The sequence below is a fragment of the Cervus elaphus genome, chromosome 14 (genome assembly GCF_910594005.1).
Source record: "Cervus elaphus chromosome 14, mCerEla1.1, whole genome shotgun sequence".
Classification (NCBI taxonomy): domain Eukaryota; kingdom Metazoa; phylum Chordata; class Mammalia; order Artiodactyla; family Cervidae; genus Cervus; species Cervus elaphus.
In genome coordinates, this window is record NC_057828.1 from 56,339,034 (window position 1) to 56,411,122 (window position 72,089).

A 72,089-nucleotide genomic window follows, 5' to 3' on the forward strand; every position below is an offset into this window, starting at 1 on the left:
GCCACCTGGGAAAGTAGTGTTTAATTGGGAGTCAATATCATCAACTTTCTGCTTTCAACTGGCCTTTGGTCTACTTGCCAGTAGTCAGCATAAAATTAACTTCTCCCACCAGGTAGGAATTTCAGTATCTGTAAAACATGTCATGATATTATCTATAGCCCCTGAAGATGTTTTTGTTTCTGGTTTCTTTTTGTTAGGCAAAGAACTTTGATTTTTTTTTTTTTTCTTTTTACTGGAGTATAGCTGGTTTACAATATTGTGTTAGTTTCTGCTGTATAACAAAGTGAATGAATAACACATATACATATATCCCCTCTTTTTAGATTCTTTTCCCACACAGATCATTACAGAGAATTGACCGGAGTTTCCTGTGCTATAAGGTAGGTCCTTATTCATTATCTATTTTATACATAGTAGTGTGTATATGTCAATCCCAAACTCCCAATTTATTCCTCCCCTTTTCTTTCTGGTAACTATAAGCTTGTTTTCTACATCTGTGACTCTACTTCTGTTTTGTAAATAACTTTATTTGTACCCTTTTTTAAGACTCCACATCTAAACAATATCATATGAAATTTGTCTTTCTCTGTCTGACTTAACATGGCAATCTCTAGGTCCATCAACATTGCTGCAACTGGTATTATTTCATCCTTTTTATGACTGAGTAATATTCCACTATATATATGTACCACATCTTCTTTATCCATTCCTCTGTTGATGGACATTTAGGTTTTTTCTGTATAGGTTTTTTATATATACACTATATATATATATATATATATATATATATACACACACACTATATATATACACACACTACATATATATATACACTACATATACACTATATATAGTATAGTATATAGTATATATAAACTATATATATATATATATATATATACACACACACACACAGAGACAGAGAGAGAGAGAGAACTGTATGAGCATTTTGTATATTTTGGAGATTAATCCTCTGTTGGTTGCTTCATTAGCAAATATTTTCTCCCATTCTATGTGTTGTCTTTCGGGTTTTTTATTTTGTTTTTTATGATTTCCCTTGCTGTGCAAAAACCTTTAAACTTATTTAGGTCCTATTTATTTTTATACTTTCATTACTACAGGAGGTGGATCCAAAAATATTTTTAATTAATTTATTTCAATTGGAGGCTAATCACTTTACAATATATTAGTGGTTTTTGCCATACATTGACATGAATCAGCCATGGGTGTACATGTGTCCCCATCCTGAACCCCCCCTCCCACCTCCCTTCCCATCCCATCCCTCAGAGTTGTCCCAGTGCACCAGCTTTGAGTGCCCTATTTCATGCATCGAACCTGGACTGGTCATCTGTTTCCTATATGGTAATGTACATGTTTCAATGCTATTCTCTCAAATCATCCCACCCTTGCCTTCTCCCAGAGTCCAAAAGCCTGTTCTTTATATCTGTGTCTCTTTTGCTGTCTTGCATATAGGGCCATTGTTACCATCTTTCTAAATTCTATATATATATGTGTGTTAATATACTGTATTGGTGTTTTTCTTTCTGATTTACTTCACTCTGTATAATAGGCTCATTTCATCCACTTCATTAGAACTGATTCAAACATTTTCTTTTTATTAGCTGAGTAATATTCTGTTGTGTATATGTACAATAGCTTTCTTATCCATCTGTCTGCCAATGGACATCCAGGCTGCTTCCATGTCCTAGCTATTGTAAACAGTGCTGTGATGAACACTGGGGTACACATGTCTCTTTCAATTCTGGTTTCCTCAGTGTGTATGCCCAGCAGTGGGACTGTTGGGTCATATGGCAGTTCTATTTCCAGTTTTTTAAGGAATCTCCACACTGTTCTCCTTAGTGGCTGTACTAGTGTGCATTCCCACCAACAGTGTAAGAGGGGTCCCTTTTCTCTGCACCCTCTCCAGCATTTATTGTCTGTAGACTTTTTGATAGCAGCCATTCTGGTTTTGATTTGCATTTCTCTGATAATGAGTGATGTTGAGCATCTTTTCATGTGTATGTTAGCCATCTATATGTCTTCTTTGGAGAAATGTCTGTTTAGCTCTTTGGCCCATTTTTTTATTGGGTAGTTTATTTTTCTGGTATTGAGCTGCATGAGCTGCTTGTATATTTTTGAGATTAATTCTTGCTATTATTAATGTCAGAGAATGTTCTTCCTATGCTTTCCTCTAAGAGTTTTACAGTATGCAGACTTACATTTAGTTCTTTAACCTATTTTGAGTTTGTTTTTGTGTTTGGTGTTAGAGAATGCTTGGGTTTTACTGTTTTTATGCTGTCCAATTTTCCAGCACCACTTATTGAAAAGACTACCTTTTTTCCATTGTATAGGCTCATCTTCTTTGTCAGAGATTAGGTGACAATTGATGCATGGATTTACCACTGGACTTTCTATCCTGTCCCATCATTCTATATTTCTGTTTTTGTGCCAGTACCATACTGTTTAATGGCTGTAGCTTTGTTGTAAAGTCTGAGGTCAGGGAGCCTCATTTTTCTGCCTCATACAGCTACGTTTTTCTCTTTCAAAGTTGCTCTGGGTATTCATGGTCTTTCTTGCATCCATACAAATTGTAAAATTTTTGGTTCTAATGCTGTAAAAAAAAAATGCTATTGGTTACTTGATAGGGATTGTGTTGAATCTATAGATTTGTGTAGTACTGTGCTCGCTTTGGCAACACACATACTAGATTTGTGTAGTATGGTCATTTAACCATATTGACTCTTCCAAAAAAATACATGGTATATCTCTCCATCTGTTTGTGTTATCTTTTATTTCTTTCATCTATACCTTATAGTTTTCTGAATACAGGTCTTTTGCCTCCTTAGATAGGTGTATTTCTAGGTATTTTATTCTTTTTTATGCAAAATACTAAATAGGATCATTTGTTTGAGTTCTCTTTCTGATATTCTATTGCTAGTATATAGGAATGCAACAGATTTATGTGTATTAACTTTGTAAACTGTAATATTACCCAATTCATTGATGAGGTCTACTGGTTTTCTAGTAGTATATTTAGGATTTTGTGTGTATACAATCATGTCATCTGTAAACAGTGAGAGTTTCACTTTATATTTTCCCAGCTGGATTTCTTGTATTTCTTTTTCTTCTCTGATTGCCAAAGCTAGGACTTTTAAAAACAATGTCAAATAGGGGCAAGAATGCACATCCTTGTCTTGTTCCTGATCTTTGAGGAAATGCTTTCAGTTTTTCACCATTAAGAATGATATTTTCTGTGTTTGTCATATATTTTATTATGTTGAGACAAGTCCCCTTTATGCCTACTTTCCTGAGACATTTTTCATAAAAATAAGGTGTCACTTGTAACTTCTCCTTTTTCATTTCTAATTTTAATGAATCTTCTCTGTTTTTTACTTAAAGTGTCTGGCTAAAGGTTTACCAGTTTTGTTTGTCTTTTCATCTTAATCATGAATGGGTGTTGAATTTTGTCAAAAGATTATTCTGCATCTATTGAGATGTTTTCCATCTATGTTTTTCATTCTTGGTTAATGTGGTGTTTCACATTGATTGATTTGCATATACTGAAGAATCCCTGGGGTGAATCCCACTTGATCATGGTGTATGATCTTTTTGATGTATTGTTGGATTCTACTGATATTTGGTAGTATTTTGTTAAGGATTTTTGTGCCTATGGTCATCAGTGATATTGGCCAGTAATTTTCTTTTTTGAGCATATCTTTGTACATATCTTTTTTGAGCATATCTTTTGGTATCAGGGAGATAGTGGTTCCATAAGATGAACTTGGGAGTGTTTCTTGGTCTACAACTTGATGAAATAGTAGGAGAAGGATAGATGTTAACTCTTTAAATGTTGGATAGAATTGTCCTGTGGAGCCATCTGGTCCTGGACTTTTGTTTTCTGGAAGTTTTTTAATCAGTTTCAATTTCAGTGTGTGATTGGTCTGTTCATGTTTTCTCTTGCTTCCTGGTTCAGTTTTAGAAGGCTGTACCTTTCTAAGGATTTGTCCATTTCTTCTAAGTTGTCCATTTTATTAGTATATAGTTGCGTGTGGGAGTCTGTTGATCCTCTGTTTCTGTGATGTCAGTTGTAACTTATATTTTCATTTCTAATTTTATTGATATGAGTCCTTTCCCTCTTTTTCTTGATAAGTCTGGATAAAGGTTTATCAATTTTGCTATCAGTTTTTAATCTCATTGATATAAAAAACAGTTTTTAGTCTCATTGACCTCTTTTATTGTTTTCTTCATTTCTATCTCATTTATTTCTGCTCTCACCTTTAAGATTTCTTTCCTTGTACTAACTTTTGTACTAACCTTGTACAAACTAGTTTGTTAGTTTTTTTTTATTACCAAACTAACAAGCCCTACTTGTCAAAGTAATTTTTATCCTTTGGTCTGATCTATAAGCAAGTAGCCTAGGAGACCTGAGACTCAGAACGTCTACCCCTAGAGGTAACTCCCATCTCTCCTATGCATTCTCCAACCTTCCCAGCAGTGGCTGAGACTTATGGACATAGCAGAAGCATGAGGACTGGTCATGTCCAGGATCATGACCTGAATCAACAGTGAGGGCCCTGCTCTTCAATGGCTCTTGAACACTGAGTATGTTCCCCTTTCTGTGTATTAACCCAGTGAACAGCCTCAGAAATAAGTGCAAAGGGAAGAGACAACCCAGAAAGAATACAGAACTTGCGTAAATGGTAATGTTTCAGATCATAGACAACTCAGTGCTTTAATCTTATATCAGTATCTGGAGACTCCTGATGTATAAAATGAGAAAACTGAATAATACATCAGAGAAAGCAGAAGTTTACACTGAGGGCCTCTTTATTTTTGACCATATCTTTAGAAACATCCAACCACAGGTAGCTTCATATGTGTCAAAAGCTCCAAGTCCACCTAATGAAATTTAGGTTCATCTTCCTGGCTCTTTAGGACACTTGTCCTCCAAGCCCCCTTTTCCTCCCAGAATCAACTTTTTCCTCTGCTATCCTGCACCTTTGCTGAATCATTTTTCCTTCTCATATTCACTTTGAGCAGATATCTGAAACCATGAGTTTCTGTTCCCTTATGATGCAACTCTGTCCTAGCTTTTAGTATCCAAGAAAATTTGTGATGTAGGCAATCAACTAGGCAAGGATATTTACTGGTATATAATGGGCTCAGGATGATAGAATTCAAGACCTTCACACTGTGGACAGGAGATAGAGCTAATCCAAATGGTCCTGGGACGTCCTAAGTCCTTCAGAATCTCAAACAGTTCAGCCCGACACTGTGCAAGTCTCTGTGGTTGAAGGATTCCCCTAGACTGCAAACTCTCCTGAGGGACAGGATACAGCTCTTTATTTAAACTGGGCAGTGCGGAAGTGTGTCGCAGCATCTTCTCCATGATAGCCATGGAGAGAAGGTTTCCACGCATGCTGAAGGACTTGAGCTGGAAGCAGTGGCTCAGGGCAGGCAGGATGGCTTCAAGATGGAAGTCCCTAATCCCACACATGTTTAAGTCCAGTGTTTCAAGTGTGCCTGCAACTTTCTCCAGGAGAACTGAGAGGAGCTCAGCATTGGAGTACGTCAGGAGGTCACCACTCAGATCCAGGCCCTTTAGCTGACTAACGTTTGGACATTGGGACAGATGGGTCAAGTCTGAATCCGTAAGGAGAGAGTGAGTTATAGCAAGGTTATCCAAGGGAGTCATCAGGCACCTGGGGAGAAAAATAGCTGTCTTTTCAAATCTGGGGTGGACTGTGACCTCAAGTTAGGAGATAACAGATCTGTCCAAGGCCAAGTGTGGTCTGACCATCTGATAATGATCAAACCAAGAATGCCCAGTTTTATTTCAGCCAGAATCATTTCATCTTCCTTATGTGACTGGATTAAATACATACAATCTCAAATACCCTCTTTTCTGAAGTGTCAATCCCAGTAAGACATATTCCACTTCATTATGAGGATGAATGGAAGTAATGGAATAGACTAAAACAAATTCAGGAGAGCCTGACATCTTGTTGCAATCAAGTGTGTGCTGTGCTGTGCTTAGTTGCAGTCATGTCTGACTCTTTGTGACCACATAGATTGTAGCCTGCCAGGCTCCTTGGTCCATGGGGATTCTCCAGGCAGGAATACTGTGGTGGAGATTCTCTCCAGAGGATCTTCCCAACCCAGGGATCGAACCTAGGTCTCCCACATTGCAGGCAGATTCGTTACCATCTGAGCCACCAAGGAAGCCCCAATAAGGTATGGGCATCACTGAATTTTGGTCATAAGAGACATGCTTAAGGGGCGGTCCTAAGATGGCGGAGGAATAGGACAGGAAGACCACTTTCTCCCCCACGAATTCATCAAAAGACCATTTGAATGCTGAGCAATTTGCACAAACCAACTTCTGAATGCTGGTGGAGGACACCAGGCACCCAGAAAGGCAGCCCATTCTCTTTGAAAGGAGGTAGGACAAAATATAAAAGACAAAAAGAGAGACAAAAGAGTTAGGGATGGAGACCTGTCCTGGGGAGGGAGTCGTGAAGGAGGAGAAGTTTCCAAACACCAGGAAACCCTCTCACTGGCAGGTCTGTGGGGAGTTTTGGAATCTCAGAGGGCAGCATAACCGGGAGGAGGGGGAAAAAAACCCACAGACTATGCACCTAACTGCAACTCCCAGCAGAGAAGTAGCCCAGATGTTCACATCCGCTACCAGCGAGCGGGGGCTGAACAGGGAGGCGTGGATTGCATGCTTAGGGTAAGGATTGGGCCTGAATGCCCTGAGGATAAACTGAGGGAGCTAACTTGAGATAGCAACCCAAACTGTGGGATAGCCAGAGACAGAAAAAAAAAGATAGAGAGAGAGAGTACATTCCCTTGAAAAGTTCTAACCTAAGGTGCAGCCTGGCCCACTCACAGAACAAAGGACTGAGCAAACACCAAAGGAGAGCTAGCGGGCTGTGGACCGGTCCATCCCCACACCAGAGGAAGAAAGGCAGGCAGGCGACAGCCAGAGCCGGAAGACAAGGGGCAATTTCAGCCCCAGAGAAGGCATCCTGCACCAAAGTGTGAGCAGGCTCCCAGTTGCTAACCAAGTCTTCCTGGGATCCTGGATGGTTGACATCTGCCAGGAGGGTCACAGCCAGAGATGAGCTCCCCAGAGGAGACACATGGCACACCTGAGATGGTGCTTTTGCAGTGCACCCAGGAAACTGAGCGGCTGGGATCGGGGAGGTGATTAAGACATACTGGCCACCCAGGACAGTGCCCTCACCAAGCATCTGGTCTCCTGAGCTGCTCGTACCTGGGAAGGGCACAAATCGCACGCCCAACTGAGTCTGTGCCTTTGTGGTGTACCTGATAACCTGAACCTGAGCAGCTTAGACCTCAGAAGTGCACAAAATCCAGGGCCCACTTAGGACAGTTCCCCTACAGAGCAACCTGGAGCCTGAGCAGTGTAGACTGGGAAAGCACATGCTGTGGTGAGCTGAGGCAAACCCTGTGGTCCATACACTGCAAGCATTCCCCACACATGCCAGTGATATTTGTTTACTGAGTTCCTCCCTCCCCACATCCCAACTGAACAAGTGAGCCTAAATAAATGACCACCTTCGCCCCCTTGTGCCAGGGTGGAAATTAGAAACTGAAGAGACTTGCAAACAGAAGAAGCCAAAATAAACAAAGAAGATAGAACCGCCTGGAAGTGACAGGTGCAACAGATTAAAACCCTGTAGTTAGCATTGACTAAGCATTGGAAGGGGCCTATGGAGCTTGAGAAGAAGTATAAGCTGGAACAAGAAGCTATCTGAAACTAAACTGACTCCACACTGCCCTCAACAGCTCCAGAGAAATTCCTAGATATAGTTTCACTATTATCATTTTTTAATTTTTTAGTTCTTTATTACTCATTTAATTTTCTTTTTTATAACCTATTATTACTTTGCAAAAAAAGACCCTATTTTTAAAGCAAATTTCATATATTTTATAATTTTTGTGGTTGATTTTGTATTTTTAATATTGTATCTTTGAAAGTCTAACCCCTACTCTAGATTTTTAATCTTTGCTTTTTGGTATTTATCAATTTTGTACCTTTAAGAATCTAAGCTTCAGTACCCATTTTTACTTAAGGGTATGATCCCTGAATTGGTTGCTCTCTCCCCTTTTGGCTCTCCCTTTTCTCCCCCAGGTCACCTCTGTCTCCTCCCTCCCCCTTCTCTTTACTTAACTCTGTGAATCTCTCTGGGTGTTCTGGGCTGTGGAGAACACTTAGGGAACTGATTACTGGCTAGATTGGTCTCTCCCCTTTTGACTCTGCCTCTTCTCCTCCTGATCACCTCTATCTCCCTCCTTCCTCTTCTCTTCTCCGTGTAACTCTGTGAACCTCTCTGGGTGTCCCTCACTGTGGGGAATCTTTGCACCATTAACCTAGATGTTTTATGTTCTCTGCTGTATAGATGGAGAAGTCTTGAAGCTACTGTAAGAATAAGACTGAAAGCCAGAGGCAAGAGGCTTAAATCCAAAATGTGACAACACCAGAAAACTCCTGACTCCAGAGAACATTAATCGACAAGAGCTCATCCAAAAGCCTCCTTACCTACACTGAAACCAAGCTCCACTCAAGAGCCAACAAGTTCCAGAGCAAGACAGCGCCATGCTAATTCTCCAGCAATGGGGGAACAGAGCCCTGAGCATTAAAATGCAGGCTGCCCAAAGTCACACCAAAGACATAGACACCTCAAAACTCACTACTGGACACTTCATTGCACTCCAGAGAGAAGAGATCCAGCTCCACCCACCAGAACACCAACATAAGCTTCCCTAAATGGGAAACCTTGACAAGCCACTAGCCCAACTCCACCCACAGGGAGCAACCTCCACAATTAAGAGGAACCACAAACTTCCAGCATACAGAAAGGCCACCCCAAACATAGCAATCTAAACAAAATGAAAAGGCAGAGGAATATTCAGCAGGTAAAGGAACATGATAAATGCCCACCAAACCAAACAAAAGAGGAGGCAATAGGGACTCTACCTGAAAAGAATTCAAAATAATGATAGTAAAGATGATCCAAAATCTTGAAAACAAAATGGAGTTACAGGTAAATAGACTAGAGAAAAGGACTGAGAAGATGAAAGAAATGTTTAACAAGGACCTAGAAGAAATAAAAGAGTCAATCAATAATGAATAATGCAATAAATGAATTCAAAAGCACTCTGGAGGGAACCAACAATAAAATAGGTGAGACAAAAGACAGGATAAGTGAAGTGGAAGATAGAATGGTGTAAATAAAGGAAACAGAGAGGAAAAAAGAACTAGAAGAAATGAGGACAACCTCAGAGACCTCTGGGACAATGGTAAATGCCCCAACATTCGAATCATAGGAGTCCCAGAAGACAAAAAGAAAGGTCATGAGAAAATACTTGAGGAGATAACAGTTGAAAACTTCCCTAAAATGGGGAAGGAAATAGCCACCCAAATCCAAGAGACCCAGAGAGTCCCAAACAGGATAAACCCAAGGCGAAACACCCCAAGACACATATTAATAAAATTAATGAAGAACAAACACAAAGAGCAAATATTAAGAGCAGCAAGGGAAAAGCAACAAATAACACACAAGGGGATTCCTGTAAGGACAACAGCTGATCTTTCAACAGAAACTCTTCAGGCCAGAAGGGAATGGCAGGACATACTCAAAGTGATGAAAGAGAAAAACCTACACCCAGATTACTGTACCCAGCAAGGATCTCATTCAGGTATGAAGGAGAATTTAAAAGCTTTACAGAGAATCAAAAGCTGAGAGAATTCAGCACCACCAAACCAACTCTTCAACAAATGCTAAAGAATCTTCTCTAGACAGGAAACACAGAAAAGGTGTATAAATTCGAACCCAAAACAACAAAGTAAATGACAATGGAATCATACTTATCAATAATTACCTTAAATGTAAATGGGATGAATGCCCCAACCAAAAGACAAAGCCTGGCTGAATGGATACAAAAACAAGGTCCCTGTATATGCTGTCTACAAGAGACTCACCTAAAAACAAGGGACACATACAGACTGAAATTGAAGGGCTAGGAAAAGATATTTCATGCAAATGGAGACCAAAAGAAAGCACGAGTAGCAATACTCATATCAGATAAAATAGACTTTGAAATAAAAACTGAAAAGAGACAAAGAAGAACACTACATAATGATCAAAGGATCAATCCAAGAAGAAGATATAACAACTATAAACATATATGCACCAACATAGGAGTACTGCAATATGTAAGGCAAATGCTAACACGTATGAAAGGGGAAATTAACAATAATGCAATAATAGTGGAAGACTTTAATACCCCACTCACACCTATGAATAGATCAGCTAAAATAATTTCACAGTCTGTATGGAAATACAAAAAAAATCTCGAATAGCCAAAGCAATCTTGAGACAGAAGAATGGAAATGAAGGAATCAACCTGCCTGACTTCAGCCTATACTACAAAACTACAGTCATTAAGACAGTATGGTACTGGCACAAAGAGAGAAATATAGATTAATGGAACAAAATAGAAAGCCCAGAGATAAACCCACGAACCTATGGACACCTTTTCTTTGACAAAGGAGGCATGAATATACAATGGAGAAAAGACAATCTCTTGAACAAGCGGTGCTGGGAAAACTGGTCAACCACTTGTAAAAGAATGATACTAGAACACTTTCTAACACCATACACAAAAATAAAATCAAAATAGACTAAAGATCTAAATGTAACATGAGAAACTACAAAACTCTTACAGGAAAACATAGGCAAAACACTCTCTGACATAAATCACAGCAGGATCTTCCATGACCTACCTCCCAGAGTAATGGAAATAAAAGCAAAAATAAACAAATGGAACCTAATTAAACTTAAAAGGTTTTGCACAATGAAGGAAGCTATAAGCAAGGTGAAAAGACAGCCTTCAGAATGGGAGAAAATAGTAAACAAAGCAGCTGACAAAGAATTAATCTCCAAAATACACAAGCAGCTCCTGCAGCTCAATTCCAGAAAAATAAACGACCCAGTCAAAAAGTGGGCCAAAGCAAAGAACTAAACAGACATTTCTCCAAAGAAGACATACAGATGGCTAACAAACACATGAAAAGATGCTCAACTTCACTCATTATCAGAGAAATGCAAATCAAAACCACAATGAGGTACCATTAGACGCCAGTCAGGATGGCTGCTATCCAAAAGTCTACAAGCAATAAATGCTGGAGAGGGTGTGGAGAAAAGGGAACCCTCTTACACTGTTGGTGGGAATGCAAACTAGTATAGCCGCTATGGAGAACAGTGTGGAGATTTCTTTAAAAACTGGAAATAGAACTGCCATATGACCCAGCAATCCCACTTCTGGGCATACACACCGAGGAAACCAGATCTGAAAGAGACACGTGCACCCCAATGTTCATCGCAGCACTGTTTATAATAGCCAGGACATGGAAGCAACCTAGATGCCCATCAGCAGATGAATGGATAAGAAAGCTGTGGTACATATACACCATGGAATATTACTCAGCCATTAAAAAGAATTCATTTGAATCAGTTCTAATGAGATGGATGAAACTGGAGCCCATTATACAGAGTGAAGTAAGCCAGAAAGATAAAGACCATTACAGTATACTAACACATATATATGGAATTTAGGAAGATGGTAACGATAACCCTATACGCAAAACAGAAAAAAAGACACATGTACAGAACAGACTTTTGAACTCTGTGGGAGAAGGCGAGGGTGGGATGTTTTGAGAGAACAGCATAGAAACATGTATATTATCTATGGTGAAACAGATCACCAGCCCAGGTGGGATGCATGAGACAAGTGTTCAGGCCTGGTGCACTGGGAAGACCCAGAGGAATCAGGTAATGAAGGAGGTGGGAGGGGGGATTGGGATGGGGAATACATGTAAATCCATGGCTGATTCATGTCAATGTATGACAAAAACCACTACAATATTGTAAAGTAATTAGCCTCCAACTAATAAAAATAAATGGAAAAAAGAAAAAGTAGGCCAAAGAACTAAACATACATTTCTCCAAAGAAGACATACAGATGGATAACAAACACATGAAAGGATGCTCAACATCACTCATTGTCAGAGAAATGCAAATCAAAACCACAATAAGGTTCCATCTCACGCCAGTCAGAATGGCTGCTATCAAAAAGTCTACAAAAAATAAATGCTGGAAAGGGTGTGGAGAAAAGGGAACTCTTACTCTGTTGGTGGGAATGCAAACTAGTACAGTCACTATGGAAAACAGTATGGCGATTTCTTAAATAAATGAAAATAGAACTGCCATATGACCCAGCAATCCCACTGCTGGGCATACACACTGAGGAAACCAGAATTGAAAGAGAACTGTGTACCCCAAAGTTCATCACAGCACTGTTTACAATAGCTAGGACATGGAAGCAACCTAGATGTCCATTGGCAGACAAATGGATAAGAAAGCTGTTGTACATATACACAATGGAATATTACTCAGCTCTTAAAAAGAATGCATTTGAATCAGTTCTAATGAGGTGGATGAAACTGGAGCCTATTATACAGAGTGAAGTAAGTCAGAAAGAAAAACAGCAATACAGTATATTAATGCATATGAATGGAATTTAGAAAGATGGTAACGATGAACCTATATGTGAGACAATGAAAGAGACACAGATGAAAAGAACAGACTTTTGAATTCTGTGGGAGAAGGCAAGGGTGGGATGATTTGAGAGAATAGCAATGAAACATGTATATTATCATATGTGAAATAGATAGCCAGTCCATGTTAGATGCATGAGACAGGACACTCAGGGCTGGTGCACTGGGATGATAGGATAGGGAGGGAGGTGGTAAGGGAATTCAGGATGGGGAACACAGGTACACCCATGGCTGATTCATGTCAATGTATTCCAAAAACCACTAGAATATTGTAAAGTAATTAGCCTCCAATTAATATAACTAAATTAATTTTTTTTTAAAAAAGAGACTTACTTAAAGTGCTTCTTATTCAAGCTTACTTAGGCACATGATTTGACCTGAGGCAGTCTTATCTCGGCCTTCCCAGGTGGCTCAGTGGGTAATGAATCTGCCTGCAATGCAGGCGTCATAAGAGAGGTGAATTCAATCCCTGGGTTGGGAAGATCCTCTGGAGAAGGGCATGGCAACCCACCCCGTATTCAGGCCTGGAGAATCCCATGGATAGAGGAGCCTGGCAGACTATAGTCCATAGGGTTTTAAAGAGTCCGGCGCAACTGAAGTGACTGATCATGCACACACACCCTTATCTCAAGTCATCTGGGTAATATGCATAGAGGATCAATTTGGGGAAGATCCATGACAACATCCATTGGAAATAACAGTCTGCAGTGGCTCACTTACATCCCTACATTATATGCAAGCCACCTACAAATTTTTAAGATCTCTTTGACTCCTGCTCTATTACCATCATCTCCAGAATCATGCATTTACTATATGTTAATTACCTTATCTGGATAAAAAGATAACCTCTTACAGACCTGGAATTTGAGACAGGCTCCTTGCGGTCACAAAACTGGAGAGCATGGAGCTTTCATTAAATACTCAGGACTGATGGAGATTTCCCTTTTCAAAGTCCCCCTTCCCTTACCTATTTTTCCAAAGTCATCTAGGAAAGACATCTCTTCCTAATAGAGAAATTGTGCTGTGCTCAGTCACTTCAGTCGTGTCCAACTCTTTGCAACCTATGGACTATAGCCCGCCAGGCTCCTCTGCCCATGGCATTCTCCATGCAAGGATACTGGAGTGGGTTATCATGCCCTCCTTCAATGGACCTTCCTGACCTAGGAATCGAACCCATATCTCCAGTATCTCTGCACTGCAGGCAGGTTCTATACCCACTGAGCCACCTGGGAAGCCCAGTGAATAAATTACCTACCTACTACCCGTACATCCTAACACTTCTTAGTCTGTATCTTCCTAGAAGAGTGGCCCTTTCCATATCCTCCATCCTAGTTTGGGCCACTACCTTGATTTGGGTGGTTATATGATATCACAGTTCAGGATAGAGTAGCAAAGGGAGGCACGCTTTTGACATTATAGCATTGGGTACACTGCTCCCAGGTCAGTGGTGCACACTCACCTGAGCATCTGGTTCAGGCAGCCTTCAAGGAAGGAGGGAGTCTCCAAATACAGATCCCGGAGGTGGTACAACTTGCGGAACTGAGAGGTAATTTGGACAATGTGGTAATACTCTTCCTCCTCTTCAATTGCTAGCCCATGGATGTGGGAGAGATGGAGTCTCTGTATATTACTCATTTGGCCCAAGAAAAGAGCAAACATGGCCAGAGTGGACAGATGCCAAATGCAATTCACTTCCACTTCCTGAATACAGTCCAGTTGCACTATACCCAGGACCTGCACAATATTTTCTAAGGACATTGAAGTGACCTTCAGCTTATTAGAGCACAGGTGTATGGAAGCTTTTCTCTGCTCCACCCACCTCATGAGGTAGATGAGGAAGTCATCTGTGGTACTTTCCTTGAAGTGCAGTTCTATGAACACCTCTAAAGGAGCCAAGGGCTGCTCTGTCCTTGACCTGACCTCAGCCACTGGTGTCATTGATGAGCTTGAGGATACATGGACACTTGATCCAGACCACATTTTCCAGAAGTCCTGGCCAGTATTCCTTAAATCCAGCACCCGCAGTTTGCACCTCCTGTGGGGAAACAGAAGATTGGCTGTTTGAATGAAACCACGGAATGAAACCACAGACTTAGAATTGAGGCTACACTCTGACTTCCCACCTGAGATTATACTTGACATTCCTACAACCTTGCCCTCTTCTTTCCTCTCTGCCTCACCTTTCTGCTTTTCCCCTTCCATCCTTCCTCAGTCTCTGCTTCTAGTACCCATAAGCATAACTAGAAGGCTGTCAGGCATGTTCTTTTAGGTTTCCTGGCATCTTAGGCACTCTCACTGCCAGAAGGCATTTCCCCAAAGTGAGCTCAGCAATAGCCAAGGACTCTGAGAGTCTTCATTGACATCATCAAAAGTCTCTGGTCCATCCTTTGACCATTCACTCTCTTGACCCCAAGTGTTTCTTCATGATGTCTAGCAACCTACTAGACTACCTGGATTAGACTTACTTGGAATGTTTTTTCTGGGCAATCAGGATATCAAGACCATCCAGAACTGCTTGTAAGGTCCCCAAGTGAGGCTTTTGCATCAGGCCCCCGAGAGGCAGACGGACAAAGGGCCAGGCATACACCATGGCCTTCAGGGTCTCACTTCGACTCCCACAGAAGGCTTCCATGAAGAGTGGGGGGAAGAGTTCAATGGGCAGATACTCCAGAGCAGTGATGGCTGAGGCCTCGTCCCTCAGCAGGCTCACTGCTGCCAGGTTCAAGAGTCTGGGTCGGGTCTGGAGACTCATCCTGACTTGGTTCCAAAAGGAATCCTGTGGGTACTTACAAGGAACAAGACATTCTTTTCAGGCCAATCAGGAGCACACTTCAGTTTGTTTCTCCCCACCCTTGAGAGGAACCTACTCAGGGCCAAGGCCACTGCTCTAGTGGTGGTGGAATTGTTGCAGGGAAGAGCCAATTCTCTCTCCAAAATGGATCTTTCTCTTTGACTTGAACCTGTTGCTTTTGTTATTATAATCATACATAATGGCCTGCCTCAGGGAACCCTGGCCCTCTGCCTGAAGACTAAAAGCATCTTTTTTCAGTTCACTGGGAGATAATTTGCCCCTGCCCAACTGTGAATGACACAAGAATGAAGAGATTAACACACCCCTTCCCCAAAGATGGACATTCCAGGAGATACTTGCAAGATATTATTGCCTTTCTACTTTACTTCCTCAACTCCTCCTGCTCTCTGTTCTGTAAAAGAATCTGGCACCCAGCCTCTAAAAAGATGGTTATTTTGAGACATTAGTTTGCCATCTTCTTGATCAGGCTGTTTTCTGAATAGAAGTCATATTCCTTGCCTCAACACCTAGCCTCTCATCTCTTGAACTCATTGGCCTGTTGTGGGAGTGAGCAAACCAGGCTTGGGCCTGGTGACAGAAGTGCCTTAGTGCCAGTTGTCTGTCACAAGTAGAGGGGGGAAAATGCAACCACTGATTCATCCACTGCTTTGCTTAATAATGTTCTACTGGGAAGTGGTTACTGGGAGCTGGAGGCTGAGCTTCGTCCTTTCAGAAGAAAATGCTTAAAATATCACTTAGAGCCTTGAAAGTATGGGAATAAGAGCATCATGTGGACCAACACAGCTTCCATCTTGAGTTCCCACAGTTAACTGGGATGGGAAAGGTCAGGAGATACCCCTAAAATGAATGCTGTATGTGTACAAATTAAATATTTTAAATTTCAGAAAATAAAATTCCAAACATCTTTCATTAAAAGAGGCATCTGCTTGATTGCTACTGCTGCTAAGTCACTTCAGTGTGTCTGACTCTGTGTGACCCCATCCCTGGGATTCTCCAGGCAAGAACACTGGAGTGGGTTGCCATTTCCTTCTCCAATGCATAAAAGTGAAAAGTGAAAGTGAAGTCATCTCTTCGCAACCCCATGAACTGCAGCCTACCAGGCTCCTTCGTCCATGGGATTTTCCAGGCAAGTGTACTGGAGTGGGGTGCCATTGCCTTCTCCATCTGCTTGATTAAGACATTTAAAAATTATATAAACCAAAGCACTAATCCAAATATTTGGGATTAAGTCTAAACTACTTTAGAGGCCAAAACAAAACCTTAAATGAGTATATCTGAAAATATACTTTTATTCATATATTTTTATTTATTCATTTTGGCCACATCACCTGTAGGATCTTTGTTCCTGGACCAGAGATTGAACAAGTTCCCTCTGCAGTGGAAGAGCAGAACCTTAACCACTGGAGCCCCAGAGAAGTCTCAAGAAATACTTTTTAAAAGCTCTCCTGCCATCCCAAGGTGCATGCTACCATTCAACACCAGTTGACCATGGGTAAAATGAAGGTGTCCTTAGTTGTGTCTGTAACTTACCAGCTCTGATGTGGGTGGCAGGCTGCTCAGATCTCAAACACGGTGGAGAGCCCAGATGGTGCCTCTGGAGCTGGAAGATTCTGTATACTTTCTTTGGTACTGGGGCTTTTATAGACCTTTCTAATCACATCTTATTCTTTCCTACTACCAACAGCCAATCAGAAAATGATACCTGATAATGTTTCACACTGCCCCTCTGGTTAATCCTGATTTAGTCCTTGTCAATCTCCAGAGGAATGAATGGAATCAGATTACACTCAGGAAAGATAAAGAATGAGGGAAGGCTATTGACTTCAAAGGCTCCTTCCTAGGTCCATTCTAGAAATATTGATTGGGCTTTACCAATACCAACAGAAGTAGCTGTGGGTGTGAGACCAGGAAGGAGTTATTGACTTGAGACAGCAGATAAGATAAACAAAACTTTAAAGCATCATTGGGGATCTTTGGCCATTAAAAATTATCAGAATGTCCAAGAATTAAAGCTATTTCACAAAGACAGTAGTGTTGTTCTGAAAAGAAACAATATAAGCCATCCACTTATCAAGTGTCACTTAGATATTGTTTGACACATGGAGATCAGGAGTCTATTCAAGAAGGAAAGGGTTTAGGAGATGTGATTGGTTTTCCAATCTTAGGTCAAGACTTCTCTGAAGGAGATCAGTTCAAAATCACATTGAGAAGTAAGGGTGGAGGCTAGGTAGTTGGAACTGGGCATTCCAAAACAGAAAGTGTCTCAAATATTGTAAAATGAACTTTATTTTCCTCTCTCTTGGGGAAGAAGATTTAAAGCCTTTTCTCTTGGTTGTGTTTGTAAATTAAAGGGAGTGACTAAAAGGAAACTGTGTCACTTTTGAGGGTGTTTTCCCCCAGAAATTTGGTATCAGCACCACAATTGGCTTGAAAACATTATCTGTTTTCACTTTAAAATGTTTAAGTGAGAAATTGAAACTGAGTGGGGCCCTGTGGGTCTCCCAAGCACAGAGGTCTTTCTGTCCCCCATTTCTTGTAGGCAAGACTTCAGCCTCCATGAGCTTACCTGAGTTCCCAGGGATGGATTCCAACAGTTGCTAATCAAGGGAGGATCAGGCAAGAAATCACCTGAGGAAAGATTAAAGGGACCTTAGAAGCTCATCAAGTTTAGGAGACCAGAACACCCTAAACCCTGCACACACCCTAATCTTATCAGAGACTCAACCTTTGACTCACTGTTATCAAAACTCTCATCAAGTTCTCTGGGTTTGAGACACATCATATTTTTTGAGGCAGAAGCATGGTGTGTCTACCTTTGCCTGCCAAGGCAATAAAGCTAGGTTTTTCTACTTCACCCCAAACTCTTCCTTCAGGATTTCAATGCCATGTTGGAATAATAGCAGATTATGAGCCTATTAAGGGAGCAAAGGCAGTGCTTTTGGGGATATGGTTGGTTCCCTAGGGTTCCGTCATGGCTTCTCTGATGGATATCAGGTCAAAATCACAGTGAGTAATGAGGGAGGATTCAGGCAGTCTGGAGCAGGGCATTCCTAAAGGGACCCTGTGAATGACTCAAGACAGTTTAAAGTATGATTGTATTGTATTGTAATTGTATTGTTTTCCCATGGTTGACTCACAAAATGCACAGCATAAGAGCTGCAAGTCAAGTTTTGCCAACCCCATGGACTCCAGCACACTAGGCTCCTCTGTCTTTCACTATCTCCCAGAATTTGTTCAAACTCCTATTCATTGAGTCAGTGATGCTATCCAACCATCTCATCCTCTGTCACCCACTTCCCCACCATCCTCCATCTTTACTAGCATCAGGGTCTTTTACAGTGAGTTGGTTCGTCACATTATTGGACGAACTATTGGAGCTACAGCTTCAGCATCAGTTCTTTCAATGAATATTCAGGGTTGACTACCTTTAGGATTGACTGGTTTGATCTCCTAGCAGTCCAAGGGGCTCTCAAGAGTCTTCTCCAGCACCACAGTTTGAAAAGACTAGTTTCTCCACTATCATGCTCCCTTATGGTCCAACGCTTACATGTCTACTGGAAAAACCATAGCTTTGACTACACAGACCTTTGTTAGAAGAGTGAAGTCCCTGCTTTTAACACACTATCTAAATATGCCATAGCTTTTCTTACAAGAAGCAAGCATTCTTTAATTTTGTGACTGTAGTCACACTCTGCTGTGATTTTGGAGCCCAAGAAAAAAAATCTGCAACTGTTTCCACTTTTTCCCCTTCTGTTTGCCATGAACTGATGGAACCATATACCATGATTTTAGTTTTTTGAATGTTGAGCTTTAAGTCAGCTTTTTCACTCTCCTCTTTCATCTGCATCAGGAGGCTCTTTAGGTCCTCTTCAATTTTTGCCATTAGGATGGTACCATCTGCATATCTGAGGTTGCTGATATTTCTCCTGGCGACCTTGATTCCAACTTGTGACTCATGCAGTTCAACATTTTCCATGATGTATTCTGCATAGAAGTTAAGTAAGCAAAGTGACAATACAGAGCCTTGATGTATTCCTTTCCCAATTTTGAACCAGTCTACTTGTTCCATGCTCAGTTCTAACTGCTACTTTTTGACCTGCATACAGGTTTCTCAAGAGACAGGTAAAATCATCTGGTATTCTCATCTCTTTAAGAATTTTCCACTTTGTCATGATCCAATCAAAGGCTTTCACAATAGTCAATGAATCAGAAGTAGATGTTTTTCTGGAATTCCCTTCTTTTTCTATGATCCAGCGGATGTTGGCAATTTGATCTCTAGTTCCTCTGCCTTTTCTAAACCCAGATTGTACATCTGGAAGTTCTTGATTTAGGTATTGCTGAAGCCTAGCTTGAAGCATTTTGAGCATTACCTTGCTAGCATGTGAAATAAGTGCAATTGTACTGTAGTTGGAACATTTCTTTGTCATTGCCCTTCCTTAGGATTAGAATGAAAATTGGCTTTTTCCAGTCCTGTGGCCAATGCCGAGTTTTCCAAATTTGCCAACATACTGAGTGCAGTCACTTTCCAGGGGCCTGGTATGTGGAACTGAAACCATTTATCTCAGACTGGTTCTTGAACCCATGTGCTGTCTCATGCCAACATTATCTTTTATAATCTTAAATAACTCAGCTTTAATTCCATCACCTCCATTAGCTTTGTTCATTGTAATGCTTTCTATAGCTCCCTTGACTTCACACTCCAGGATGTCTGTGTTCTAGGTGAGTGACTGTACCATCATGGTTATCCTGATCACTAAGATATTTTTTGAATAGTTCTGTGTGTTCTTGCCATCTCTTTTTAATCTCTCCTGCCTCTGTTAGGTCCTTACCATGTTTTGTCCTCTGTTATGCCCATCCTTGCGTGAAAAGTTCCCTTGATACCTCCAATTTTCTTGAAGCAATCTCTAGTCTCTTCCAGTCTATTGTTTTCCTCTATTTATTTTGCATAGTTCACTTAAGAAGGCTTTCCTATCTCTCCTTGCTATTCTCTGAAACTTCGCCTTCAGATGGATATCTCTTTCCCTTTCTTCCTTCCCTTTTGATTCTCTTCTTTTCTCAGCTATTTTTAAAGCCTCCTGAGACAACCACTTTGTCTTCTTGCAATTGTTTGTTTTGGGGGGATGATGTTGGTCACTACCTTCTGCACAGTGTTAGAAAACTCTATCCATAATTCTTCAGGCACTTTATCTACCAGATCTAATTTCTTGAATCTATTCATCACTTCCACTGTATAATCTTTTCAGATTTGATTTGGGTGATACCTAAATGGCTTAGTGGTTGTCCCTACTTTCTTCATTTAAAGCCTGAATTTTGCAAGACTTTGTAAAATAGGTTATTTTGTTTCTCATTGAGTAAGAGAGAGATTAAAAGATTTGTCTCTGGGTGGAGTTTAGAAACTAAAGTGTGTTTCCAAGAGCAGACAGTGTCACCTTTAAGAGTGTTACTTTCCAGAAAGATGGGATCAATTAGGCAAACTCATTTGAAAAGCTAAATCTGAGAATGTCAGCAGAGGGTAAGGGGGCCAGTCCTGAGATGTTTCTAAGTCTGAGAGTCACCGATGAAGGTACTATGGGCTCTTTGAGAACTCGGGCCCAGGGGGAGAATTAAACATGGGTCAGTCCCCCATAACCTTGTCATCATCATGGCAGCTGCTACCAGAAGTTATCTTCCACTTTCTTGCCACAAAGAATGTTTCCCAGAGGGAGAATTAACCCAGTCATTTTCCAGGGGCCTGAGATGTGGAACTGAAACTCTTCATCTCAGACTGGGACTTGAACCCATGTGCTGTCTCATGGCAGAAAGAATTCAGTGAGAGACAAAGTGGTTGATAAGTGGAATTATTTGGAAAGAAATACATTTCACAGACAAGAGTGTGGGCCAACTCAGAAGGCAAGTGTGGGCTTGGGAAAACACACTTTACAGACAAAAGTGCCTGTAGTCCCATAGGGTGAGTGCAGCCTTGAAATGTGGCATCATTCATTTTTTAATGGGCTGGGTAATTTAATAGACTAATGAATGAGAGGATTAGTCCAACTATTTTGAAGAAGCAGCAGAGATTTCTAGAAATCTAGCCACCGCCCACTTTTTGGTCTTTGAAGTTTGGCCTTGGAACAGTCATGGTGTCTATGGGTGTGTTGTTTAGGTTACTAATGTGTTACAATGGGCTTATCCTGAGGATCAAGTTCTAGTTGTCATTGACTTGTCTGCCATCTTGGATCCATTTGATTCTAATCCGTTTATATTGTGTCCTCAGGCAATGTCATTCTTTCAAAGGCTGTGCCCTGCCCCCTTCCCTCCTGTTTTAGAACCATAACTCCATCAGCCCCTTTCCAAGTATATTTTGATGATTACTGTTTCCTCAAATTAAGTAGGCCTCCCAGGTGGCTCAGTGGCAAAGAATCCACCTCTCAATGCAGGAGACACAGGAGACACTGGTTTGATTCCTGGGTTGGGACCATCCCCTGGAGAAAGAAATGGCAACCCACTCCAGTATCCTTGCCTGGAAAATCCCATGGACAGAGGAGCCTGGTAGGCTATAATCCATGGGGTTGCAAAGAGTCAGACATGACTGAGCTACTAAGGAGCAAACTTAAGTAAATTCAATACAGATTCTGATCAAAGTGATCCCATTAGGCACAAAAATACAATTCTATTCCCCCTTCATATCAAGCAATGTTTACAAATACCAATACTGTTCACTTTTCCTGCCCCAAATTCAGAAGTTATATTTGATGCCTAATGATATGCTATGTTCAGAGATGGAGATTTTTGAAATTCCTGGCACAAGGAAAGTGAGACCCCAACCCTCTACAGCCAGGATTTTCTAAGCCTCTCTCTCCGCATCCCTGTTCAGTGTATTGCCCAAACAATTCTTATATAACACTGGTCACCAAGACTAGGGTTTTTTGAAGCAGTTCTTCATCTTGATAACTTTCTGGAAGATTTCTTTCACCACATTTCTACCCCTGATAGTGCCTTCACATAAAGTTGGGTTAAGCTGAATTGTACTCAATAGATATTTTAACCCCCAGGCCACAAAACACCTTTATTAATAAACTGTAATAGAGTGATATTAGTAATAAGTATAATCATAAAAACCTTTGTTTATTGAACACAAACTGAGTGAACAATGGTACTAGCACCTTTTACCCACTACCTCAAGTAACCTTCCCAGAAAATGTAAAGATCACTGCTTTTTTTTTCTTTCCTTTTCTGTGTTTTTTGTTTGTTTGTTTCGTGTGTCTTTTTTTTTTTTTTTTTTTTTTTTCCGTTTTTAAAGTCTCTCTTTTTTTTTTTTCTTTGCTTTTTTTAAAGTTCACTGCTCTTTTCCAAAATTTTAGGTTGATGGATTTCAGATTGGGCTTGGAAGAGCAAATTCTGACTTCCCCACTGTGAATAATTGGTAGATTTCCTCAGCTGAGTGGTTCAGAAGGACCTCTGAGTTGTCAGACGACCTAAGTTTTAGGAAAGACTGTCTGACAGACTTCACATGACGTCACTGTAAATGAGCAAATACCAGAGTCCAAGCTGGTGATGTTTCCATAGGATCCCAGCTTTTGTGAGATCCAAACAGGTAGGAAGGGCAAGGTGTTGGAATGTTCTAGAAATTATAAAAACCCAGCCTTCTCCCTTCTGTGTCTGAGGACCTCCTCTGTCCACCTCCATAGAGAGCCTGCTTGCTAAGTAGACACTCTGGGCATCGAGGAAGAGGAGGGAACCCATGTGCACAGAGGTGCCATTCTTCCCATCCAATTCTGGGCCCAGGAGAAGACTCCCAGGGCCTGGAGGGATGCTAGAATTGCCATTTCTACCCTGTCCTGGTAGCTTGTCCTCATGATCTCATTTGCATGCACAGGTCAGAGCAGCTCTCTGAGTTCATCAGGAGGACATCCTGATTCCCTTCTCTAATCACAGGATCTCAAGTGATTTTTTAAAACATCTGCTCCAAAGTCCCTATTCTGGGGTTTAGAATATTTCTGGGCATCCAGTTCCCTCTCCCAGCATAAGCTGGTTCAGAAGTCCTGTCTTTATGCAGCCTACCATCTTCAGTTCTCCTGGAATCTAGAGCCTGGCTACACTGTTGGGACACCCTTCCAATGGGATCGGCAGAAATCCAGGAATTCTCCTCAAGTTCTACTGAGCTATTATTGACAATATGACAAACTTCAAGGTGTTGAGTTCCCCACTGCATTTTTGGATCAACTGAGGCACCCAGAAATGCTGTAGGGCAACTCCTCCTGGATTACAGAGGAAGACCCTCTGGTCTTCCTAGAGATGACAACTGATGGGAGGCCTTGGGGACCAGTCCCCCTCCAGAGAGTCTCCCTTCTGTGGTTCTCTTGGTCCAGTCCTGGAGCTGACAGTGTTCTCCTCAGAAGATATGGAGAACATCTCTCCACAAGTCTTTTAGTCTTTTTTCTCTCCTAACTCAGATTTCTTTTTTGCCACGAAATGTCTTGCCCTCTCTGCCTTTTTAAAAGTCCAGGTGTCTGTGTTGGCCCTCCTTGTCCCCTCCAGTTCTCAACAGGGTCTGGTTCCACTTTAGATCCACTAATGTCTTGCTGTAAACAAGGAACTATTGCCCTTTCTTTTCATCAATAAACCCTTGATGACATTACTCTGAAAGAAAGTAAAAGTCTCTCAGTGATGTCTGACTCTTTGCAACCTCATGGACTAGTCCATGGAATTCTCCAGACCAGAATATTGGAGTGGGTAGCCTTTCCCTTCTTCAAGGGATCTTCCCAACCCAGGGATTGAACCCAGGTCTCCCACATTGCAGGTGGATTCTTCACCAGCTAAGCCACAAGGGAAGCCCAGCATTACCCTCAGTCTGGTAATTAATCCTGAGGGATGGGCTTGAAGGGATGTGGTGGATGGGGAGGGTAGCTGAGACTTTCTCCAGGTGTGATTGGGCCACAGGGACTGAAGCAAGGAAAAGAGAAGAGAGCAGATAGTATCCCAAGCAGCCCAGGATGGGGCCCAGAATGTGGGTCAAGGCAGGAAAATGCAACTGAGCAGGAGCCCATGTCCTGTGACTGTCACAGGACTGTGTCCCTTCAGGTGTAAAGAGTTGTGTCTGAGCCCATAGGGGTTCCTGGAGTCCTAGATTTAAGATTGTGAATTCCCAATGGATATTATGCTTTAACTGGATGGATTGTATTGTATTAAAATATAAATTATATCCCAAAAAAAGTTCTATTTTTTTAAATGTGACACAGTTCTGTTTTTTAATATTAGAAAATATATCTACTTTTGATAAAAATATGTTATTTATAGTCAAATGTAATGGGTTTGGAAGAGTTATACATAATTGAATTAATAAATGAGTTCTTAACATTTTTCCCATTTAATTAAATGGTAAATGTTGATAGATACAAATAGTTTTAGAATATCATGGAGTCTTGAGATTGAAAACTTGAGAACTGCTGATCTAGAAAGAAAGTTTGCCAGTAATAAAAGCAGTGGATTTTGCCTACTGTTGAGAAAGTTAGGTGAATGGGTCTTTGCTTCTTTATTATTTGATTCATGTAGATGCCATTTAAGCATGCCTGGTATATCTGAGTGGTGAGAGTTAGCACAGGATGATACAACCACACTCTCTCTACTCCTTCTCAGGTGATTCTCTTGAGAATCAATAAGCTAAATCAATCAGAAGTGCATATATTTGTCATTGTCTTCTTTTTGAAAAAAAACGCTTGTCTGTCTTATTCCCTTTTTTCAACTTTTTGGTGTATTTTTGTAGGATATTTTTCCAGGGTTAGTGAGATTATGCATGCATGCATGCTAAATTGCTTCAGTCATGGCCAACTCTTTGTGACCCTTGGTCTGTAGCCTGCCAGGGATCCTCTGTCTATGGGATTCTGCTGGCAAGAATACTGGAGTGTGTTCCATACCCTGCTCCAGAAGATATTTCCGACCCAAGAGTCAAACGCTCATGTCATATTTCTCCTGCATTGACAGGCAGGGTTCTGCTAGTGCTACCTGGGAAGCCCTAGTGAGATTATAATTGACATACAACACTGTATTTGTTTTAGGAATACAACAATGAGTTGATGTATGTATATATTGCAAAATGATCACCATAATAAATTTATGGAACATCTGTCATTCTCATAGTTTTATATTTTTCTTCTGATGAGAATTTTTAAGATCTACTCCTTTAGCAACTTCCCAATAAAGGATATAGTATTGTTAATTTTTGTCACCATGCTGTACCTTGCATACCCATGATTTTTTTTTTTCCTGAATTTTTTTTTTTTTATTAGTTGGAGGCTAATTACTTCACAACATTTCAGTGGGTTTTGTCATACATTGATATGAATCAGCCATAGATTTACACTTATTCCCCATCCCGATCCCCCCTCCCACCTCCCTCTCCACCCGATTCCTCTGGGTCTTCCCAGTGCACCAGGCCCGAGCACTTGTCTCATGCATCCCACCTGGGCTGGTGATCTGTTTCACCATAGATAATATACATGCTGTTCTTTTGAAACATCCCACCCTCACCTTCTCCCACAGAGTTCAAAAGTCTGTTCTGTACTTCTGTGTCTCTTTTTCTGTTTTGCATATAGGGTTATCGTTACCATCTTTCTAAATTCCATATATATGTGTTAGTATGCTGTAATGTTCTTTATCTTTCTGGCTTACTTCACTCTGTATAAGGGGCTCCAGTTTCATCCATCTCATTAGGACTGATTCAAATGAATTCTTTTTGATGGCTGAGTAATATTCCACGGTGTGTATGTACCACAGCTTCCTTATCCATTCATCTGCTGATGGGCATCTAGGTTGCTTCCATGTCCTGGCTATTATAAACAGTGCTGCGATGAACATTGGGGTGCACGTGTCTCTTTCAGATCTGGTTTCTTCGGTGTGTATGCCCAGGAGTGGGATTGCTGGGTCATATGGCAGTTCTATTTCCAGTTTTTTAAGGAATCTCCACACTGTTTTCCATAGTGGCTGTACTAGTTTGCATTCCCACCAACAGTGTAAGAGGGTTCCCTTTTCTCCACACCCTCTCCAGCATTTATTGCTTGTAGACTTTTGGATAGCAGCCATCCTGACTGGTGTGTAATGGTACCTCATTGTGGTTTTGATTTGCATTTCTCTAATAATGAGTGATGTTGAGCACCTTTTCATGTGTTTGTTAGCCATCTGTATGTCTTCTTTGGAGAAATGTCTGTTTAGTTCTCTGTCCCATTTTTTGATTGGGTCATTTATTTTTCTGGAATTGAGCTGCAGGAGTTGCTTGTATATTTTTGAGATTAATCCTTTGTCTGTTTCTTCATTTGCTATTATTTTCTCCCAATCTGAGGGCTGTCTTTTCACCTTACTTATAGTTTCCTTTGTAGTGCAAAAGCTTTTAAGTTTCATTAGGTCCCATTTGTTTAGTTTTGCTTTTATTTCCAATATTCTGGGAGGTGGGTCATAGAGGATCTTGCTGTGATTTATGTCAGAGAGTGTTTTGCCTATGTTCTCCTCTAGGAGTTTTATAGTTTCTGGTCTTACATTTAGATCTTTAATCCATTTTGAGTTTATTTTTGTGTATGGTGTTAGAAAGAGTTCTAGTTTCATTCTTTTACAAATGGTTGACCAGTTTTCCCAGCACCACTTGTTAAAGACATTGTCTTTTTTCCATTGTATATCCTTGCCTCCTTTGTCAAAGATAAGGTGTCCATAGGTTCATGGATTTATCGCTGGGCTTTCTATTCTGTTCCATTGATCTATATTTCTGTCTTTGTGCCAGTACCACACTGTCTTGATGACTGTGGCTTTGTAGTAGAGTCTGAAGTCAGGCAGGTTGATTCCTCCAGTTCCATTCTTCTTTCTCAAGATTATTTTGGCTATTCGAGGTTTTTTGTATTTCCATACAAATTGTGAAATTCTTTGGTCTAGTTCTGTGAAAAATACCGTTGGTAGCTTGATAGGGATTGCATTGAATCTATAGATTGCTTTGGGTAGAATAGCCATTTTGACAATATTGATCCCTCCAATCCATGAACACAGTATGTTTCTCCATCTGTTTGTGTCCTCTTTGATTTCTTTCATCAGTGTTTTATAGTTTTCTATGTATAGGTCTTTTGTTTCTTTAGGTAGATATACTCTTAAATATTTTATTCTTTTTGTTGCAATGGTGAATGGTATTGTTTCCTTAATTTCTCTTTCTGTTTTTTCATTGTTAGTATATAGGAATGCAAGGGATTTCTGTGTGTTAATTTTATATCCTGCAACTTTACTATATTCATTGATTAGCTCTAGTAATTTTCTGGTAGAGTCTTTAGGGTTTTCTATGTAGAGGATCATGTCATCTGCAAACAGTGAGAGTTTCACTTCTTCTTTTCCAATCTGGATTCCTTTTACTTCTTTTTCTGCTCTGATTGCTGTGGCCAAAACTTCCAACACTATGTTGAATAGTAGTGGTGAGAGTGGGCACCCTTGTCTTGTTCCTGATTTCAGGGGAAATGCTTTCAATTTTTCACCATTGAGGGTGATGCTTGCTGTGGGTTTGTCATATATAGCTTTTATTATGTTGAGGTATGTTCCTTCTATTCCTGCTTTTTGGAGAGTTTTAATCATAAATGAGTGTTGAATTTTGTCAAAGGCTTTCTCTGCATCTATTGAGATAATCATATGATTTTTATCTTTCAATTTGTTAATGTGGTGTATTACATTGATTGATTTGTGGATATTAAAGAATCCTTGCATTCCTGGGATAAAGCCCACTTGGTCATGGTGTATGATTTTTTTAATATGTTGTTGGATTCTGTTTGCTAGAATTTTGTTAAGGATTTTTGCATCTATGTTCATCAGTGATATTGGCCTGTAGTTTTCTTTTTTTGTGGCATCTTTGTCTGGTTTTGGAATTAGGGTGATGGTGGCCTCATAGAATGAGTTTGGAAGCTTACCTTCATCTGCAATTTTCTGGAAGAGTTTGAGTAAGATAGCTGTTAGCTCTTCTCTAAATTTTTGGTAGAATTCAGCTGTGAAGCCATCTGGTCCTGGGCTTTTGTTTGCTGGAAGATTTTTTATTACACTTTCGATTTCCTTGCTTGTGATGGGTCTGTTAAGATCTTCTATTTCTTCCTGGTTCGGTTTTGGAAGGTTATACTTTTCTAAGAATTTGTCCATTTCATCCAAGTTGTCCATTTTATTGGCATAGAGCTGCTGGTAGTAGTCTCTTATGATCCTTTGTATTTCAGTGTTGTCTGTTGTGATCTCTCCATCTTCATTTCTAATTTTGTTAATTTGGTTCTTCTCTCTTTGCTTCTTAATGAGTCTTGCTAATGGTTTGTCAATTTTGTTTATTTTTTCAAAAAACCAGCTTTTAGCTTTGTTGATTTTTGCTATGGTCTCTTTAGTTTCTTTTGCATTTATTTCTGCCCTAATATTTAGGATTTCTTTCCTTCTGCTAACCCTGGGGTTCTTCATTTCTTCCTTCTCTAATTGCTTTAGGTGTAGAGTTAGGTTATTTATTTGGTTTTTTTCTTGTTTCTTGAGGTAAGCCTGTAATGCTATGAACCTTCCCCTTAGCACTGCTTTTACAGTGTCCCATAGGTTTTGGGTTGTTGTGTTTTCATTTTCATTCATTTCTATACATATTTTGATTTCTTTTTTGATTTCTTCTATGATTTGTTGGTTATTCAGAAGCATGTTATTTAGCCTCCATATGTTTGAATTTTTAACAATTTTTTTCCTGTAATTGAGATCTAATCTTACTGCACTGTGGTCTGAAAAGATGACTGGAATGATTTCAATTTTTTTGAATTTTCCAAGACCAGATTTATGGCCCAGGATGTGATCTGTTCTGGAGAAGGTTCCGTGTGCACTTGAGAAAAAGGTGAAGTTGATTGTTTTGGGGTGAAATGTCCTATCGATATCAATTAGGTCTAGCTGGTCCATTGTGTCATTTAAGGTTTGTGTTTCCTTGTTAATTTTCTGTTTAGTTGATCTATCCATAGTTGTAAGTGGGGTATTAAAGTCTCCCACTATTATTGTGTTACTATTAATTTCCTCTTTCATACTCGTTAGTGTTTGCCGTACATATTGCGGTGCTCCTGTGTTGGGTGCATATATATTTATAATTGTTATATCTTCTTCTTGATCCTTTGATCATTATGTAGTGTCCTTCTTTGTCTCTTTTCACAACCTTTATTTGAAAGTCTATTTTATCTGATATGAGTATTGTGACTCCTGCTTTCTTTTGGTCTCCGTTTGCATGAAATATTTTTTTCCAGCCCTTCACTTTTAGTCTGTATGTGTCTCTTGTTTTGAGGTGGGTCTCTTGTAGACAGCATATATAGGGGTCTTGTTTTTGTATCCATTCAGCCAATCTTTGTCTTTTGGTTGGGGCATTCAACCCATTTACATTTAGGGTAATTGTTGATAGGTGTGGTCCCGTTGCCATTTACTTTGTTGTTTTGGGTTCACGTTTATACAACCTTTCTGCATTTCCTGTCTAGAGAAGATCCTTTAGCATTTGTTGAAGAGCTGGTTTGGTGGTGCTGAATTCTCTCAGCTTTTGCTTATCTGTAAAGCTTTTGAATTCTCCTTCATATCTGAATGAGATCCTTGCTGGATACAGTAATCTAGGTTGTAGGTTATTCTCTTTCATTACTTTCAGGACGTCCTGCCATTCCCTTCTGGCCTGGAGGGTTTCTATTGATAGATCAGCTGTTATCCTTATGGGAATCCCTTTGTGTGTTATTTGTTGTTTCTCCCTTGCTGCTTTTAATATTTGTTCTTTGTGTTTGATCTTTGTTAATTTGATTAATATGTGTCTTGGGGTGTTTCGCCTTGGGTTTATCCTGTTTGGGACTCTCTGGGTTTCTTGGACTTGGGTGGCTATTTCCTTCCCCATTTTAGGGAAGTTTTCAGCTATTATCTCCTCGAGTATTTTCTCATGGCTTTTCTTTTTGTCTTCTTCTTCTGGAACTCCTATGATTTGAATGTTGGGGCATTTCACATTGTCCCAGAGGTCCCTGAGGTTGTCCTCATTTCTTTTGATCCTTTTTTCTTTTTTCCTCCCTGGTTCATTTATTTCCACTGTTTTATCTTCTACCTCACTTATCCTATCTTCTGCCTCCGTTATTCTACTCTTGGTTCCCTCCAAAGTGTTTTTGATCTCATTCATTGCATTGTTCATTTTTAATTGACTCTTTTTTATTTCTTCTAGGTCTTTATTAAACATTTCTTGTATCTTTTCAATCTTTGCTTCCAGGCTATTTATCTGTAACTCCATTTTGTTTTCAAGATTTTGGATCATTTTTATTATCATTATTCTAAATTCTTTTTCAGGTAGATTCCCTATCTCCTCCTCTTTTGTTTGACTTGGTGGGCATTTTTCATGTTCCTTTACCTGTTGGGTATTTCTTTGCCTTTTCATCTTGTTTAGATTGCTGTGTCTGGCCTGGGCTTTCTGTATTCTGGAGGTCTGTGGTTCCTTTTTATTGTGGAGGATTTACCCAGTGGGTGGGGTTAGATGATTGGCTTGTCAAGGTTTCCTGGTTAGGGAAGCTTGCGTCAGTGTTCTGGTGCGTGGAACTTGATTTCTTCTCTTTGGAGAGCAATGGAGTGCCCAGTAATGAGTTTTGAGATGGGTCTATGTGTTAGGTGTGACCTTGGGCAGCCTGTATGTTGACGTTCAGGGCTATGTTCCTGCATTGCTGGAGAACTTGCGTGGTATGTCTTGCTCTAAAACTTATTGGCTCTTGGGTGGTGGTTGGTTTCAGCGTAGGTATGGAGGCTTTTGGACAGTCACTTATTACTTAAAGTTCCACGTAGTCAGAAGTTTTCTGGTGTTCTCAGGTTTTGGGCTTAAGTCTCCTGCCTCTGGATTTCAGTTTCATTCTTCCTGTAGTCTCAGGACTTCTCCAACTATACAGCACTGATAAGAAAACTTCTAGGTTAACGGCGAAAAGATTCTCCCCCATTAGGGACACCCAGAGAGGTTCACAGAGTTACATGAAGAAGAGGAGAGGGAGGAGAGAGATAGAGATGAGCAGAAAGAGAAAAAGGGGGACTCAAGAGGAGAGAGACAGATCTACGCAGCTGTCTGTTCCCAGAGTGTTCTCCGTAGCCCAGTCACCTACAAAGATTCACAGAATTGGATTGGGAAGAGAAGGGGAAAGGAGGAAATAGAGGTGTTCTGAGGTAGAAAACAGAGTCAAGATCGGGAGAGAATAACCTTCGGTTTAAAAATAGGGCTTCTTTTTTTTTTTTTGTAAGGTTATAGTGTATTGAAAATGAAAATTAAGGAGTAGTAGAGGAGTACTAGAGGACTTTAAAAGAAATAAGAGAAAAAGAAAAATAGAAAATAGAAGAGAAAAAGGAAAGAAAAAAATAAGACAAAAGAAAAAGAAAAAAAAAGAAAAAAAAATTTTTTTTTTCCTAATTAAAAAAATCATAAAAATCTATGGAAATGAAAGTTAAGGAGTAATGGGGGAGTAATAGGGAATTTTAAAGGAAAATAAAAGAGGAAAAAGAAAAAAGAAAAAAAGAGAAAAAAGTAAAATTATATCTAGGAGTTTCTCTGGAGCTGTTGCGGTCAGTGTGGGTTCGGCTCAGTTTCAGATAGCTCCTCGTTCCAGCTTACACTTCTCAATATCTACAGGCCCCTTCTGGTGTAGTCGGTGTTTTCTACAGGGATTTTAATCTGTTGCACCAGTCCCTTCTGAAGCGGTTCCCTTTGTTTATTTGGCTTCTGTTTGCCGGTCTCTTCAGAGCCTCATTTCCGCCCTGACACAGGCAGGCGGAGGTGGACTCTTATTCCGGTAGCTAGTTCCGTCGCTCTGCGGGGAGGGGCTGCCGCTGCAGGGAGGGGGTGGCGCTGCAGGGAGGGGCTGGTGCTGCAGGGAGGGAGTGGCGCTGCGGGGAGGGGCCGGCGCTGCGGGGAGGGGCCGGCGCTGGGGGGGAGGGGCCGGCGCTGCGGGGAGGGGCTGCCGCTGCGGGGTGGGGCTGGCGCTGCGGGGAGGGGCTGGCGCTGCGGGGAGGGGCCGGCGCTGCGGGGAGGGGCTGCCGCTGCGGGGTGGGGCTGGCGCTGCGGGGACGGGCTGGCGCTGCCGGGAGGGGCTGACGCTGCTTTCTCCGTCTGCGCTGCTCAGGCTCCCGGCTGTTCTATATGGAGCGCGCCCCGCGCTGCGCTAGGTTCCAGCCCTCGGGTGTTTCACAAAAGCGCGGAACGAAAAGCTGCGCCCGCTCTCTGTGCCTTCCCTGTCAGAGCGGTCCAGGCAGCCAGGGCCTCGGTGGGCGCACTCTCCCCAGGTGTGGCGCGCCCACTCCTTTCCACGGACCCAGTTTCAGTTTCCGCTGGCGCCAGTCGGGTGCGCGCGCCTTCTGCCCTCTGCGTCCCCAGCCCCAGTCCCCGCCCGCACCGGTCGGGTGCCTGCGCCCTGTGTCTCGCCATGACCTTCCCCTCCCCCCTGCCTCCTGCCTCCCGCAGGGCTGGGCCGGTCCACAGCCTTCCAGCTCTTCTCTGGACTTTCTCGGTCTCTTTGTTCTGCAAACGGCCGGCAGTGTGTTCGGGCCGGTTAATTTACTCTCTCTTGGTCTCCCACAGTTCAAGTTGGCAACTCACAGAAGCTCCCTCCGATTGTCCTCAGGGCACTCAGGCCCGGACCCTACCCCAAGCAATGCCGCCTAAGACTCCCTTCCCGGGACGGATCTCCGTCCTTAGCTCTTTTGTCTCACTTTTTATCTTTTATATTTTGTCCTACCTCCTTTTGAAGACAATGGGCTGCTTTTCTGGGTGCCTGATGACCTCAGCTAGCGATCAGAAGTTGTTTTGCAAAGTTTGCTCTGCGTTCAGTTATTCTTTTGATGAATTTGTAGGAGAGAAAGTGGTCTCCCCGTCCTACTCCTCCGCCATCTTGGCTCCTCCCCCACCCATGATTTTTTATTTACTTTACAGCTGGAAGTTTGTACCTTTTCACCACCTCCATCGATTTGCCCCCTACTCCCACCCCTGTATCTGACAACCTCCATTCTGTTCCCTGTATCTATGAGTTTCTTTTCTTTTATTTTTTTAGATTCCACATATAAGTGAGGACATAAAGTATTACATTTTCTGAGTTATTTCATATAAAATAATGCCCTCAAGGTCCATCTGTTTTGCTGAAAGTGGCAGACTTTGAAAACAACCTAAATATCCATCAACAGAGGCATGGATAAAGAAGATGTGGCATATATATATTATTATATATATTACATACATATATTATAATATATTTTTATATATAATATAACATAATAGGTATTGTATATAATATATAATATATTATATTATAGATATAAATATATAAATTATTGTATAATATGTATTATATAATATATATAAATTATATAATATATGTTATATAGAGAGATAAATTATTATATAATATATTATATATTATTATTATATATAATATATATATAATGGATTGTTACTCATGTGTTAAAAAGAATGAAATAAGGCCATTTACAGCAACATGGATGGACCTAGAGAGTGTCATACTGAGTGAAGTAAGTCAGACAGAGAAGGAGAAATATCATATGACATCCCTTATATGTGGAACCTAAAAAGAAATGATACAAATGAAGTTAATTACAAAACAGAAAAAGATTCACAGACTTAGAAAATGAACTAATAGTTGCAGAGGGGAGGGATACTTAAGGACTTTGGAAAGATCACCGTACACACTGCTATATTTAAAATGGATAACCAACAAAAACCTATTACATAGCACATGAAACTCTTCTCAATCTTATGTGCCAACCTGGATGGGAGGGGAGTTTGGGGAAGAATGGATACATGTATATGTAAAGTTGAGCCCCTTTGCTGTTCACCTGAAACTATCAAAGTGTTGTTAATTGGCTATACCCCAATATAAAATGTTTTTGGTGTTAAAAAAAATTAAAAATAAAATTTAAAAAAAGGGAAAATGGCAGAATTTCCTTCTTTCTATGGTATATATGTGTGTGCATGTGTGTGTGTGTGTGTGTGTGCATATATATACATATACATACATATATATATATATATATATATATATATATAAAATGCCATTTTCTCCATCATCCATAGATAGACACTTAGTTTCCATATCTTGGCTTTTTAAAATAATGCTGCAATGAACATGGGAGTGCAGATATCTTTTTGAAATAATGATTTCATAAAATTCAAATATAAATCCAGAAGTAGATTGTTTGATAATATGATAGTTAGAACTATTTATTAGATAGTTAGATAGTTAGAACTATCTATTAAAAATAGATTTTTAATGTTTTGAGGAAATCCCATACTGTTTTCTACAGTGATTAGACCAATTTACATTCCCACCAACCATGCACAAAGGCTTCCTTTGCTCCACAACCTCCTCAACACTTGTTCTCTCATCTTTTTGATTGCTGTCATTCTAAAAGATATGAGGTGATATCTCAAGGAGGTTGTGACTTGCATTTATCTGATTAGTGATGTTGAACATCTTTCATGTAACCTGTTGATCAGCTATATGTTTTCTTTTCTGGGATTATATTTAGTATGAATCCTGAGGTCTGAAATATGTAGTCACCTTTAATTTGGCAGCATATAGAGAAATAAGGGTTGCAGCTAAACCTGAAGTGATTTTGTAGGTTGGGGCAAACCTAGGGTCTGGGGTGGAGAATGGCTCCCCCAGGAAGCCTCTCAACATTGGGATCCAATAGAATGCTTTCCATCACCTAGTCCCAACCCAGGCCACACAGCCAGCCTTGTGGTACCAGAACTGGTCATCTGCATTGCCATTTCATTATTGTGGTTTACACTTGGAACACACACTACCTCCTGAAATGCCACTTAAAAAACCAAGTCAACAAGTGTCACAGGGGTCTTGGGAAGTAAGAGATGTTCCTTATACTTCTGAGGAGAAGCACAAATTCTCAACTTTATAACTGGTGTTTCCTCATCAGCAGCCCTGGTTCTCATTGTGCACAGTCATGGAAGTTACCTATGAACTCTTCCCACCCATATTTCATGATATAGTTCTTCAGACTTTGGAAGAGTGGATACAGGATGGACTGAGATCCTGCAATTGTGTCCTCAGGGCCCAGTCAGCCCCAAATTTCCAAAATGATTCCCATTAGAGTCACTGACCGCCTGTGTAGTAATCCAATGCCACTTCTGTCTCTAGGAGCTGCTCACATCTGGCTCTACCCATGGAAGAGACCACTTGTGGGAAGGAGGTGACTCAGAGTCCAGGTCCGAGGAGATTCACTGATAACTCACTCAGACACAGCCTATCCTGCCCATGTTGGACACAGGTCTGTGATTGAGCTTAAACACTCCTGAAGGCAACTGTTCTCCATTTCCATTACCCAGCAAGTAGATGCATCTCAGGGAGGACTAAAGTAGACTTCTCTTTCCAGTCACACTTGTGGTCTTCTCCTAAGCTTTTGTTTGTGGACAAAGAATGCCACCTGCCATTTCATATATGATGAATGTTTCAGTCAGAGAGTTTTCAGCCACTGCAGCTGCCTCCGACAGAGCACCCTGAGGGGAATTCAGGATGGAGAAACAAGATACTGGCCCTAGATAGTTAAGATGCATATCAAAGGAAAGGCTTCAATAAGCTCAGACTGTTATACCTTCCCATACATAGAAAAGTGTCATAGTCACTAATTGAGATATCTGGGTTTTGTGATTACTAACAAATTTTTGATGTTTGACTTTTTTTTTTTTTTTTTCATCAAGGTCTCCTATATACCCTGACTCCTCCCTTACCTCTTTGAAACAGTTCCTCAGAACTATTTGAGATTTCTCCCTGGACTGTAGTTCTCAGTAAGGCCACTAAATAAAACATAATTCTCAACATTCAGGCTGTGTACATTTTTTTCAGGAAACAGTTTTGGTGACCATGAAAGGAGCCAGAGGTGACTTCTCTCCTTCACCTGAACTCTACAAAGAAGCAGAGCCTTGGTACAGACAGAGTCCCATTTCACCAGATATTTGCTGGGAGACTCCAGACTGTGTTGGGTTAGTCTCTCCTGATTCTCAGATCCACAATTATTGATTCATGATCCTGACATTTATATGATGGATAATAGCAGGCACTTGGCCCCACAGTTGAAAGATTCTGAGGGAGTCCAATTGGAAGACACTGGGACTTACTTAGTTGAAAGACACTAAGCAGTCTTGGCTGAGTGGTTAAGTAGGAGGATCACCTGACCTATTTCCTCAATTTGGCTATCTTAATATAAGTGGCTGGGATAAAAGTGAAAACAACACGTGAACATTTTGCTCCAATTAAGATGGAGGAGATTCTTCCCAGTTGGCTAGAGTGTTCTCAAGTGACTGAGAGACTGAGGGGAGTGGTGGAGGCAGAGTATTCATACCTTACTGTTGTCCCACGGGGAAACCCACTTACTAATTAACAGACTTGCTTGTCCCGGGATGAGGGAGAAAAACTGGACATCAGTCACTTGAGCACCCACAGCATTTTTAATTGGCTGGAGGGAGAGACAATTCAGAGAGCTGCAACGTCTTCAGGGTGACACCTAGTGGAGTTAAGCTCACAAGGCGCACACCGACCCACCACACAGTTTAAGTTTCATCCTTAACAAATACAATTTGATAGTGGGCTTCTCTGGTGGTTCAAACGGTAAAGACTTTGCCTGCAATTCGGGAGACCCGGATTTGATCCCTGGGTCTGGGAGATCTCCTGGAGAAGGGAATGGCTACCCTCTCCAGTATTCTTGCCTGGAGAATCCCAGGGACTGTAGCTTCTCAGTCCATGGGATCGCCAGACACGACTGAGCGACCAACACTTCCACAGTTCCACTTCAATAGTAAACAGAGTCTCTCAAACAGAGAAGAGTGGTGTCAGAAAGCCAAACTGTAATACTCCAGCTTAATTTGTGTCCAATATGTATGGGGCATATGCTTGTAAGTATTTACTGGATAGGGGAAATAATACTAAAGGAAATTTAAGCTTGAAAACAGCCAATTTGGGATTCTTTTGATATTCCAAAAGTGGTAGCATAATGCTCACAGCTATATACACCAGGCTTGAAAAAAAAAATTTTTTTTTCCTAATTCTTATCTTAAAGATACAAAAGTCCTTCTAGGGGGAACTTAAATTTCTCTCGCAGTGTCTGTGAGGTGTAAATGTTTTATCTGAACATCTTCGGCATTTTTATTTTCCTGAGTTTGAGAGCTTGGTCTCTGCCATTGGAAAGGTACACATATGGTGTATGCTTGGGATTCTGAACAGTCCTTTTGGCTGTGCCAACTGTCAGGAGGCTTTCTCATCTTAACCTTTGTTACAGTCACCTGTGCAATGAAGGTACTTTCTTAGATTATTTTTTGGAGTAAATTTTTCAGATTTTGTGAGGGTTCCATATAACCTTTGCATTTTCTTGTGAGGATATGTCTTGTGTCTTATAGGTTTAAATCACTATTAAAATAGTACTTACAAATGGCCAAAGAGTGGATACATTAAGTTGGAGGAAATTCTGAAGTGAAAAATTTTATAGAGAGCTCTCAGCATAAACAACTAATTTATTGGTAACTATGGGAAAGAGTGGCAGAGGATGAGATGGTCGGATAGCATCACGGACTATTGACTATAGAACATGAACTTGGGCAAACTTTGAGAGACAGTGAGAGACAGGGAACCCTGGTGTGCTGCAGTCCATAGGGTCACAAAGAGTCAGATTGAACAACAACAAATGGGAAAAATCAAAATAGAAAGAGGGGGAAAATATATGTATAACTATGTGTGGCTCAGCTGGTAAAGAATCTACCTGTAATGCAGGAGACCAGGGTTCAGCCCCTGGGTCAGGAAGATCCCCTGGAGAATGGAATGACAACTCACCCCAGTATTCTTGCCTGGAAAATTCCACCTACAGAGAAGCCTGGTGGCCCCCAGTCCATGAGATTGGAAAGAGTTGGAGATGACTGAGTGACTAACACTTTCACTTTCATTAACCTAATAACTCATATATTTTAAAACAAACAAAATGAACAAACGAAAAACCAGTTTGGGAAGCCTCACTTATTATTTCAATTTCTCCTCAATTTGTTTCATAGATGCTAAGAAAAACATTAGGATAATTAATGTTAATTAGATTTATTAACAAGGAAATTTTTTCAAAAAGAGAGAAATTCTAAAGACTTCTTAACAAGCTGGAAATTTTAAAGGGATTCATCTCCTCAAAATAAAAATCTTTAGATGATTATTAAGACGTGGAATAAGGAAAACAGATGTTAATGGGGGTTAAAATGTTCTGACACAACACTTCCTAAGGTGGGATGGGTAAAAGGGAGACACCTACATTAAATGACCTCATACAATTCTGTTCTAATTACTTGGGTTTAAATACGCACATATATATTGGCTGAATCCCTGGCAACTTTTTATATGAAAACAGATAAAGTTGTCAGTGGATAAAATGAAAGGAAAGCTTCTAGGACTCCTTATAAAACCAAGGCTTGTTAATGGGGTCCTAATGGAATCGAAAGTTAAAGTTGTAAATTTGAAAAAAATGGAGATAAAATTTCATTAAAAAATTGTATACTTAAATGGGCTTTAAATAAGATGGTTATATCTCTTTTCCTTTATTATATTATGGAATAGACATTATATCTCATTAGGAATTGCTTCCCTTCCTTAATATAAGGCAGAGCCTATGAATCTGCCCCTCAGGAAAGATTAGTTAAATACACTAAAGGAAACTGATATGTTACCTGAACCTATAAATATAAAGTGAAAACTGGGAGCAAATATCCAGGGGCTAATAAAAATAATGATAGAGGGTTCTTTTTGTTGTCGTTGTTCTGGGTTTAACTTGTGCAATCAAAAGAGGGCCTTTGTTGAATGCCTTGTGCCAGTTTTGAGGGCATCATAAATTGAACTGTGAAATTCTAGAATGTCTTGATTTTCAGTTTACTTGGAAATCGTCTCACTTGCATATAAAAAAGGAAATTAATGACTACATGGCTTGAAAAGTCAATCATTTCATATCATTTCCCTGGCAGGTCAGTTCTTTAGGGAAATAGAAGCAATTGTTTCGTTTTGTGCATCTCTACAAATCAGAGAAGTAAATACAGCACACAATAATCTGAGGCTGAACTTCATCAACTCAATCAAGTAAAACCTAAAACTAGTTGATGGGAAAAAAGGTGGAAAAAGAGGCCTTTTTAAACTGCTGGAAAGGCTCCTTTACCCCAAATCTAATTCATAGCCTCTTAAAGAATTGTCAAGCAAAAATACAAAATCTTAAAAAAGTTTTTCCCACATAGTAAAGCCTTAGTCATCTGAGAAAAAAAATTTAAATTTTTCCAAATGTTACTTATAAATGGTAAATTAACATTGTAATACCTGATTCATAACTGTTAAATTGAAGCTATGAGTTCTCTAGTTTTGTCTGTTTATATACTCTATGTACATTATACATATGATATATCTCTACCTCTAGCTAATATTAAGATAAATAAATTCATAGTAGAGCTCTATTTGATAAACCTAAAAGTATGTACAAAGTAAATATTTTAAATATAAAGGAAACTGAGCAGAAAGAATTTTAGGTTTATGTGATCTAAGAAATAGTCAGTGAATATTCAGAAATATTCAGCCCATTAAAATAATATCTGGTATTAAATCTAGCTTAAAATTGTTGGTTTAATCAACACAGACATGCCTTAGTGGGTTTTTTTAGCTTTTTATTTTATATTGGAGAATAGCCAATTAAAAACGTTGTGAAAGTTTCAGGTGGACAGCAAAGGGACTCAGTCCTACATATACATGTATCCATTCAATCCCCAAACTCCTGTTCTATCCAGGCTACCTCATAAAGTTGAGCAGATTTTCCTGTGCTATACAGCAAGACCTTGTTGGTTATCTATTTTAAATACAGCAGTATGTGCCTGTGAATCTCAAACTCCCTATCTCTTTCCCCCATTCTTCCCCCTGTAAGGTCAACTCTGAGTCTGTTCCTGTTTTGAAAATAAGTTCATTTGTCTCATTTCTTTTAAATTCTGCATATATGGGATGTCATATGATATTTCTCTTTCTCTAACTGACTTACTTCACTTAGAAAGACATGCCTTACTTTTATTGTTCGTAGGTTTTCTGAAGGTCAACAAGATCATGGTAGTTCTGTTAGGCAGAGTTTGCCAGCAAGAGAAAATAACTTGGCAAAATGATAATATTTTCTTAATTTATAGAGGAAAGGTAATATTTTTCAGGCAAATGTTAGGAATAATTATGTTTTGGGTATGTCTATATAAAACAGTTTCTATAGATTTTTGATAACCTAAAACTTTAGAATTTTGCAAAATTAAGTTAAATGATTGTAATTCACTGAGTATCCATTCATTTCAAGTAACATAAAACACAGAAACATTAATTGCTAATGAGGTCATGGTTTATCTAATTTTGTCTTCTTACCCAAGGAAATCTAAAGATTTTGGAGTTTATCAAACACTGTAAGGAATGAAACTCTGCTATGAGAAAATACATGGTTCTAGAGGCTACTAGATGGGGAGACAGTGAAAACAGTCTCAGACTTTATTTTTTGGGGCTCCAAAATCACTGAAGATGGTGACTGCAGCCATGAAATTAAAAGATGTTTACTCCTTGGAAGGAAAGTTATGACCAACCTAGACAGCGTATTAAAAAGCAGAGACATTACTTTGCCAACAAAGGTCCGTCTAGTCAAGGCTATGGTTTTTCCAGTGGTCATGTATGGATGTGAGAGTTGGACTGTGAAGAAAGCTGAGCGCTGAAAAATTGATGCTTTTGAACTGTGGTGTTGGAGAAGACTCTTGAGAGTGCCTTGGACTTCAAGGAGATCCAACCAGTCCATCCTAAAGGAGATCAGTCCTGGGTGTTCATTGGAAGGACTGATGCTGAAGCTGAAACTCCAATACTTGGCCACCTCATGCAAAGAGTTGACTCATTGGGGACGACAGAGGATGAGATGGCTGGATGGCATCACCGACTTGATTGACATGGGTTTGAGTAAACTCCGGGAGTTGGTGATGGACAGGGAGGCCTGGTGTGCTGCGATTCATGGGGTCGCAAAGAGTCGGACATGACTGAGCGACTGAACTGAACTGAACTGAGAAGCTATGAGATAGATACCTTATTTTGCCAATCAGGATTGTTACTGTGTTCAAAATTCCTTGCTTCTTGGCTTTTGCTGCAGATTAAGGTCTTCAAGAGTTGAGAATTCTAACTGAAATACATAATTAAAGCTACAAGAAATAGTAAGGGAAATATTTCAGTGTGCAAGGAAAGTAGGATGTGTGTTTTCAGCAAAAAAAAAAAAAGAAAGAAAAAAGATATGGGGAATGGAAATGTATTTTGTTAAAAGAAAAGAAAGTGATTTTGTGCTAAAGCTGATTGTTTCTGGACAGGAAAGAAAATAAAGGATAGACTACTATACCTACAGAAAGCCGTGTAAAGTTTGTAAACAAAGACCTCTAAGAAAAGATTTTTGTACAAAGTCAGGGTGTAACCAGATTGAATTTAATTAAGTAAATGAAGTTTGTCATTGAGGGTGGACTGGTACAGGTCTGCATTTTACTGTTCTCTTTATGTTAAGAGAACAGAAGTTTTTTTGTTTGTTTTTTAAGTTGAATTATTTTTTATAACAGACTGTGAGCTTCTTTGCTTTCTAATAATCTGTATTTGCCTTAAAAATCTTCTATTGTCATGCTGGTTGAATGAATAAGTATTGTTTCACAGTGACCTATGCTTCTCTATGACCACATTTGATACATTTGAATACCTTTGACATATTTGCCCATGTCAAATTCTAAATAAATTTCTTTTGACCTCTAGGTAACTTTGAGCTGCTTCCAAGGGCCCCAGAAAAATCCCAAAGAGAGATATTAAACACATTTAATGTATTTGGTATTCTAATTCCATGGGAACATTATCACATAAGTGGTGATAAATCCTTCTTGGGTTATATTGTGTGGGTAAGTGTCATTAATACAATTAGTCGCTCAAGTTATGTCTGACTCCTTGCAATTCCATGGGCTGTAGCCTGCCAGGCTCCTCTGTCCATGGGATTCTCCAGGTAAAAATACTGGAGTGGGTTGCCATTTCCTTCTTCAGGGAATCTTGCTGACTCTGGGATTGAATCTGGGTCTCCTACATTGGCAGGCAGGTTCTTTACTATCTGAGCCGCCACCAGGGAAGCCCGTCATTAATATAGATACTCCGAAATGTATGTGGACTTTCTAAAAATCTGATATGTGCTAGTACAATGCTATCAGTCATAATTCTAGTTCTTATCTTGAAATGTTGTGTGTCACAGAAATATCCAAGTTTCCTTTCAGTTGCATCATAATCAGATCTTTAATCCTGCCACTTGAAGTCTTTTGTTATTTATTGACAATCATTGTTTTACTCTGATACTTTTATAAAAGGAAGATGTTAGAGAAGATTCATAAAGAGAAATTTTAGGCAAATATAAATTTCTGGTGACTTTTAGACTATTCCATTGAACAGGGTAAGAAATCATAAAGCTAACGGAAAACCTGATGACTTCCTTCAGATCAACAGGAAATAATTTGGAAATGGAATGAAAGAACTGAAATTATGATTTATAATTTTATGACTTTATTTTGAAATACATTGGCTTTTTGTATTTCTTTTCCAGAAAATCTTTCCTCTTATGCTAACTATGACTTACAACAAGTTGATAAATTATTCCTTTGTAAACAACAGTGAAGCATTTATCCACTTCTCTCTTCCTGATACTTTAGAATTTGGCTTCTCCATCTGACTCCCATCTGGACTTGATAGTTTATTACAACCAGATTATAGTTAGTTATGCTAACCATTGTTTTAATTTTCGCTCTCTTGCCGTTTTCAACTTATTTCTGCCTTGTGCTTCTGCTGTACTCAGACTTTATTAATATTGTTAGTAGTATTACTTATATCTTGTCTATTTTATAAGGCTGTTGTCTGTCACATTACTCAATCATTAACCAGGCCTCCAACAAAGTAATGATGGCTGTGTGCTCAGTTGCTTTATTTGTGCCCAACTCTTTGAGACTCTATGGACCATAGCTCACCAGACTCCTCTATTCATGGGACTCTCCAGGCCTGAACACTGGAGTGAGTTGACATGCTTTCCTCCAGGGGATCTTCCCTACCCAGGGATCGAATCCAGGTCTCCTGAATTGCAGGTTCTTTTATCACTGAGCCACCAGGGAAGCCCTGTGTATGTGTTAGTCACTTAGTCATGTCCAACTCTTTGTGATCCCATAGACCATAGCCTGACAGGCTCCTCTGTCCATGGGATTCTTCAGGCAAGAATACTGGAGTGGATTGCCATTTCTTTTTCCAGGGGATCTTCCTGACCCAGGTATCAAACCCAGGTCTCCTGCATTGAAGGTAGATTCTTTACCATCTAAGCTATAGGAAAGTCCTGGGAAGACCTAATGATGGCTATATATCTTGAAACCATCAATCACACACACACACACACACATATATATAACTTGACATATAGAATATTTGTAATAGTGCAACTATTATGGGAAGAAGGAACAAGGGAAAATTTCCCCAAATCATAATAGACTAGTAAAGATGGGAGATGCGGAGAGTTTTAGACTATCAACAGGGCCTAATCTGAAAATTAGGACATTGAGTGGCCTATCAACAGAATCCTCCTCAATATAGGAATGAATCTCCCTGGCAAAATGGGACAAAATTGATCATAAACTGCCTTGCCTCCCAACAGTTAACCAAATTTATGACCAAATTAAGACACTGTGGACAGTTTGTCACTCACCATTTTAGTGAGCAAATGCTGCTGTGTCCAAAAAGGCAGCAGTCACTGCGGCTGACCCCGACTATGCACGCTTAGGGGAATTCAGGCTGGAGGAGACAGGGTACAGGCCCTAGATATCGAAGATGTACAGCAAAGGGAAGATTTCAATAAAGTCAGACTCTTACATCCTCTCATATGTAGAAAAACACTAAATCATTAACTTTAGAGGATGAGATGGTTGGATGGCATCATCGACTCGATGGACATGGGTTTGGTTGGACTCTGGGAGTTGGTGATGGACAGGGAGGCCTGGCGTGCTGCAGTTCCTGGGGTCGCAAAGAGTCAGACACGACTGATCGACTGAACTTAACTGAACTTCCATAATTAGCAGTAATGTTTTAATTTTTTTTTTTCTTTTTAGCTAAAACTCTTATGCGTTCTGGCTCCTCCATTACCACTTTGGAACAGTTCCTGAGAGCTATGTGATAAGTTGCCTTCCAAGGCTATAGTTCTCAGTAAGGCCACCAAATAAAACATAATTTTGAACTTTCAGGTTGTGTATTTTTATCAGGTGACATGCTCTTCCAAAACTTTTTCCCTATTCAGAGTATCCTGTCCTCACTCACCTGGCTCCCTCCAGGCCTCCAGTATATATATATATGTATATACTTTTCTATATATATATAGGTAAGATATCTATTAGGCCCTGTGAGATTAGTACACCAACTGAAATGAAACACACATACACACACACACACACACACACACACACACACACACATCATGCACTAAAAGAATAGCACAGGCAATATAATTTTATTCATAGAAAATCATGTGTATATGTGTGTGTGTGTGTGTGTGTGTGTTCTCAGTTGCTTCAGTCATGTCTGACTCTTTGTGAACCCACGGACTGTAGCCCACCAGGCTTCTCTGTCCATGGGATTCTCCAGGCAAGAATACTGGAGTGGATTCCTATGTCCTCCTCCAGGTATCTTTCCCACCTAGGGATCGAACTCACGTCTCCTGCATTGGCAGGCGTATTCTTTAACACTGAGTCACTTACAATAGTTTTCTCATATCAGAGGTTACAAAGTCTCATGTCAAAACCTTATTGTGTCCCCAGACATGTGTCAGGATAATGGTTTTAAAAATTAAATGTATGGCCAGAGTTAAAATCACATTTTATATAACAAATGTCTCTCCAACACTCCTTGGACAAAATAATTAACTGAAGTCCTGGCATCACCACACTTTCCAAAGATCATTACTAAGCATGAACTGAAAGCCAGATTTTTGTGAAGTAAGATCCTGTTTCCTCACGGTCTCACTGGTTCCTGCCTGCAGTCCTACACTCACCCACCACCTAGCCCTGGGATAGTAGGATTCTTGCTTCATGGAGAAAGATGCCAAGGTATTTGAGCTGAGTTTAGGGTTTTATAACAGGTAGGGAAGGAAATAATACTCCTACTCCTGCAGTGGGGAAGAGGAAGGAATTCTACAGCTGGGAGTTTGGGCTCTGAGGTCCCAGAAACTTGAGGCAGCCAACTTCTCCACCAGAGGCTGCAGGAGTCCTAGTCCAGGAAAAACACATCTTGAACAAAAGCCAGATTCAGGAATAACCAGTATTTTTACAGTCTCTCAAGTCCCTGTATACCTCAGAGATAATTTATTCCTCAGATGAAGAACCCGTTGGGCAGTAAGTTAGGTGCCAGCTTGGTAATGTCAGACTGGAACCAGGCCCTGGGAGTAAGCCAGAGTTTGTAGGTCAAAACAGCTTTGGCTTCAAGTTCATGAATGGATTCTCTGAGCATCCATACACCCAAGTTCATCACTGCCTCCCAAAAGTTTTCCAAGAACAAACAGAAAATTTCTGTGTGGAAAATCTGGTTTTGAACTACTTCCACATCTGCTCCCAGAGTTATTTTCAGTAAGAGAAACCCTGAAACTAAACCACTGCCAACTACAAATCGGTGTCACATTGGCCACGAGGGGGCAGGCTTGCCCAGGCCAAAGAGCCAAGCTCTTAACGACCGGCACCCAAGCTTTTACAGAATTTCACAATCAAAGCATCGCGTCTTGGCAGAAGGAAAGGCTGGCAAATGAATGGACTCTGCCTCAGGTCTGGATCGTTCACTGTGACCTTGGCTGTCTTCTTGATTACCTTGCTGTCTTTGACTCAGACAGCAGCCGCTGCTATTTATGTAGGATTTATTCTGCACCAAGCTCTGGGCTCACTGTTTTTATCCAAATCAGAGGTTATATGGTACCCTGTCAGTAGAGGCAGAGATAAAGATTCAAAGCTGCAGAACTTCTTCCAGGTCACAGTTATAAGAGGTGAACAGGAATTCTGAGGTGCATCTCTTTGTCAGTGCTCTTGAGAATTGCACTATGCTGTCCTAGCACCTGGGAAAGAAGTGCTCAATTAACCTTTGTAATACACTGCTGAAGCCATAGAAACCCTCTTGCTGGAGGAGCCTGAAAGGGCATGAGGTCCAGATGTTTCCCACAAGTTTTTCACTGCAGAATCTGTTTTTCCGAGACACTGCTCAGATCAGATAAAAGTAGAGTAGCTCAGCTTGGTGACACGAGAGCTAAAGGGTGATATGAAGTCAAGGGAGGTTTCTCTTTTCTTCCTTCTTGCTACTTTTTATAAGTGGAGAAGAGTGGATACTCTGTCATAAGTTGATGAAATTGATAAGATAGAAATAAATGAATAATTTATAGAGATGGGGATAAATACAAGGAGAAACTATTAGGAAACCAGAGATAAAGTCACAATCAAATTACATAAATGAGTGAAGGGTTAAACTGTGGACCAGTTATTTTATTGAGTACTGTAGGCCAGCTGACACCATAGAGGATAAATCTTTAAGACTTACCTAAAGTGAAAACAAGGAAGATTATCAAAACCATGAGGACATTTTTATAAGGAAGATGAAGCAGACATTTCTACATGCTCATATTAATGTGTAGAAAGTCACAGAGAAGTCTAGAAGATGTAGACTGAACTCTCTGGAGAGGAACTTGAGATGAGGAGAAGGTTCAGGGAAGATGCTTGTTTTATATGTATTATTGGGATGTTTTACACTGAGTGTTGTCCTGTCTTAATTGAGAAACCAACAAAAACGTGAAAAGCATATGAAGTTTTTTTTTCATGTACAATTTTCATGCACGAATGTATTAGCCACACATACTATTCCTTTCATATCTAATTTTTTTTGGTAGCCTACTAATGTTGATTTTCCCCAAATTTACATTTCAGGAAAATCTAAACATCTGGCTATAAATTGATGATAATGATTTCATTCACTGTGCAGTGTAAGCATTTACTGCCATGTGAGGGTCTGTGTTTAACTGTGGGACCACAGGGTGATTGAGACACAGTCACTGCCCGACCTGTAGGACAATCACCGTCTAACAGGTGAGATTGTTATGGAACAAAAAATGTAATAGATACCCTTATCATAACATCCAGCAATCTCACTCCTTGGTATCTACTTGAACTATTTGAAAGCTATATCCACACAAAAATATTCACACTAATGCTTATAGTAACTTTATTCATAATTGTCAAAACATGCCAGCAACCAAGATACCCTTCAGGAGGTGAATCAAACTCTGATATATTCAGGAAATGAAATGCTATTAAACCATGAAAAACACATTACAGACTTAAATGTCTATTGTTAAGTGAAAAGGCTACATATTGTATGATTCCAAGAATATGACATTTTGGAAAGGGTGAAAATCTGGGTACAGCAAAATGATCCATTTCCAGGGATTGAGGGTGGGGGGAGGGTTGAATAGACAGATATAAAAGGATTTTTTGAGCAGTGAAAATACTCTGTGACACTACAATGGTGGATACATGTCATACATATGCGCAGACCCACAGAATCAGTTCAGTCACTCAGTCACGTCCATCTCTTTGCAATCCCATGGACTGCAGTACGCCAGATTCCCTGTCCATCACCAACTCCCAGAGCTTGCTCAAACTCATGTCCATTGAGTTGGTGATGCCATCCAACCATCTCATCCTCTGTTGTCCCCTTCACCTCCTGCCTTCAATCTTTCCCAGCATCAGGGTCTTTGCCAATGAGTTAGTTCTTTGCATCAGGTGACCAAAGTATTAAAGTTTCAGCTTTAGCATCATTCCTTCCAATGAATAGTCAAGACTGATTTCCTTTAGGATTGACAGGTTTGATCTCCTTGCAGTCCGAGAGAACCCCATGAACAGTATGAAAAGACCCACAGAATATTAAACACCAAAAATGAACGTTAACATAAACTATGGACTATCTGTGACAATGATGTGTCATCTAGGCTAATCAGATATAATAAATGAAGCACTCTTTGGAGGATGTGGATTGAGGCAGAGTACGTGCCTGTGGTGGAAGCAGGAATTCAAAGAGAACTCTGTATACATTCTGCTAAATTTTACTGTGAAACCTAAAACTGCTCTAAAAAAAATTAAGTCTACTGTTTAAAATATCATTGTGAGTCTTCCAGCCATAAGAATATGTGGGTCTAAATATTTTGTAAAGAAGAAGCAATTCTCACTCGTGCGTGCTGGGTGGTAAGTGGCTTCAGTGGTGTCCAACTCTGCGACCCTGTAGACAGTAGCCTGCCAGGCTCCTCTGTCCATGGGATTCTCTAGGCAAGAATACTGGAGTGGATTGCCATGCCCTCCTCCAAGGGACCTTCCCAACCCAGGGATCGAACCTACATCTCATGCCTCCTGCATTGGCAGGTGGGTTCTTTACCATTAGTGCCACCATTCATTGATCTTTAAAGTAAGTCTCATTCGTTTGAGGCTCCAAATCAAATTAAACATGTAAAAAAAACAAAAACCCTAAATTACATATCTAGTTTTGAAAGAACAGTTATACCTTTAATATTTATATAAATCAAAGTACAAGTATTTGTGCTTAACTAGCATTTACATAAGAGCATGAGATTTCTTAAATCTAGGAGACCTGAAGCTCAGAATGTCTACCATTAGAAATGAATCCAGTCTGAACTATGCCCACCTTCTCTCCCTCCTGGCACTGGCTGCTAGAGCAGCTTGAGTAAATCCTGATTCATTGGTGGTCCCATGTAAATGCTGAGTCCTTCCTTCTTTTTTTTTTTTTCTTCTTCTCTTGAAGCAAATAGAGGGTTATCTAGGGGGATGAAGATACTGGTCATGCCCACTAGGAGGGAAATAGAAGAAAAGGAACTCCATTGTTGAGCTCTTATTGTCTGCCAGCTCATACAGAAGAGTCTGGCAGGCTACCATCCATAGGGTCGCAAAGAGTTGCACACCGCTGAAGTCACTTAGCATGCAGCAAGTGCAAGTGAGAATTTGCTTCTTCTTTAAAAAACATTTAGATCCACATATTTTTATGGCTGGAAGACTTACAATGATATTTGAAAAAATATGCCAGCTCCTGGGCCAAGCCCTCAAAGAGCATCATCTCATTGAATCCTACTAAAATCCCATGAACTGGGCATGCATCATCATTTTCATTTTAAGGGAACTGAGCCTCCTCTTGCCTAAGATCCCTCCACTCCTATATTTCCTTCTTCCCCAGAGTCAATGTCACAAGCCTGTGAATTCTTAGTGGGCTTTGGATGAACTTTGTTTAGGACCACTGGGTTGGGTAAATTTATGTGTCAGCTTCATGGTGCAAAGGGGTAACAAGACAGCTGGAAAACATTAACCCCACAGGGATTACCTGTGAGAGTGTTTCTGGAAGAAATTAGCATCTGAACTGGTAGACTGAATGGGGAGATTTGCCCTCAACAATATAAGGAGGCATCATCCAATCTCTTGGGGGCTCAGATGGAAGAAGTAGTCTAATTGCCTCCCTCTCTCTCTTTTTGTCCATGAACATTAGGACTTCTGCTTTTGAGACTGCATCCTCTGGGATTTACACCACTGGCCCCTGATTCTCATGCCTTTGGCCTCAGACTTGGAGTTACACCAGGAATTCCACTGGATTTCAGCCTTAGCCTCCTTGAATTATGGCACGAGCTTTGCTGGTTCTCTAGCTTACAGCTAGACTGTGGGACTCCTTGATGTCTCTAATCATACAAGCCCATCCCCATAACAAATTCCTTCTAATTTATATCTGTGTATACAATTGACTCTTAAACAGCTTGCCTTTGAATTTCTCTTGTCCACTGAAAAACAGATAATTTCCAATAAGAAATATAGTTCCACACCATCTGTAGTTGGTTGAATCCATGGAAAGTGAAGATAGGGAAGGATGATTATGAGATATATGTGGTATAAAACAGGTATTTTCTTATATATGCTGATATTCCGAGGTCAAAACGTCTTATACAAGTCTTTCTTGTTAGGGAGAGATGGGAATTGTAATGGGATTAATGTCCATCTCTTAATGATCAATCTAGCCCTTCAAAAGGCTATAATATTTTAGAACATGTATAAAAATGATAAAACTAATGTACATGTCTGTATTATTTTCATATTTTACTAAAAGGAATTTGGATGCCTTTACCTGCCACAGCTAGTTTAATTCAGAAGTATTTTGGTCATCTGATGTGAACAGCTAACTCATTAGAAAAGTCCCTGATGCTGGGAAAGATTGAGGACAGAAAGAGAAGAGGGTGTCAGAGGATGAGTTGGCTGGATAGTACCACTGATGCAACGGACTTGAACTTGGGCAAACTTCGGGAGATGGTGAGGGACAGGGAGGCCTGGCATGCTGCAATCCATGGAGTTGCAAAGAGTCAGGCATGACTGGGCGACTGAACAACAACACCCACTTATGATAGGCATGAGTTGGTGAGGATCAGAGTCTCTAGTTTATCTGCAGTGTGGGTGACCCTTTCCCCAAATGGAAGCTTTGCCTCAATTAGTGAAACCCTTTCTGAGCACACACAAATGCCTGTAACTGAGAATTATGGACCCACTAGGAGAACCACAAGGACTTTTCATGTGCAGGGTCATGGTTTGAATCAGCAGTGAGGACCCTGCCAAGAGCTATTCATTCCAACAGCGCATTAGACACAATATATTCCTGTTTGGTGTGTATTAACCCACTGAATAGCCAAAGAAATAAGTAAAGAGGTAAGAAATGCCCCAGACAGAATAAAGAACTGGCAAGAATAGTAAGGTTTTGGATCATAGCTAACTCAATGCTTTATTCTCTTTTTTGGCTGTACCTTGTGGTATGTGGGATCTAGTTCCCTGACCAAGGATCAAACCCAAACCCCTTGCATTAGGAGCTCAGAGTCTTAACCACAGGACCACCAGGGCAGTCAATGCTTTATTCTTTTGTCAATGTCTAGAGATTTCTGAGGTATAAACTGAAAAAACCTGAATAATAAATCATGGAGGGCAGCAGTTGGTTTTCACTGAGGATCTCTTTATTTCTGACCATTTCTTAACAACCTTAACAACATTTCAGTCAACTCAGGTATGACTCTAACAAGCGTATCTCAAGCCCTTTTCCCCCAAAGAAATTTAGGTTCACATTTCCAACTCTGTAGGATACATGGCCCCAAAGGTCATATCAAGTCCCCAAGCCAACATTTCCCCTTGCAATCCTGCACCTCTACTGGATCACCTTAGCTTTTCCCACTTGAAGTAAGCAGATGTGAAAAACCATTGATCTCTGCTCCTATACAATGCCACTGTACCTAAATTTTATTTCCAAGAAAGCTTTTGATAGAGGCATCAAAAAGGCAGAACTATTGCAGTGGTAGGTAATGGGCTCCATGTGATAGAATATGTCATCACTGCAGTGAAAAAAAGGGCTGGAGCTAAGCCAGATGGTCCTGGGCTGTCCTAAGACTTTCAGAATCTCCTTCAACCCAGCTTGAAGCTGAGCAAGTCTCCCTTGGAGTAAAACTCCTTGAGAGCTATAACTTTCCCGAGGGGCGGGATAAAACTCTTTACTTAAATTGGGCAGCCCAGCGGTGTGGAGCAGCAGCTTCTCCATGGCAGCCATGGATAGGATGTTCCCTCGCAGACTGAAGGACCGGAGCTGGAAGCAGAGGCTCAGGGCAGGCAGGACGGCCTCAAGTTGGGAGTCCAAGATCACACATTCATCTAAGCCCAGTTCCCAGACAGTGGCTGCTACTTTCTCCAGCAGAATTTGAAGGATTGCAGACCTAAAGTTGGTTACAACAACCCCACTCAGATCCAGACCTTTTAGCTGACTGATGCTCGGACACTGGGACAGATGGGTCAAGTCTGATTCTGTGAGCAGGCAGTGCATTATTGCGAGGTTTTCTAAGCCAGTCTTCAGGCACCTGAGGAGAAATCTAGAAATTAGGTCTGAGAAATCAGGGAGTCAAGTGACCTCCAGGTGGGAGACAAATGATTTGACTAAAGTCAAGGTCTTTCTAACCATCTTCAGAAGGTTAGTACCTGGATGTCCAGTCTCATTTTAGCCTGAGTCCCTTCACCTTCACTGTATGACTGGATCAAATTCCCAGAACCTGGAAAATTCCTTTTCTCATCTCTCAAGCAGAGTACAACATATTCCACTTCTTTAAGAGGATGAATCAAGATAATGGATTTTCTATAACAAGCTCATAGAAGAGCCTGACACCTTGTCTCAATAAAGAGTAGACATCACTGAATTGTTATATTGGGGAGGAAGAAAAAATTCTCTCAAACCAGGCTTTTCTTCAATCATTTCTTGGTCCCAAGGTTTCCTTACGTCTTGGTAAGATAAGGCACCTCAGTGACATGAATAGAGAACCAACCTGGGCAAAACCCACAACATTAGCTAAGGCTGACAGTTAGCAGGGGCTCACTTACATCCCTGCATCATCTGTAAACCACCTACAGCTTGTTACTGTCCTTTTGGCTCCCATCATTTCCAGAATCTTTATTAAGATATATGGAGCAAGCACTGTTTATAATAGCCAGGACATGGAAGCAACCCAGATGCCTATCAGCAGACATAAGGAAGCTGTGGTACATATACACCATGGAATATTACTCAGCCATTAAAAAGAATTCATTTGAATCAGTTCTAATGAGATGGATGAAACTGGAGCCTATTATGCAGAGTGAAGTAAGCCAGAAAGATAAGAACATTACAGCATACTAACACATATATATGGAATTTAGAAAGATGGTAACGATAACCCTATATGCAAAACAGAAAAAGAGACACAGATGTACAGAACAGACTTTTGGACTCTGTGGGAGAAGGCGAGGGTGGGATGTTTCGAGAGAACAGCATCAAAACATGTATATTATCTATAGTGAAACAGATCACCAGCCCAGGTTGGCTGCATGAGACAAGTGCTCGGGCCTGGTGCACTGGGAAGACTCAGAGGGATTGGGTAGAGAGGGAGGTGGGAGGGGGGATCGGGATGGGGAATACATGTAAATCCATGGCTGATTCATATCAATGTATGACAAAAACCACTACAATATTGTAAAGTAATTAGCCTCCAACTAATAAAAATAAATGAAAAAAAAAAGATATATGGAGCAGAAAATATTTTGAAGACAGGCAATATGAGACAGGCTCATTGTGGTCCCAGAGCTAGTGAGCATAGAGCTTCTCTTTAAAAATGCTCAAGTCTAATGTGGTCTCCCCTCCTCCAGCGCCCCCCTTTCACTTCCCTATGTTCCTAAATCATCTGAACACAGATATCCCTTCCTAAGGCAGAAATCACAATCCCTCCATCAGCAGATATGAACTCCCCAATCTGTAGCGGCTTAATAGTGTGTCCCTTTCCAGAGGCTGGATCCAAGTTTGGTCTCCTACCTTGATTTCTGTGGTCGTGTGATACCACACTTCAGGATAGAGCTGCAAAGGAGAACATGCAAATAACCTGCTAGTGTGGTGTTCACTGTTAGTCAGTTGTGCCAGTCTCACCTTAGCATCTGGTCCAGACAGCCACGGAGGAAGGAGGGACATTCCATAGAGAGATCCCGGAGGTGGTGCAGCTTGAGGAACTGAGAGGTAAATTGGACAACTTGCTGCTCCTGCTCCTCAAAGGCAGACACACAAGAATGGGTGAGAGGATGAGTCTCTGTACACTGCGCATCTGACCCAGGAGAGGAGCAAACAGGCTCAGGGTGGACAGCTGCCAGATGCAATTCACTTGCACCTCCTGGAGACTGTCTAGTGGCATTAAATGCAGAAACTTCATAATGTTTTGAAGGGGATTGACTCAATCATCAGCTTCTTACAGCACAGGTGTATCAAATCTTTTCTATCTGCTATCCACCGGATGAGGTAGGTGAGGAATTCATCCATGGTCCTTTCCTTGAGACAAAGTTCTATGAACACCTCCAAGGGAGCCAAGGGTCTTCCTTTCCTTAAACTGCCCTCAGACACTGGTGCCATCAGTGAGCTTGAGGACCCATGGTCCATGTCTCCAGACCACATGCTCCAGAAGTTCTGGCCAGTATCCCTTAAATTCAGCACCCACAGTTTGCGCCTCCTAATGGGAAACAGTAGATTGAGTGGGATGGTTTAAGATACATACTGAATGAAACCACAGTCTCCAAATTGAGGCAATAATCAGACTTCCTACTTGTGCTTATACTTCACCCTTCTAACATCAGCAGTTGCCTTGCCCTCTTCCCTCTCTGCCCCACCTTCCTCTGTCTCTTTTTCCCTTTCTATCCTCCCAGCTTTTCCATTTCTACTATCTTTAGCATCCCTGGGAGGAAATGGCGGTATATTCTCCTAGGCTCCCCTGCATCTTAGGCACTCCTACACTTCTTGAAAGCATTTCCCAAAGTGAGCTCAGCTATGGCCAAGTCTCTGTGTTTCTTCATTGGCATCATCAGAAGCCTCTGGTTCATCCCTTGGCCATCCACTCTCCCTGACACCAGCAGTCTCTTCAGAGAAGTCTTTAAACTTGCCAGTGTACCTGGATCAGACTCACCTTGGGTGAACCTTGTGGGTAAGCAAGGCATTAAGCCCACCCAGGATTGCTTCTACAGTTCCCTTGTGAGGCGTGTGCATCAGGCCCCCCAGAGGCAGATGGGCAAAGGGCCAGGCTCGCACCATGGCCTTCAGAGTCTGTGTGTCTCCCATAGAAGCCTTCGTGAACAGTGGCGGGAAGAGCTCAGTGGGCATAAACTCGAGAGCAGCGATAGCCAAGGCTTCATCCTTCAGCAGGCTCCCTGCTGCTAGTTCCAGGAGCCTAAGTGGGGTCTGGACACTCATTCTGACTCTGCTTCAAAAGGAAACCTGTGAAAGCTGTCAGGGAACAAGGCATACTTCTCAGGCCAAGCATGAACACACATTAGTCTGTTTCCCAGCCTTCAGAGGAACAAACTCAGGGCCAGAGTCACTGCTGATAGAGGTGGAAGAGCCTCAAGTTTTCCCAGTTCCACTCTAAGCTCAGTGGACACAATGCCATAGCTCTGCCTCTTCTGGCATCAGAACAAGGATCCCACAAGTGCCGAGGAGGGAGAAAGGTAACCACTGTTCTTCTCCTTCCACTGTTTTGTGAATTATGTCCCACTGAGAAGTGGGTACCAAGGAACCTGAAACCTGATCCCCATCTTTTTGCAGTCCATCACTTAGGGCCATAACTCTGGGAAGGGAGCTATCATGTGGACCAATGCAGCCTCCTTCCTCAGTTCCCAGTTAATCTGGTTGGTAAAGATTAAGAAGATAGCTCTAAAATGAATGCCGTTTGTGCACAAAGTATTAAAAAAATATATTAAATGTCAAGAAATAAATTTCAAACAGATAAGTTGTTTTCCTTAAAAAGAATATCTGCTTGGTTAAGATATTTAAAATGATATAAACCAAAGTCCAAATCAATATTCTGGGGATTATAGCAACAGTAAACTGAGAGGCAAAACCAAAGCCTTAAATCTGTTCATCTGAAAAGAAAGTAAAAGGAAAACTCAAAAAAAAGAAAAGAAAAGAAAACCCCCCTCCATCCAGAGTTGCCTATCACCATTTGAGACCTGCAGACCGTGGGTAAGATGAGAATGTCCTTTTATGAGGTTGGTAACTTACCAGCTGTGCTATGGTTGATGGGTGCTCAGATCTCAGATCTGGTGGAGAACCCAGGAGTCACTCGAGAGGGAGAAATCTCTGCATCTCTTCTTCAATGCCTGAGATTTTTATAGGCCTTTCCAATCTCATTGTCCCCCTTTCCAACTATTAACACCCAATCAGAGACAAATGCATGATTAGATTCCAGAGTGTCCATCAGGTTAATCCTGATTAGATCTTTGCCTATATCCAGGTGAAGTGATTGAATCAGATATTCATTCAGGAAAGAGTATGGAGAAGGGATGGATTCAGAGAATAATTCATTGATTCACTTCACAAATCTTGATTGAGTTTCACTAACAGGAATAGTTGAAGCCTTGAATATAAGAGACAAAGAAGGGTTTAAACAGTTTCTGAGGTTAGAGATAAAAACCAAAATGAAAAGTATCATTATTGAGGGATTTTTGGCCATATCAAAACTATGAAACTGTTCCAGAATTGAAATAGCTTCCAGACAGTTGTGTCATTCCCCAAAGAAGCATCACGAAGTTGTCCCTGTATCAGAATGTCAATTAGGTGTTATGCAGGTAACATAGGAGATTGTGAGCTAATTCAGGAAGCAAAGGAAATGAAATTGGGGGTGTGGTTAGTCCTCCAGAGTTAAGTCAGGCTTATTTAAAGCAGGTCAGGCCAAAGTCACAATGAGAAGTAAGGGTGAGGGCTGGACATTGTGGAACTGGGCATTCCTAAAGGTTTATTGAATCTTTCTATCTGCCATCCACTAGCAGAATGACTCAAGTGTGAAGTGTGGCATCACATGACCACAGAAATCAAGGTAGGAAGCCAAACTTGGATCCAGACCTTGGAATGATTGAAGATAGTGCATAAAATTGGGTTTATTTTTCTTATTACATTTTAACCCCAAACCCATGTTTTCCAAAACTAAAACAAAAATGTAATGTGAATTGTATCATTTTTAAAATGTAACATCTTTTATTGTTGTTGATCAGTTGCTCCATAGTGTCTGACTCTTCATGACCCCATGGACTGTGGCAGGCCAGGCCTCCCTGTTCCTCACCATCTCCTGGAGTTTGCTCAAGTTCATGTCCATGTAACATCTTTCTTGGGATATAATTTACTACCATGCAGTTCATCTTTTTCCTAATTTAATTTTTATTTCACATTGAATTATATTTGACTTACAACACTGTGTCCATTTCAGATGTATAGGTAGTTGATTCAGTTATACATATACACATATTCATTCTTCATCCCATACAGGCTGAATCTTTTCCTATAAAGGAATATTACAGAATATTGAGCAGAATTCCTCCTCTACACAGGACTCTGGCCTAACTTCCAGGTGCAAGAAACCCAGGAGGACTTGAAGGGAAGGAAACCTACTGTGAACTCAAGGGAAGGGAAGGGGCCAGGAGGACAACACTCCTAAAATGTACCCCCAATTGCCAAATGCCTCTGGTCTCCTTGTGGATTTTGGACCTAGGTGGGTTCTGGGTCCTCTCCTACATGAGGCCAGGTACAACTGTCCTGCAACTGAGCCTTCTCAAGAGCAGGGACACAGGGCTGTGTGAGCACCCCTGAGCCAGCGGGCCCCTGACTCTGCACCTGATAGACGGACAGGGCTCACCTGCACTGCAGGCCCTGGATGGTCCTGGTCTCAGCCCCTCCTTCTCTCCCTCCCAGAGATCCAGAGTCCTGTAGGTGTGGTTCTGCCCTTGATTTCTGTTGATCCCATTGGAAGCTGCCCCAGCACTGCAGCCAGGCCCCAGGTTCTAGAAGAGGAGACATTGGTGGGCTGCAGAGAAGGCTCTGAGCTGGCTCATGCTGGGGGAGGGGGCTGGATGCAAAGAAAGAAACATTCTAAATGTTTTTGTGTGGGTGTAGATTCCCATTCATTCAGGGAGAACCAAGGAGTGAGATTGCTGCAGAGTATGATAACAGCATGTATTACATTTTTACTCCTTGACAATCTCACCTGTTGGCAGAGATTGGCCCATGGGGCAGGGACTGTCTCTCTGCCACTCTGTGGTCCCACAACTGAACATGGACCCTGGTGTGATAGTAAGTGCTTTTAACTGCATAGTGAATGGAAATCATTACCATCAGTTTATAATCAAATGTTACCTTTTCCTGAAATGTAAATTTGGGAAAAATCAACTTTAAATGGCTATCAATAATTTTTTAAAAATTGGATATGAAAAAAAATAGCATTTGTGGTGAATATATTTGTGCATGAAAGAAAATCTCGTATGTTTTCCAGGTTTTGCTGGGTTTTGCCCAAGTAAGACAGGCCAACACTCAGGATAAAATATCCCAATAATACATTTGAAACAAGCATCTTCCCTGAACTCCTCATCCCAGGTTCCCCTCGAGAGAGTTCAGTGTAGTTTACCTTCTAGACCTCTCTGTGACTTTCTACACATTTATATGAGCATATAGAAATGTCTGTTTTCATCTTTCTTGTAGAAAATGCCATTGTGGTTTTGATAATCTTGCTTATTTTCACTTGAGGATAGGTCTTAAAGATCTATCCTTATTGGTATCAGCTGGCATATAATATTCAATAAAATGAATGTTTCACAGTTTAACCCTTCACTTATGTATGTACATTTGATTGTGACTTCTTTTTTTTTTTTTGGCTGTTAACACCCATAGACTTCCCAGGTGGTGCTAGTGGTAAAGAATCCACCTGCCAATGCTGGAGACACAAGAGACTGGAGTTTGATCCCTGAGTCCAGAAGATTCCCCTGGAGAAGGGAATGGCAACCCATTCCAGTGTTCTTCCCTGGAGAATTTCATGGACAGAGTAGCGTGGCAGGCTACAGTCCATGGGGTCATAAATAATTGGATAGTACTTTCACTTTCACTTTAAAGAGGAAAACTTGCCAAGTAACTTTTTCATCAATAGGGGAATGCCTTTTATTTGTAATGAACTTTCTTCCAAGATTAGCAGTTTTCAAAAGTTTGAGCTCCCCTGCCACCTTGGTTTCTCAGATCTAATTGTGTGTTTTCTTCCCAGGTGCCTGAAGACCCCACTGGTAAACCTCACAGTAACTAACTGCTGGCTTACAGAATCAGATTTGACCCATCTGTCCCAGTGTCTGGACACCTGTCAACTCTAAGGCCTGAATCTGAATGGTGTCACCATGACTGAAATTAGTCCTGGGCTCCTCCAAGCTCTGCTGAAGAAACTTGTAGCCACCCTCCAGAAACTGCACTCAGAGCAGTGTGGGTTCATGGACTTTCAACTCGATGCCACCCTGCCTGCCCTGAGCAACTGATTCCAGCCTAAGGCCTTTACCCTCTGTGGGGACTTCCACTCCATGGCCATCTTGGAGAAACTGCTGAGTCACACTGCTGGGCTGCTCAGGTAAAAGGAAGAGTTTTATCCTGCCCCTTGGGAAACCTACAGCTCTCATGGAGCCCTTCACTGGGCAGACTTTCCCAGCTTCAGGCTGAGCAGATTGAGACTATGAGGAGCTTTGGAGGTCCGAGGGCCATCTGACTTAGCTCCAGTCCATGTCCTTGTGGGGCAAGAATATATTCTATCATGAAGAGCCCTTTCTATGCCCCAGGAATTCACCTGCCTGATTGGGTGCATCTATCAAAAGCATTTTTCTAGGCAGTTGAAAACTGAAATCTAGCACACAGGTGTATGGTGAAGGGAACAGAGACCCATGTTTCCAGATGTCAGCTCAATTTGAATGTGAAAAAGAAAGATGATTTGTGTGTGTGCATGCATGCTCAGTTGTGTCCAACTCTTTTGCAACTGCGTGGATGGTAGCCGCTAGTCTCCTCAATTGATGGGATTCTCCAGGCAAGAGTACTGGAGTGAGTTGCCATTTCCTTCTCCAGGAGATCTTCCCAACCCAGGGATCGAACCCGGGTCTCCAGCATTGCAGACAGACGCTTTACCGTCTGAGCCACCAGGGAAGCCACATATACACAATGGAATATTACTCAACTATAGAGAATAATACGTTTGAGTCAGTTCTAAAGAGATGGATGAAACTGGAGCCTATTATACTGAGTGAAGTAAGTCAGAAAGAAAAACACTAATACAGTATATTAATGCATATATATGGAATTTAGAAAGATGGTAATGACAACCCTATATGCAAGACAGCAAAAGAGACACAGATATAAAGAACAGATTTTTGGACTCAGTGGGAGAAGGCAAAGGTGGTATGACTTGAGAGAATAGCATTGAAACATGTGTATTACCATATGTGAAATAGAGGACCAGTCCAAGTTTGATGCATGAAACAGGGCTCTCAAAGCCAGTGCACTGATACAACCTAGAGGGATGGGATAGGGAGGGAGGTGGGAGGGAGGTTTGGGCCAGGGGGGACACATGTACATCCATGGATGGTTCATGTCAATGTATGGCAAAAACCACCATGATATTGTAAAGTAGTTAGCCTCCAATTAAAATAAATAAATTTTTTTAAATAAATAAATTTAAAATAAAAGAAATGATCAAAAATAAAGAGACCTTCAGTGTAAACTGACTGATGCTTCTATAATCTCCAGCTACTAATAAATAATTTTTAAAAGGCAGTTAGTTGTCTGTGATCTGAAACCCAAACATTTCTACCAGTCCTTTATTCTGTCTAAAGCATCTCTTACCTGCTTGCTTATTTCTGTGACTGTTCACTGGGTCAGTACACATGAAGGGGAATATTCTCAGTGTCCAATGAGTCATTGGAATGTAGAGCTCTTGGCAGGGCCCTCACAGCTGACTCAAGTAATGACCATGGACATGATAATTCCTCATGGTCCCCCTGATGGGTCCATTAGTCTCAGTTCCTGGCCTTTCTGTGTGCTGGGAAAGGGCTTTGCTACAAAGTCAAGGCACCCAGTTCTGGAATGGGTCATCATACTGCAAATATGCCTGCTTCTTGTTCTCACCAACCCATGACTGCCATGAATGGGTAGTTGTCTTTCTTATATTAAACAAGCTGTCCCCAATAAAATCATCAATATTCCTTTAGGGAATTCCTAAAACCTTATAGCCATGTGACACTGTCTTAGCATTTCTAAGCCACATTTGAAAAATCATATCCTTTGGCGGGGTAGGTAATGTCATGAGAGATGGATGTCATTTCTATAAAACCCACTATGTCGTCTTATCAGGAAAAACTAGTGTAGTATAGCATGTCTTATCATCAACATAGCAGGACATATAACAAACACCTCTTTTTTTTATTTCTATTTTAAATTTTGGTTTTATTTATTTATTTTTGGCTGTGCTAGGGCCTCACCACTGAACTGGATTTTTTTTTTTTTTTCTTTCTCTAATTGTGGTGAGTGGGGGCCACTCTCTAGCTATGGTGTGCAAGCCTCTCACTGTCGTGGCCTCTCCTGCTGCAAAGCACAGGCACAAGCAACCAGGGCACGTGGGTTTAACAGTAGTGGCTTCCAGACTCTAGAGCGCAAGCTCAGTAGTTGTGGCGAATGGGTCCAACGTCCACATGACATGAGGAATCCTCCCGGACCAGAGATGGAAACTGGGTGTCTCATATTGCCAGGCAGACTCCTCACCACTGAGCCACCAGGGAAGCCCCTAAACACCTCTTGTTACTGTTGCTAAGTCATGTTGTTGCTATGTTGCTAAGTCATGTCCTACTCTTTGGGACCCCATGGATTGCAGAATGCCAGGCTTTCCTGTCCTTTACCACCTCCCAGAGTTTGGTCACACTCATGTCCATTGAATTCGGTGATTCCATCTAACCATCTCATTCTCTGTTGCCCCCCTTTCCTCGTGCCCTCAATCATTCCTAGCATCAAGGTCTTTTCCAATGAGTCAGTTCTTCATATCAGGTGTTCAAAGTTTTGGAGTTTTAGCTTCAGCGTCAGTCTTTCCAATGAATATTCAGCATTGGTTTCCTTTAGGATTGACTGGTTTGATCTCCTGGCTGTCCGAAAGACTCTCATGAGCCTTCTCCAGCACCACACTTCAAAAGCATCAATTCTTTGGTGCTCATCCTTCTTCTCACATCTGTACATGACTACTGGGCAAACCATAGCTTTGACTAGATGGACCTTTGTCAACAAAGTGACATCTTTGGTTTTTACAACTCTGTCTAGGTTTGTCACAGCTTTTCTTCCAAGGAGCAAGTGTCTTAATTTCATGGCTACGGTCACCATCTGCAGAGATTTTGGAGCCCAAGAAAATAAAATCTGTTGCTGTTTCTACTTTTTCTCCATCTATTTGCCTTGAAGTGATGGGGCCAGATGCCATGATCTCAATTTTTTGAATGTTGAGTTTTAAGCCAGCTTGTTCACTCTCCTCTTTCACCTTCATCAAGAGGCTCTTTAGTTCCTTTTCACCTTCTGCCACTAAAGTGGTTTCATCTGCATATCTAAGGTTGTTGCTATTTCTCCTGGCGATCTTGATTCCAGCTTATGATTCATTCAGCCTGGCATTTCACTTGATGTACTCTGGGCTTCCCTGGTAGCTCAGCTGGTAAAGAATCTACCTGCAATGCAGGAGACCCTGGTTCAATCCCTGGGTTGGAAAGATCCCCTAGAGAAGGGATAGGCTCCCCACTCCAATATTCTTGGGCCTCCCTGGTGGTGCAGACAGTAAAGAATCTGCCAGCAATATAGGAGACCTGGGTTCAATCCCTGGTTTGGGAAGATCCTCTGGAGGAGGGCATGGCAACCCACTCCAGTATTCTTGCCTGGAGAATTTCCATGAACAGAGGAGTCTGACCGACTACAGTCCTTGGGTCACAAAGAGACAGACATGACTGAGCGACTGAGCACAGTACTCTGCATATAAATTAAATAAGCCAGGTGACAATATACAGCCTTGATGTACTCCCTTCCCAATTTGGAACCAGTCAGTTTTTTCATTTAAGGTCCTGTTGCTTCTTGACCTGCATACAGGCTTCTTAGGAGACAGGTAAGGTGGTCTAGTATTCCTTTCTCTTTAAGAATTTTCCACAGTTTGTTGTGATCCACGCTGTCAAAGCCTTTAGCATAGTCAATAAAGCAGAAGTAGATGTGGAGTTTTTTGGAATTCAATTACTGTTTCTATGATTTCTATGCTAGCAATTTGATTTCTTGTTTCTTTGCCTTTTCTAAATCCAGCTTATACATCTGGAAGTTCTTAATTCGCCTCTTGTTGAAGCCTAGCTTGAAGAATTTTGAGCATTACCTTGTTCGCATGTGAAATGAGCACAGTCGTATGGTAGTTTGAACATTTTTGGCATGCCTTTCTTAGGGATTAGAAGGAAAACTGACCTTTTCCAGTCCTGGGGCCACTGCAGAGTTTTCCAAGTTTGCTGGCATATTAGGTGCAGCACTTTCACAGCATCATCTTTCAGGATTTGAAATAGCTTAGCTGTAATTTCATCACCCCCACTAGCTTTGTCCATAGTGATGCTTCCTAAGGCCTACTTGACTTCGTACTACAGGATGTCTGGCTCTAGGTGAGTGACCACACCATCCTGGTTATCCAGGTCATTAAGACCTTTTTTGTATAGTATTTCTGTGTACTATTGCCACCTATTCTTAATCTCTTCTGTTAGGGCTTTTACCATTTGTTTCCTTTATTGTGCCCATCTTTGCATGAAGTGTTCCCTTGATATTTCCAATTTTCTTGAAGAGATCTGAAGTCTTTCCCATTCTGTTTTTTTCTTCTATTTCTTTGCATTGTTCTTAAGTGAAGGCTTTCTTATCTCTCCTTACTATTCTCTAGAACTCTGCATTCTGATGGGTATATCTTTCCCTTTCTCTTTTTCCTTTCACTTCTCTTCTTTTTCTCTTTTGCTATTTGTAGGGCCTACTCAGACCACCACTTTGCCTTCTTGCATTTCTCTTCCTTGGGGACAGTTTTGGTTACCATCTACTGTACAATGTTACAAACCTCCATCCATAGTTCTTCAGGTACTCTGTCTACCAGATTTAATCCCTTGAATCTATTTTTCATTTCCATTGTATAATCTTAAAGGATTTGATTTAAGTCATACCTGAATGGCCTAGTGGTTTTCCCTACTTTAATGTAAGCCTGAATTTTGCAATAAGGAGCTGATAATCTGAGCCATAGTCAGCTCCAGGTCTTGTTTTTGCTGACTGTATAGAGCTTCTCCATCTTCTGCTGCAAAAAATATAATCAATCTGATTTTGGTATTGACCATCCAGTGATCTCCATGTGTAGAGTCTTCCCTTGTGTTTATGGAAGAAGATGTTTGCTATGACCAGTGTGTTTTCTTGGCAATATTCTGTTATCCTTTACCCTGCTCCATTTTGTATCCCTAGACCAAATTTGCCTGTTACTCCAGGTATCTCTTGACTTCCTACTCTGGCATTCCAATCGCCTATGATGAAAAGAATCTTTTTTTGGTGTTAGTTCTAGAAAGTATATAAACACCACTTATATACCAGTTAAAACTCATAGTCATCCCTCTCTTTACTCACATTCATATCCCACAATTCAACCAACTGCAGATGGTGCAGTACTGTATTTACTATTGAGAAATACCTACATGAAAGTGTTCACGGTCATCTCTCTATACAGACATATCTCAGAAGGTATTTATTATGGGAATGGGTTTGCACAGCAATTACAGATGCAGAGGAGTCCCATAGTCTCTTTTCTGTAAGCTAGAGAACCAGCAAATCTGCTTTTATAATTCAGACTGATGTTTAAAGCTTAAAACCAGGAGAGTTAAGGAAATAACCCCATGTCTGAAGCCAAATGCCTGAGAACCAGAGGACCACTAGTGTTAAGTCCCTGAGTCTCAAGTCTCAAGAGCTAGAAGATGCTATGTTCATGGGCAAGAAGAGAAAGAGGGAGAGAAAATGCTGTCTTGTTCCATTCAGGGCCCCAAGCAATTGGATGATGCCCACCCACATTGGGTGAAGGCAGTTGATGAATTCAAATGCTAATCTCTTCCAGAAACACCATGTCAGAAACATCTGGAATCAATGCCACATAAAATTAATGAGCACTGAGTCCATAAACATGAAACACCCAAATGAAGGCCTCATCCTGAGGATTTAAGAGCTGGTATTATCGGCTCTGGGGATGGAGTGGACATTGGGCTGGGGGCTTCTTATGACAAGAGGCACAGCTTCTCCATAAAATACAGGTAACATTGTATATACAGCATGTGGTGTTTCTGTAAGACGATGCATGCTGAAGCCTTAAAACTGGGTCTGGAATACTGGAAGAATACAATAAATGAGTCCTTTCCTTCTTTTCCCTTTCTAGCAGATATCCCCAGTATTCATTTCTCAAGCTTATCCTCTATTCCTGCAACAGAAAGGAAAGAAGGAAAACACCAGGCTACTCTGTCTATAGAATTTTACAGGCAAGAATACCTGAGTGGGTTACCTTTTCCTACTCCAGGGGATCTCCTGGCCCAGGGATAAAACCCGTGTGTCTTGTGTCTCCTGCATTGGCAGGCAGATTCTTTACCTCTGTGTCACCTGGGAAGCCCCTGTGCTATACTGTATGACCTGTTTTAAGCATTCTATATATGAACATTTGCACCTGCCAATTGAAAACTCCCCATCCTCCCCTCCCTACACTCCTCCCCTTGGCAGCCACAAGTTTGTTCTCTATGCCTTTGACTCTGTTTCTTTTTCATAGATAGGTATATTTGTGTTGTATTTTTGACTCCACACATATGGAATATCAGGCTTCCCAGGTGGCGCTAGTGGTAAAGATCCTGCCTGCTAATGCAGGAGAGGTAAGACAGATGTGGGTTCCATCCTTAAGTCAGGAAGATCCCCTGGAGGATGGCATCACAATTCACTCCATTATTCTTGCCTGCAGAATCCCATGGACAGAGGAGCCTGGCAGGCTACAGTCCATAGAGTCGCACAGAGTGGACAGGACTGAAGCGACTTATTGCAATATGTTATATCACATGGTGCTTGTCATTCTCCTTCTGACTCACTTCATCAGTATGATCATCTCTAGGTCCATCCATACTTCTACAAATAGCATTATTTCATTCTTTTAATGGCTGGAAAACATACACATACACACACACCACATCTTCTTTTTTCATTCTTTTGTCGATGAGCAGTTAGGTTGTTTTCATATGTTGGCTATTGTTAATAATGCTGCTATGAACATAGGGGTGTGTGTATCTTTTTTCTTAAATAATTTTAGTTATTTAGTTATTTTTCGCTACACTGGGTCTTCTTTCTTGTGTGCAGGCTTTCTCTAGTTGCTTTGAGGTGAGGCTATTCTCTTACTGTGGTATGTGGGCTTCTCATTGCAGTGGCTTCTCTTGTTACAGAGTTTGGGCCCTAGAGCCCACAGGCTCCAGTAGCTTCAGTGAGTAGGCTCACTAGTTGTGGCACATGGCCTTAGTTGCTATGCGGCCTGTGGGATCATCCCAGAACAGCAATTGAACCCATGTCCCGTGCATCACAAGGAAGATTCTCAACCACTGGACCTCCATGGAAGCTCCATGTATCATTCTGAATTCTAGTTTTGCTTGCAATGCAGAAGACCTGGGTTCAACCCCCAGGTTGGGAAGATCCCCTGGAGAAGGGAAAGGCTACCCACTCCAGTATTCTGGCCTGGAGAATTCCATGGACTTTATAGTCCGTTGGGTCGCAAAGAGTCAGACATGACTGAGTGACTTTCATTTTCACTTTTTGTCTGGTTATATGTTCAAGAGTAGGACTGCTGAATCATACGGTCACTCTATTTTTAGTAACTTGAGGAAACACCATACTGTTTCCCTAGTGGCTATACCAATTTACATGCTCACCAATAGTGTGAGAGGGAAAACAGTTTCTTATAATAGCTGTGATCCCTTTGAACGATCCCTGGCTTAGACTCTGAAATTTCTGAATTTCCCTAAAATAATGTGAAGCCTTGCAGTCAGTTCTTCTCAATATTTAGGTTGTCTGGAAACTTGGGGGTCCTTCGGATCCCCTCAGCTAAATATTCTTTACGTAGAAATTGGCAGATGCATCTATCTGAAAATAACCTTGGTTCACCAGTCAAAGAATGGAGAAAATTTGAGTGAATTTTAGGTGTTCCCTGAAGGTTATCTGAAGTAATGAATGAAAGGTGCCCCCACTGCTGTTCACCCAGCTTGCATTTGATAACAGAGCTATTTATGATTATCATTGTTACTAATCTCACTCTGTTGCAGGTATTTATAAAAGAGATGGATGGCCTGGGACTTAACATATCTATTGAATAGAATCCAATTCAAACTTTTTTTTTTAATGCAAAGTCCATTTATAATCCTGGGAGAAGTATGGTGAAAGGGATCTTTGTCAAAGTGAACAAGGAGGTGACCACTCTTCAAAGTGTCCTCGCCTTGGTGGCCAGAGGTATATGGGAAAAGTTTGGGCATCAAATAAATGGGATGGGAGAGAGGCGTGGGAAACTCTGAAAGATGGTGAAAGGGTCTCCCTTTATTTCCAAACTTAAACTTCAAAAGATTCTCCCTGTGGTGCAGCCTGGGGTGGGGTCACTCCTGATTGTGGCAGAACCTGAAACACCAATACAAGCTTCTGCATTTATTATGGGAAAGGCATTGTTTTTTTGTTTGTTTGTTTTTACTTTTGCATCTTTTCTTTTTTATTTTTATTATGATGATCATTTAATTGTAGTTTTGTGTGTGTGTGTGCTGGGTCTTAACTAAGACCCAATGGGCTTAGTTAACCAGTGGCATATGAGACATTAGTTCCCAAACAGGGATCAAACAGATATTTCTTGCATTGGAAGGAAGATTCATAACCACTGGACCACCAGGGAAGTCCCTAGAAACGTGCTGGTTTTAATGAAGAGATAAACACATTTTATTTCTGTGCCTTTGATGTTAACCTGATCATCATCTATATTGAACTTGGTTAAGTTTGAAGAATTAGCAATTATCTTTATATACTTAGAAAGATCAATCCTAAAGGAAATCAAGCCTGAATATTCACTGGAAGGACTGATGCTGAAGCTGAAGCTCCAATACCTTGGCCACCTGATGTGAAGAGCTGGCGCATTGGAAAAGACTCTGATGCTGGCAAAGATTGAGGGCAGGAGGAGAAGAGGGCGACAGAGGATGAGATGGTTGAGTGGCATCGCAGATTCAATGGACATGAGTTTGAGCAGATTCTGGGAGATAGTGAAGGACAGGGAAGCCTAATGTGCTGCAGTTCATGGGGTGACAAAGAGAAGAATACAGCATAGTGACTGAACAATAGCAACAAATCAGAAAGGAGCCAGTAAGATTATTGTTGGCTTCCAAGACCCCTAGAAAATGACTGGGGCTATTTTCCATCTGGAAGGTGTCCTCAGGGAGAAAAAAATTTATGAAAACCTCTCCTGATAGCACGTGTTCCTGGGTGACAGGGTTATTTGTCAGTGACCCACACTTACTTTTCTCTGATGCTTTGTTCTCAAAGAGCTCATAGTGCCCACCTTCAGTGACTGTCAGTGTTGGAAATGTCTGATCCCAGGACTCACACTCCTCCCTTTTCTCACAACTGAGATTTAATCTTTTTGTGTGGCTTTCTGGGCTGATCCCAAATTTCTGGGAGTAAACACCCTCAAAGATGACACTGTCTTTTGTGAGCCACCATCTTTTACTTTCTAAATAGCACCCAGAATAACATCTTTAAATCTCCCTCTTTCCTAAAAGAAAAATATATATATTTGTTTTACATTGTAGTAATCATTCACATGGTCCATCTAGGAATGCCCAGATTCAAACTGTCCTGACACACTCTTATATCTCACTGAAATTTTGACCTGTCCACCTTCAGAGAAGGTTTGGCTTGAGCCTAGAAAATCGCATCCCCCAAAGCTCTTCCTTTGCTACCTGAATAGGCTCAAAATCCCCTGTGTTTCCTACATAACACCTGAGTGAAAAGCTGATACAGGGGTGCATGTATTTTGTTTACTTTTGGAACAACAGGATTGTTTTTATGAAGCTTTGTTAATTGAGAGACATTCTGATAGTTTTGATATGGGCAAAGTTCCCCCAACAATGATGCTTTCAAGTTATGTTTTTTCTTGTTCAATGACTGAAACCAATAATTCCTTGCCCAACCAAACCCAGGAATATAATTGAGCATATTGGTCAATATCAACCAAGATTCATGAAGTGAATCCATGAATGAGTCTTTGATTCCTTCTCCATCATTCTCTATGTTTCCTGTATGTCTATCTGTTTCAATCACCTAAGGTGGAGAAAAATGAAAATCCAATCAGGATCAATACCAAGGGCTGTCTATAATCTAATCAGGTACCACTTTCTGATTGTGTTAATCAGACAGGGATGATGAGATCAGAAATGTCTATAAAAGTCTCAGCCCCTGAAGAAAGGATGCAGAAAATTCTTGCCCTAGAGTCACTGGCTGGATCTTCCATAGAGTCTGTGGTCTGAGTCCCACACCAACCACAATACACTAGTAAGTTATTGTCAGTACTATTCCTATATGGTGTTAACTGACCTTACAAGTAGCCTATAACTCCAGATGGCATGGAGAGTTTTTTTTTTTTAATTATTTCCTTTCAGATGAGATTTCAGGTTTCCATTTACCTCTCAATGTTGTTTTCCCTGAGTCCCAAATATTTTGATTTGTACTGTAGTTGCAATAATTTTTAAATGTCTTTACTAAGAAGATATTTGTAATAAAATGTCTGTAGTATTATCTCTCAAAATTTAAAATACTTCTTTTATGTACGCATGACATTCATGTCATGAGTATTTCTTTCATCTTTACCATCCAGCTTAACTAAGATGTGGACTACTGCTTCACATGACAGTCCTTTCTCCATAGACTTAAGGCTCTAAATGACCATCTAAAAGTCTTCCCCAAATAAAGTTTGCGGTCAGCTTTCAGGACCTTGGTACCTTTCCCAGTGGGACATGAATTAAGCAAAGCAGCAGATGGATTCGAATGTGCTAGTGGTTGAAATGCTTGTTCTGAATCCAGCAGGGGAGAAGTTGCAGCCCTGTGCTCACTGAGCCCACTGTGTCATATGGGCCAAGGAACGTACTTTCTCCCTTGCCAGTGCACAGACCTTGGCCTTGAGTAGGTTCTTCTGAGGGGTAGGGAGACAGTCTAAGGTCTGAAGCAAATGCCTGTTTACTGACAGTTTACACAGTATTCCTTTTGGCATAGAGTCAGCATGAGTGTACGGACCCCACCCAGCCTCCTGGACCTGGCGGGAATGCACCTGCTGAGGGATGATGACTTGGCCTTTTCTGCTCTGGAACAGCTGCCTGTGGAGCTCTTCCCACCCCTCTTCACGGAGGCCTTCAATGGGAGACACACTAACATTCTGAAGGCCATGGTGCAAGCCTGGCCCTTTGTCCGCCTGCCTCTGGGGGGTCTCATTGATCTGCCTCATGTGGGGCCCCTACAAGCAGTGCTGGAAGCCCTTGATGTCCTGCTTGTTCAGAAGGTTTGCTCCAGGTGAGTCTGATTCAGGTAACCTGGTAAAATCCTGGGTGTCTCAGAGGAAATACCTGGGGTGAGGAAAACTGGGTGAAAAGGGATGGACCAGAGGGATCCGAAGAAGGCAATGTAGAAGCCTAGAGGCCTTGCCTCACCAAAGGAAACACGTTTGGGAAGTGTAGGTATACCTACAAAACAAAAAAAAAAAGAGAACCTAAAGAACATGCCACACCTCCTTACAGTGATGCTAAAAGTTACTAGAAGTGGAGAGCCAGAAAGGAAGGGAGGGGAAGGGGAGATGGAGGAAAGTGAGTCAGAGAGGGAAGAAGGCATGGCAGCAAGTGATGTCAGGAATCTGAAGTTACAGCACAGTAGGGCAGTCTGTTTTCAAATTTTCAAGCTGATGTTTCATTCTGGGTGGATTTTAATGCATCCCCACCAATCTCCTTTTTCTCAATAGGAGATGCAAACTGCGGGTGCTAGATTTGCGGGACACTGGTCATAACTTCTGGAGCATGTGGTCTGGAGCCAGTGCTCACAGGTGCACAAGCTCAGGAAGAGCACCGGTGCCTGAGCCCAGGTCAGTGACAAAGCAGCATGTGGCTCCACTGAAGGTTTTTACAGACCTTTCCTTGAAAAAAAGGACCTTGGACAACTTCCTCACCTACCTCCTTAGGTGGGTGGAGCAAAGAAAAGCTTCCATCCACCTGTGTTGTAAGAAGCTGAAGATCTCTGCAATGCCAATGGACAATATTGTGAAGGTCCTGAGCATGGTGCAGCTGGATTGTATCCAGGAGGTGCAAGTGAGTTGCACATGGAATCTGTCCACCCTGGCTACATTTGCTCCTTTCCTGGGCCACATGAGTAATTTGCAGAGGCTCCGTCTCTTCCCCATCCAAGGATCTGCCTTCAAGAAGCAGGAGCACGATCTTGTTGTTCAAATTACCTCCCAGTTCCTGAGGCTGGGCCACCTCCGGGATCTCCATCTGGAGTCTCCCTCCTTCCTTGAAGGCCGCCTGGACCAGATGCTCAAGTGAGTGTGGACCACTGGCTGGGTAACATTGAACATAGCATTAGAATATCAAATGCAATCTCTCCTGAAGTGTAATATCCTGTAACCACACAAATCAATTTGGGGCTAAATTGGTGTAATGGTTCTTGAAAGGGACACTCCACTGTGGAGATACAATTTATTGACGGGAATGGTTAATCTAGCACTGAAGGGATTATGGTTTCTACCTTCAGCAGAGGTATGTATGTTCAAATCACTTAAAATATAGGAAATAAAGAGGGCACTGAAATGGGGAAATCACAGCAGACCAGACCAATTCTGAAGAGAAGCTCTATGCTCACCAGATTACTAATCAAAATGAGTCTGTCTTAAATACCCTGTCTGTAAAAGATTTTTATCTTTTGCTCCAGATAAGTTAATTAGTATAAGGGAAAAGTATGATTCTGGAGATGATGTTAATTGAGCTGAGAGAAAAGGATAGTAGAAAGTGGTAGAAAAATTAGCAGAGATGTAAGCCCCTCT

At 41.1% G+C, this 72,089-nt stretch overlaps 2 protein-coding genes and 1 pseudogene across 3 annotated transcripts in view; 1 reads left to right on the forward strand and 2 right to left on the reverse strand.

Annotated features, from left to right (window-relative positions):
• Window positions 1-4,894: 4,894 nt before the first annotated feature.
• On the reverse strand, window positions 4,895-33,228 carry LOC122707934 (PRAME family member 12-like). 2 transcript variants are annotated; one of them, XM_043923944.1, is made up of 5 exons: window positions 33,173-33,228; window positions 18,028-18,089; window positions 15,115-15,434; window positions 14,109-14,684; window positions 4,895-5,702 (listed from the first exon to the last, which is right to left on the reverse strand). In XM_043923944.1, the coding sequence occupies exons 3-5, from the start codon at window positions 15,399-15,401 to the stop codon at window positions 5,144-5,146; spliced, it is 1,422 nt and encodes a 473-aa protein (XP_043779879.1). In that variant the 5' UTR covers window positions 15,402-15,434; window positions 18,028-18,089; window positions 33,173-33,228; the 3' UTR covers window positions 4,895-5,143. The 2 variants fall into 2 exon arrangements, with proteins under 2 accessions (XP_043779879.1, XP_043779880.1); XM_043923945.1 differs by lacking the exons at window positions 18,028-18,089; window positions 33,173-33,228 and adding an exon at window positions 16,992-17,113.
• An 18,607-nt stretch (window positions 33,229-51,835) lies between these two features.
• Window positions 51,836-55,363, reverse strand: LOC122707456 (annotated as a pseudogene).
• Window positions 55,364-70,286: 14,923 nt separating this feature from the next.
• The window catches only part of LOC122707457 (PRAME family member 8-like), a 2,838-nt gene continuing 1,035 nt past the window's right edge, over window positions 70,287-72,089 (forward strand). Inside the window, exons 1-2 of the mRNA XM_043922925.1 lie at window positions 70,287-70,573; window positions 71,016-71,588. Coding sequence (XP_043778860.1) covers window positions 70,287-70,573; window positions 71,016-71,588 — 860 coding nt within the window. The remainder of the gene's footprint in view (window positions 70,574-71,015; window positions 71,589-72,089) is intronic.

Coding starts and splice junctions, on each gene's coding strand:
- LOC122707934 (XM_043923944.1), bottom strand. CDS start 15,401: ATGAGTCTCCAGACCCGACCCAGACTCTTGAACCTGGCAGCAGTGAGC. Junction 14,685..15,114: donor GCCCAGAAAAAACATTCCAA/GTAAGTCTAATC, acceptor GTTTCCCCACAG/GAGGTGCAAACTGCGGGTGC. Junction 5,703..14,108: donor TGCCTGAACCAGATGCTCAG/GTGAGTGTGCAC, acceptor TTTTCTCCCCAG/GTGCCTGATGACTCCCTTGG.